Raw genomic sequence first — 72,089 nt, forward strand, 5'->3', positions numbered from 1 at the left:
GAGGTGGGTGGATCACTTGAGGCCAGGAGTTCAAGACAAGCCTAGCCAACATGATGAAACCCCATCTCTACAAAAAATACAGTCAGGTGTGGTGGTGTGTGCCTGTAGTTCCAGCTACCCAGGGGGCTGAGGCAGGAGGATCACTTGAGCCAGGGAGGTTGAGGCTACAATGAGCCAAGATTGTACTACTGCACTCTAGCCTGGGTAACAGAGAGACCTTGTCTCAAAAAAAAAAAAAGCGATTCTTTGCTTGTGGGTCATACAGAAGCAGGCAGCAGGCTAACTTTGGCTCATAGGCTGGCACCTGCTGACCCCTGTCCTAGTGCTCTCCCTCCTAAGGCTTCAATTGAGTTTGTTTGCTGTCTAGATTTGCTTCATAGCCGTCACCCTGAGAGTTCTCTGCAGTCTCTCCTGTGCTAGATCTACTGCTTCCTGGAGCCCATGTCTTCCTCACTTTTACATTAATCCCTCATTTTATTAGAAAATAGTCTCAAGAAATTTATGAAGAAAAGCCACATTTCTTTATTCTTAATATTCTAGAAAATATCTCTATTCTATCATCTTTCTTTATTAAAAAAGTTTTTTTTTGAGATGGAATTTCACTCTTGTTACCCAGGCTGGAGTAAATGGCACAATCTCAGCTCACTGCATCCTCTGCCTCCTGGGTTCAAGTGATTCTCCTGCCTCAGCCTCCCAAGTAGTTGGGATTGCAGGCACCCACCACCACACCCAGCTAATTTTGCATTTTTAGTAGAGAAGGGGTTTCACCATGTTGGTCATGCTGGTCTTGAACTCCTGACCTCAGGTGATCCACCTACCTTGGACTCCTGAAGTGCTGGGATGACAGATGTAAGCCACCGCACCCAGCCCCCTCATACTTTATTATCAGTTTGGCTACATCTTGAATTCAAGGGTCAAAGTATTTACCCTAAAAACTCCTAGTCCTTCATTGTTGCTGATGAGAAGTGAGATGCCAGTGTGAATCTTGTTCATTTTGTGGGTTACTTATTCTCCCCAACCCTAAACACTTTTAGAATATTCTTTTTATCTTTGGTGTTAAGAAATTTCATAACCAAGAGTCTTAATTTTTATAGTTTTTTCACTTATTATATAAATTTTCTTTTTTTCCCCCGATTTTGATTTCCACTCCTCATTTTAAAAAAATATTGTCTCTTTCTGGAACTCCTGTTAGACGTTGAAACTTCTAGATTGATCCTCTACACATACATCTTATTTTTAATATATATTTCTTTTTGTTCCTTTTAATTCTGTGATCTGTGAGAATTCCATATCCTTATCTTCCAAACTCTCTACTGAATTATTCATTTTAACAATGTTAATTCTATTTTTTAAGACACTTCTTGTTCTTTGTTTATTTTTAATAGCATTCTTGATTTCTATATATTCCACCTTCTCAAAACCCTCTGTGGGATCTGCTCCAGTTACTATTGCTGCATAATGAGCTATCCCCAAGCAACCATATTATACAACTCACAGATTCTGTGAGTCAAGATTTGGAGGAGGGTGGACTGTCTCTGCTCTGGCACATGTGAGGCCTCTGCTGGGAAGACTCAAAGACTGAACGTGACTCCATGACAAGGGCCTAGAATCATCTGGAGGCTTCTTCACTCACATGTCTGGTATCTGAGCTGGAGCATTGCTATTGTCTGTATGTTATTGTCCCCCCAGAATTTATATACGAAAACATAATCCCTATTATGTTGGTATTAAGAGGTGGAGCCTTTGGGAGGTAATTAAGTCACAAGAATGCCCCCGTCAGGAGTAAGATTAGATTAGTACCCTTATAAAACAGGTATGAGGGAGCTTGTTTGACCCTTCCACTTGTTTGCCCCCATGTGTGAGGACACATAGAGTGCACCATTTACAAGAAACAATGCCTTACCATACACCAAATCTGCTGGTACCTTGATTTTGGACTTTCCTACTCCCAGAACCATGAGCAATAAATTTCTGTTGTTTATAAATTAGCTGGCCTAAGGTATTTTGCTATAGCAACTGAATCAACTAAGACAGGTGTTAAGAGGAGCACCAAGACATGGCCTCTCCATGTGGTCTGGGCTTCCTCAACACTTGGTGGCCTTAGAGTAGCAAATCTCTTACATAGTGGCTCAGGGTTCCACAGGCAAGTTCTAGAGTTTGTATATTTGACCCTCCAAATCTCATGTTAAAATTTGGTCCCCTGGCCAGGCATGGTGGCTCACACCTGTAATCCCAGCACTTTGGGAGGCCAAGGCTGGCAGATCACAAGGTCAAGAGATCGAGACCATCCTGGCCAACATGGCAAAACCCCATCTCTACTAAAAATACAAAAAAATTAGACGGGCATGATGGTGTGCACCTGTCATCCCAGCTACTCGGGAGGCTGAGGCAGGAGAGTTGCTTGAACCTGGTGGGTGGAGGTTGCAGTGAACCGAGATTGTGCCACTGCACCCCAGCCTGGTGACAGAGCAAGACTCCATTTCAAAGAATAAAAAACAAAATTCAGTCCCCAGTGTTGATGGTGGGGCCTTGTGGCGGGTGTTTAGGTCATAGGGCAGATCCCTCATGGAATATATTAATGCCTTCCTAGGGCTGAGGGTGTGAGTGAGTTCTCATTCTGTTAGTTCCCATAAGAGCTAGTTGTTTAAAAGAGACTGATACCTCTTTTCTCTCTTTTGTGCTTCCTTCCTGATCTCTGCATGTGGCAACTCCCCATTCCCTTTCTCAATGAGTGAAAGCAGCTTGAGGCCCTCACCAAATGCAGGTATGGGTGCCATGCTTCTTGTAAAGCCTGCAGAACCATGAGCCAAAAAAAAAAAAAACCCTTCTTTTTAAAATAAATTACCCAGCCCGAGATATTTCTTTACAGTACCACAAATGGACTAAGCAACTTGGTTCTGAGGAGTGGAGTGTTGCTATAAAGATACCCAAAAATGAGGAAGCAGCTTTGGAACTGGGTAATGAGCAGAGGTTGGAAGAATTTGGAGGGCAAGAAGACAAAAAGACAAGGTCACGTTTGAAACTTCTTAGAGACTGGTGAAGAGGCTGTGACCAAAATGCTGATAGAAATGTAGACAGTAAAGGCCATGCTGATGAGGTCACAGATGGAAATGAACTATTGGAAACTGGAGCAATGGTCACCCTTGTTACACTATAGCAAAGAAGAACTTGATTATGTGTCCAGGTCCTAGGGCTTTGTGGAAGGCCAGACTTAAGAGTCATGATTTAGGGTGTCTGGTGGAAAAAATTCCAAGCTGCAAAGCATTCAAGAAGTGGCATGGCTGCTTTTAACAGCTTGTGGTAAGATACAATAGCAAAGGAATGACCTGAAGGTGAAATTTATAATTAAAAAGGAAGCACAACATAAAAATTTGGAAAGTTCACAGCCTAGTCCTGTGTTAGAGAAGAAAAGAGTGTTTTCAGGTGAGGAATCTAAGGGTGCTATGGAACAACCACTTGCTAAGGAGATTAGTAGTTTTGTTTTGTTTTGTTTTTTCCTTTCTGTGGAGAATGAGGTCTTGCTGTATTGCCCAGGTAGGTCTCAAATACCTGGATTCAAACTGTCCTCCCACCTCTGCCTCCCTAAGAGCTGGGATTACAGACAGCAACCAGGTGCAAATAATCAAGGCAATGGGGAAAAGGCCCCCAAGGCATTTCAGAAATCTTCAATGCTGCTCCTCTCATCGTATCCCAGAGGCCTCAGAGGACAGACTGGTTTTGGGAGCCAAGCCTGGGACACGACTGTCCTGTGCTGCCACCTCAAGATTCTGCTCCTCACATCCAGCTCCTCTGGCTATAGCAGCACAGGCTCAAATGGCCCCAGATACTGTTCTCACCACTGCCCTGGAGAGCACAAACTTTAAGGCTTAGCGTCTTCTCTGTGATGTTAAGTCTGCAAACGTGTGGAATGCAAGACTAGTGGAGGTGTGGCAGCTTCCACCTAGATTTTAGAGACTGTATTGGAAAGCCTAATTGCTCAGGCAGAAGATTGCCACAGCAGGGGAGCCCCTGCAGAGAGCCTCTACTAGTGCCTGGTGGAGTTGTGGTAGCAGGTCCACTGTCCTAGAGACCTCAGAATTACAGAGCCACTGGCAGCATGCCACTTCATCCTGGCAAAAGCCACAGGCATGCAACTCCAACCTGTGAGAGCAGCCATGTGGGCTCTGCCCAGCAAAGCCATGGGGATGTGGCTGCATAAGGCTTTGGGAAGCCATCCCTCATACCAGTGTGCCCAGGATATGGGAGCTGGAGTCAAAGATTATTCTGGAACTTTAAGGTTTAATATCTGCCCTGCTGCATTGCAGATTTGTGGGGTACATACTAGCCCTTTCTTTTGGCTATCTCCCTTTTGGGATGGAAATATTTACTCAATGCTTGTCCCTCCATTGTATCTTGGCTGTAAATAACTAGTTCAACTTTACAGGCTTATAGCTGGAGGGAGCTTGCCTTGAGTCTCAGATAAGACTTTGGACTTTTGAGTTGATACCAGAACGAGTTGAGACTTTAGGGAATTGTTGGGGTACAATTATTGTATTTTGTATGTGAGGAGGACATGAAATTTTGGGGGGTCAGGGGTGGAATGCCGTGGTTTAGATATACTTCAAACCTTGTATTGAAATTTGATCTCCAGTGTTGTGCGACCTGGTAGGAAATGTTTGGGTTATGGGGGCAGATCCTCATGAATTGATTAATGCCCTCTCTGGAGGAGAAATGAGTAAGTCATCACTCTGTTAGTTCCCAAATAGCTGGTTGTTGTTTAAAAGAGCCTGGCTGGGCATGGTGGCTCATATCTGTAGTCCTAGCTACTTGGGAGGCTAAGGCAGGAGAATTACTTGAGCCCAGTAGTTGAAGGCTGCAGTGAGATACAGTCACATCACTGCACACCAGCCTGGGCAACAGAGCAAAACCCCATCACGTAAAAATTAATACATAAATTAGCCTGGTCCCTACCCCCTGCTTCCTCTCTATGTGATCTGTGCACATGCCAGCTCCCCTTTCCCATCCACCATGAGTGGAAGCAGCCTGAAGCCCTCACCAGAAGTAGATGCTGGTGCCATGCTTCTTGTAAAGCCTGTGGAACTATAAGCCAAATAAACCTCTTTCTTAAAAAAAATTACGCAGCCTCAGATATTCCTTTATAGTAACATAAACAGATTAAGACAGCAAGTGTCACACAAGAATTGAACGGATGCTACGTGCCTTTTTCTTTCCTTTTTTTTTTTTTTTTGAGATAGAGTCTTGCTCTGTCACTCAGGCTGGAATGGAGTGGCATGATCTTGGTGCCGCCTTCTGGGTTCAAGCAGTTCTCCCGCCTCAGCCTCCTAAGTAGCTGGGATTACACGCGTGCGCCACCACGCCTGGCTAATTTTTGTATTTTTAGTAGAGATGGGGTTTCGCCATGTTGGTCAGGCTGGTCTCAAACTCCTGACCTTGTGATCCACCTGCCTTGGCCTCCCAAAGTGCTGGGATTACAGGCGTGAGTCACCACACCCTGCAAACATATGCTATATGCCTTTTTCTGACCTAGCCTCAGAAGGCACACAATGTCAACTTCACTGTGTTGATTACAGATGAGTCACTAACATTGGCCCATATTTAAGAAGAGACATAGATTCCACTTCTCAATGGGAAGAATGTAAAATATCTGTAGACATGTTTTTCAAAAAGTCACAAAGACCACATGGTTTTTGTTTGTTTGTTTTTTGTATTTGTTGCTGTTGATATTTTTAAGGTCTGTTGTTCTCCAGATTCTGTTTTCCTGTTTGGGTATGTCTTTAAGGTTGCAGATTAGCCTCAATTGTATTGTGATTCTCTTGTTTATTCATATTTAAGAAAAGGGCACTAACAAAACTTTGAGTGGGGAAGGCTTATCAACGGGGTAGCTTTTGCTTGGGGCTGTAATTGAGATCTAGGTATTTCCTGGAGAAGATTGAATGCCACAAGGAGGAGGAGTTTGCTCTGAACAACCAATACACACTCAAGTTTTCTTGATACTTTATTCACTTTCTTTAAAGAGAAGCCCTCTGATAATTTTTGCCTGGAACGTAGATCCCTGCCATAAATTTCTAAACTTGTAGTGAATAAGGAAGGGAGTAGAAGAAACCTATTTGGCAAACTGATTTCAATTAATCTCTGCTTTTCACTGTATATTCTGCCTCCCAATCCCAGAACATCTTGGAAATTCCACAGGCAGACAGCACGCTCTGTAGCTGCAGTGTCCTCTGTCCACACTCGGGGCTGCAGCAGCCTCTGCCTGGTTTCAATAAGCAATACCTTTGCACCTGTTTCTCATGTGCCAGTAACTTGCTGAGCAACAAGCAGGTCATCTGCTGTTGACCGGCTTCCCCTTCTCTTTGTCATTGTTTTGTTTTAGTTAGATTGTCTCCTCCTTTTCCCCCTTTCCCTCCTCTCTGTCTGCTTTTCATTTTCCTTCTTCTTTGATGAATTCATTTTAATGGTTTGTCCTGTTGTAAGGAGAAAAAAGTCTGTGCTCAGAGCTCCATTTTGAAGCAGAAGTCAGTGGAAAATTTCTGAATGAATTTTGTATTGAACCATTAGAGCATTCATATCAAATCAGAAATATGTCGAGTAACTCTAGGTTAGCAATCTAAATCCCTTCCTCCCTCCCTCCCTCCCTTCCCTTTTTCCTTCTTTCCTTCCTTCCTCCCTTCCTCTCCTTCCTCCCCTTCTTCCTCCTTCCCTCCCTCCTTTCTTCCTTCCTTCCTTCCTTTCATTTGCCTTTAATGAGCATTTACTATATACCAGCCCTGAGCTAAACATTGAATTAGCATTATCATAATTAATTCTCACAAAAATTTTTACTAACTCTACTATGTTGTTACCATTTTCTAAGTTTTACCAGTGTTGAAACTGTAGCTCAGAGAGATTGTCACTTGTTCAAGGTCATATAACTAGTAATGGGCTAAAATGTGATTAGAACAAAGATCTAATCCAGAATCAGGACTTCTGACCATTCTGCTCTACTCATTTATAATTGTTTAATACTAATAGTCATTTTCATTGTAGGAAAATATACATAACAAAATTTATCATTTTAACCTCTTTTTTTTTTTGAGATAGGATCTCTCTCTGTCACCTCAGCTGGAGTTCAGTGGCACGATCACAGCTCACTGCAGGTTCAAACTCCTGAACTCAAGCAATCCTCCCACCTGAGTACCTGGTACTATGGGCACATGCTACCACACATGGCTAAGTTTTTGATTATTTGTAGAGCTGGAGTCTCCCTATGTTGCCCAGGCTAGTCTCAAACTCCTGGGCTCAAGCAATCCTCCCACCTCAGCTTCCCAAAGTGCCAGGAATACAGGTATGAGACAGCATGCCTGGCCTCATTTTACCAATTTTTAAGTGTGCAGTTCAGTGGCATTAAGCATATTTACATTGTTGTGCAACCATCACTGCTATCCATCTCCAGAAATTTGTCATCTTTCCAAAGTGAAGTTCTGTACCCATTAAATAACTCTGCATTGCTCTCACCACTAAACCCCTGAAAATCATTGTTCTACTTTCTGTCTCTATGAATTTGACCACTCTAGGTACCTCATATAAGTAGAATTATACAGTATTTGTCCTTTTGTGTCTGACTTACTTCACTTAGCTTATGGTCCTCAAAGTTCATCCATGTGGTAACATGTAGAATTTAATCTCATCTTAAGGCTGAATAACATTCCATTTTAAGTATATACCACATTTTGTTCATTCATTTATTCATTCATGAATCAGTGGACATTTGGGTTGTTTCTACCTTCTGGCTGTTGTGACTAATACTACCGTGGACATGGGTATACACATATCTGCTTGAGTCCTTGTTTTTGTTTTTTGGGACATATACCCAGAAGTGGAATTGCTAGGTCATATGGTAATTCCATGTTTAATTTTTTCCAAAACTACTGTACTGTTTTCCAAGGCAGCTGCACCATTTTATAGTCCCACCTGTGTGTTTACGTAGTAAACCCCAATAACTCATCACAAGCACCAAGTTTCCAGCTCTGACACACAAGGCTTAAGTTCTAACACTTAGCCCAGACACAAACAAACAGGCAAAAAAACCACAGCTGCAATAAAAAGACCCATCACCCCAAGATTGGAAATACTGTTCTTTATTTCTCTTTTCTTCTCCTGGTGCTACTGAGGAGGAAAATAGTAGGTCATCAAAGCAAGCAGGCAGAGAGGCTCTTCTTTCCTGGCAACTGTGAAGAAAAGGCCCCCTCCACTGAAAAGGGAGCTATAACTGCTGACAAAATAGTTGCTTTTGAATTGTTGTACTTGGATTTTTGTGTAGGCAATGTGTGCAACAACCTCAAAAAACCTGCAGTGGGAAGTTTTCTGTCCATCCTTATCTTCCACACACATTTTCTCTGCCCATAGCAACCATCAGCATTATTTCCTTGTGGAACTTTCCAAGGGCATTCTATACATATGCAGGAATGCATTTATGCATATGTATTTCTATACACACATACATGTATACTTATATAAACATTCATAAATGCACACATAAATTATATATAGAAATTTATAAATGCATCTATAATTTTTAAAAGTTTGAAGATTGCTACCCACCCACTGATTTTTTTGTTTAATAGTGTATCTTGGACATAGTATTAGTATTGGCATAATATTCCTCTTCATGGGCATATTAATGTATTTAGTCAGCCTTTTAAGACAGACCATTTTGTTGTAATGACATTTTGTTATAATTTAATGACAGTCTTTTGCTATAATAAACAATGTTATGACAGACCTTGTACATGTGTCTTTTCACATGTGAGTGTATTTGTGCAATCCTTTTTTTTTTTTTTTGAGACAGAGTTTCACTCTTGTTGCACAGGTTGGAGTACAGTGGCACAATCTCAGCTCACTGCAACCTCTGCCTCCCAGGTTTAAGCAATTCAGCCTCCCTAGTAGCTGGTATTACAGGCATTCGCCACCATGCCTACCTAATTTTTTGTATTTTTAGTAGAGATGGGATTTCACCATGTTGGCCAGGATGGTCTTGAACTCCTGACCTCAGGTGATCCACTCACCTCAGCTTCCCAAAGTGCTGGGATTACAGATGAGAGCCACTGTGCCCAGTTGTGGGATACTTTTCTAAAATGCAGTAATATATGACAGTGTCTATTTTCTACACATTAGCCAGCACAGTGTATCCCCAACTTCTTTGTCAGTCTGATAATGAAATATGGTATCAGATTGCAGTTTTAATTTGCATTTCTTAGTGTGAGTTCCCAAGCGTAAAAAGGCTCTGTGGGATGTTTGTGAGGGGCAGCTTAGAATTTGTGCTGCTTCTGCCCCTGGATGTACTCCTGGTCATATACCATGTCTTCCTCTGGTCTTGGCCTTGGCCTTGGCCTTGCCTTGTTAAGGGCCACAACACACACCACAAGTCTAGAAAGGGAGGGAGAGGAGAATGAGGAGAGGATTCTGCCTTCTGAAAGGGAGAAAAATGAAAAAAGGCAATGGAAACAATGGGGCAGGGCAGAAACCCTAGGATGACAAGCCTCCATGTGGCTGCTGGAGAGGGCCGAGCCAGCTCAAGTCTAGGGGCACAGAGAAAAATGCCTAATGCCATGGGGAAACAGCATAGGCCTGAAGATGCTATTTTCTAATGAAACCTCTCTGCCCAGCTGTGGATGGCCACACAAGTCCTTTGCAGAGTGACAGTTCTAATCCAGGTTTTCTTGGGCTATACTATAAAGTCAGGGGAGATGGAGCAGGGGAATGTGTGGGCCAGCTGGTGAGGGAAGAAAGGGTAGCTGAAGTCCTTCAAAGAAATAGTTTAGAGCAGTAATTCTCTAGTTTAAAAAATGTTACAGAGCAATAACAACAACAAAAAAATTGGGAGGAAAAAAATGATAGCCGATTTTTAGTTTTGCTAAGTCATTAATAAAGCAATTAGCATCTATAATTGACATCATTTATTAAGAGATTGGACAAATTTTACTTTCTGAAAGATAGAAAGGAAATAATTCTCAAATAAAATGATATAGAAATCACTGTATAGAAAAACTCATTCTGTTCCCTCCTTTTGTTTCCAATGTGTGAAAATTTTATTAGACTGGCCTGGATTTAAGGGCTGCTGCCTGGGGAACATTATTTAATAAAGTTTTATGTCAGCATCAAGAATGATTTTAATATAATATCAATAACAGCTAAAGTTTATTGAGCACTCACCATGATCCAGATGCTATTTGAAGTAAGACAACTGAGACGCAGAGTTTCAGTCACTTGCCCAAGCACCCAGCTATTAAATGGAGGGAAGAACCAGGCTTGCATCAGGCAGCCTGATTCCAAAGCTTTGACTTTGGAGTCACTACATTATACAAGTAGGCAGGGAAAGAGTCCTGTAAGCAATATTAGTTTACAACAATAAAAATCATCTCTAGTAGGCTGGGCGCAGTGGCTGGAGCCTATAATCCCAGCACTTTAAGGCGTGTGGATCACCTGAGGTCAGGAGTTCAAGACCAGCCTGGTCAATATGGTGAGACCCTGTCTCTATTAAAAATACAAAAAAAAAAAAAAAAAATCCAGGGCCAGGCGCGGTTGCTTACGCCTATAATCCTAGCACTTTGGGATACCGAGGCAGGTGGATCATGAGGTCAGGAGATCAAGACCATCCTGGCCAACATGGTGAAACCCCATCTCTACTAAAAATACAAAAAAAAAAAAAACTAGCTGGGCATGGTGGCACATGCCTGTAATCCCAGCTACTTGGGAGGCTGAGGCAGGAGAATTGCTTGAACCCAGGAGGCAGATATTACAGTGAGCTGAGATCGTGCCACTGTACTACAGCCTGGGCAACAGTGCAAGACTCCGTCTCAAAAAAAAAAAAAGAAACCACAAACAAAACAAATCCAGATGTGGTGGCAGGTGCCCATAATCTGAGCTACTCGAGACGCTGAGGCAGGAGAAGCCCTTGAACCCAGGAGACAGGGGTTGCAGTGAGCCAAGATTGTGCCATTGTAATCCAGCCTGGGCAGCAAGAGTTAACTTCTGTCTCAAAAAAACAAACAAAACAAAAAAACTCTAGTAATTTCTTAAGTTGTTTTTGGTAAAATATTACATATACTCAGAAAGGTGCAAAAAATATAAATGATAATATGAATAATAAAGTGAATGTAATTAGTCTGCCCAGGCTGCCATACAAAATACCACGGAGTAGGTAGCTTAAATAACAGATTTTTATTTCTTGAAGTTCTAGAGGCCGAGAAGCCCAAGATCAAGGTGCTGGCCAACTTGGCTTCTGGTGAGGGATCTCTTCTTGGCTTGCAGACAGCCACCCTCTTGCTGTGTCCCCACATGTTAGAGAGAGAGAGAGAGATCTTTTTCTTCTTATAAGGCCAGTTCTATTTAATTAGAGTTCCATCCTTATGACCTCATTTGACCTTAATTACCTTCGACCCTCTCCAAATACAATCACACTAGAAGTTAGCATCTCAACATGTGGATTTAGAGGAGGATATGATTCAGTCTATAGCAACAAATATTTATGTAACCCAAGTTAAATAATAGGGCACTGCCAGGCATAGAGTAACTATCCTAATGCCAGTCCCACCAGTTTGTTCTTTCTCAATCACATCCATCTCCCCACATAGAGGTTCCTACACTCCTAACTTTTATAATAAGTACTTTCTTTCTTAAAAAAACAAAAAAAAAAAACCCCACCAAACCTTTTTATACAACGTTCTTCAGCCTTAAAATGGAAGCATATTTGGACACATGCTACAACTTGGAGGAACTTTGTGGACATTATGCGAAATGAAATAAACCAGTCACAAAAGGACAAATACTGTATAATTCCACTTACATGAGGTTTCTGGAGTAGTCACATTCATTGAGACAGAAAGTAGAATAGAGATTGTATGGGTCTGAGAGGAGGGGGCATGGGGAATTGTTTAATGGGTATAGAATTCCAGTTTTGCAAGATTAAAAAAATTGTGAAGATTGGTTGCCCAACATATCGTAGGAGTTTTTCTACAACTCTCATAGGTTCTTAGCTGGAATGCACCCCTGCTAGAAAAGACAGATTAAGAAGAGAAAAACAAACAGACTTTGTTAACATGTGCATTTTATATATACATGGGGCACACAAAGGGAATGAGTAGTTCTCAAAGAGTTAGTTTTGAATTCCAGCTTATATAGCATCTTCAACAAAAAAACAGTAAGATTTTATTTTATTTTTTATTTTATAATTTTTCTGAGACAGAGTTTTGTTCTTGTTGCCCAGGCTGGAGTGCAATGACATGATCTCGGCTCACTGCAACCTCCACCTGTCAGGGTTCAAGCGATTCTCCTGCCTCAGCCTCCCAAGTAGCTGGGATTACAGGCGTGCACCACCATGCCTAGCTAAGTTTGTATTTTTAGGAAGAGACGGGGTCTCAGCATGTTAGTCAGGCTGGTCTCAAACTCCTGACCTCAAGTGATCCACTCACCTTGGCTCCCAAAGTGCTGGGATTGGAGCCACCATACTCAGACAAAGAACAGTAGGTTTTTAGATAAGTGACAAAACAAAGGAAAAGAACTTTGAGTTTCTACAGGCAGCAACTTGGAAAGAAGGCAAATAAATAGCAGATAAAGGCAAGCTAGGAAAGCTTGGTAATGTCAATTCTTCTGGTATCATCTCCAGGCTTATGAGGGTATAAAGTTGCCTTCGCTGTTAACCTTTGCTCTCCTTGGTAGAGAAGGAGCCAGAATACCCTTTGTCTTTCTAAATCTAAGTCCTGCTTTGGGGATATGTAGAGAAAGGGCAGAGAGCTTTCCTGCATGGGCTTTTTCTTGATTGTCTTTAGCTCAACAATTCTTCATATGTTGAGATAGTGTATTTTGGTCTCCCACAATGGAATTATACTTAACGCTCTTGAATTGTACACTTAAAAATTGTTAAGATGGTAAATGTTGTATTATGTGTATTTTACCACAAGTAAAAATAAAAAATTTTAAAACAACCAACATTTTATAGCTCTCATTAATTTTAATGCAAGTTAGGACTCTAGGTTTGAATAATTATTATAAAGTTGCAGCTAATTATTATTGAGCATTCACTTAGCTACAGTATCTCACTCAGTTCTTAAAACTTCCTGAGATAGGTATTATCAATCCCATTTTATAAATGAAAGCATCACGAATGTGCCAGGGCCACCAAATGATCTCCTCGTACTTTCAGATGGGTTGCTGCTCCGGGTGACAATAGGAAGCAGAAAAAAGAGGGCTGGATTAGTAATTAGGAGATTGTGAACTTGAGGATGTTTCTTAAATTCAGTCCCTCTTATCCAGCGCTTCTGGATCAGAGATTTTTCTGTGCTCTGAGGAATCTTAGGGGTTTCATAGAGACTCTCCCATTCCCACCCAAAAAGCTGCCTTGATGTGGGGTAGAGAAGTCAGAGGACAGCCTGCCAACCCTCCCCTCCAAACCAAAGCAGTCTGCATATATCTCTTTTGCATTTTTGACTTGTAACCTAGAGAACAGGTTCCACTGCTACAAAGGGTTTTGAAAATCTCCGGATTAGATTATCTCTAAGGTCTCTCTGAGCTCACACTTTCTACTTCAAATGAATCTTCTTTTACCTTGCATCTCTGGAACTTGTGGATGGGCAAAGTCAGCTATATAATTTGCAGGGCCCAGTGCAAAATGAAAATGCAGCACCCCTCATTCATAAAGCAGTAAAAAAGCGCTGTTAAAAAAACTAAAATAGGCTGGGTGTGGTGGCTCATGCCTGTGATCCCAGCACTTTGGGAGGCTGAGGAGGGTGGACTACTTGAGGTCAGGAGTTTGAGACCAGTCTGGCCAACATGGTGAAACTCCGTCTCTACTAAAAAAAAAAAAAATTACAAAAATTAGCCATGTGGTACGTGCCTGTAATGCCAACTCCTTGGGAGACTGAGGCAGGAGAATCCCTTGAACCTGGGAGGTGGAGGTTGTAGCGAGCTGAGATCATGCCACTGCACTCCAGCCTGAAGACAGAGTGAGACTCTGTTTCAAAAAAAAAAAAGACAACAACAACAAAAACCAAACTTTCTTCTGTGGCCTTTCTTTCCTCTTGTCATGGTATTTTATTTGCTGTTTAATGTCATCTAAGTAAAGAGAAAGTAGAATTTTAAATTATGAACAGAAAATTTACCATTCTTCTTTATATTGTACAATAACACTTACAAACGCAAATAAATATAAGAGCATTTAACTTATATGCAGAATCACTTAAGTTACACAATTCGTATTTCAGTTTGTACATGCATATGTATTTTATTCTTTTTTTTTTTTTGAGACGGAGTTTCGCTCTTGTTACCCAGGCTGGAGTGCAATGGCGCGATCTCGGCTCACCGCAACCTCCACCTCCTGGGTTCAGGCAGTTCTCCTGCCTCAGCCTCCTGAGTAGCCGGGATTACAGGCACGCACCACCATGCCCAGCTAATTTTTTGTATTTTAGTAGAGACGGGGTTTCACCATGTTAACCAGGTTGGTCTCGATCTCTCGACCTCGTGATCCACCCGCCTCGGCCTCCCAAAGTGCTGGGATTACAGGCTTGAGCCACCGCGCCCGGCCTGTATTTTATTCTTAACCAGAACAGTGGAGGCCTCACAAAACTAAGTCAAGTGTCTTTATTTCATATCTTGATATAAACACATTCTACTAACACTCTCTTCTTTCAAGCTACTGTTGATAAATAGGAAAGGACAGAAAGAAGGAGGAACTATTGTTTGCCTTATCTTTCCTTTCCTTTCTATGTCATCATTTTTAGCATGTGCAGTCAGCTAATACAGGAAAGCAACAAGAGTAAGAAGGGATATGATAACGTTCCTCGGTCACTGGTGTTTCTTTGACAACCATTTCCTTCTTCCTAGGTTTAGTGCAAGTGCTGGAACCCCTTGGAGCTTTCAGCACCACTGCTTACTCAGTGGTAGAGTCAGTGGTAGACAAAACTTACCTTGTACTTGCTGTGAGCTCCCACACATTATGAGTCCACTAGAATTCTGTGATCATGAGATATGAATACTATATGCAAATGGAATGCTAAGGAACAGTAGAGGAGATGCATATCATGTGTATCTCCACTGTTCAGGAGCATGCACCATTGGACTTCATTTACAGAATATAAGTTCAAAGATAAGGTGATTGCGAATTTTAAAACAGAAATAGCAAACATTAAACCCCAATTGTAGGGTCCTTCTGAGCACAGATCACACACCCCTCAGGGTCTAGTGGACCCTGAAGCTGGTCCTACGGGTGGAGAATGGAGCATGGACATTTTGATAGGCAATTGCTTTCTTCTTCAGATGTGTCAATGCCTCAAAAAGTAGAAAAGCCTACAAAAATGCAAATAGTTATAATAGGTATAACTCCTGTTCACTAATACTCAGTTGTCTTCTACTTTCAGGCTCAGCCATTCTTGAAGAATGTGCATGTGACTTTGGTTAATAAAATGTGAGTAAAGTTACATATGTCTATTCTGCACAAAAACACTTAAGAGCTGGTGCATAATTATTTATTTCCTTTTCCTTCACCACAGTGACTAACAATGTCCACATGGTGAGGTCTCCATCAGACTAGGTTCCTGAGTGAGAATAATGTGAAACACAACTCCCCACCTTCCCACCTACCCAGAGTGGATATGTAGTAAAATCAGAAAATAAATCTCCTTTGTAAAGATTAGAGAGTTATTTGCTATTGCCTAAATTACAATGTTATTACTGCTTTTGTTCTCAGGAATGTAGCATTTATAACAATACCACAGCTTTAAGTTGACTTTAGAATAACCACAAAACATATATTTTAAAAAACAAAATCTGTAAATTTTTTTAAGGTGACTCAGTTTTTTCTTGAAATAGTAGAAGCACCTTTGGTAAATTTTGTGGTGTTCTTGGAGGGTTGAATCATGATTAATTTTCATATATATGCTGTTTGAAGAATGAAACACAAGGATAGCTGGGTGCAGTGGCTTATGCTTATAATCCCAGCACTTTGGGAGGCTGAGGCAGGTAGATCACGAGGTCAGGAGTTCAAGACTAGCCTGGCCAAAACGGTGAAACTCCATCTCTAAAAACAAACAAAAACCCACAAGCATAAAGTTTTGAAGGCAGAACTGAATTTTCCTTTGTACATAGAAATCTCCACTGATATCCCAGAGTCACTGTAATAGACTAGAATCTATAATGCATGCTATTGGGCAAGGCTTTTTTATTTTAGCAAACCTGATGAATAGAAAATAGAATAATTCTGCTGATTATTTTCCCTGGACTCATTTCCAGTAGTGAAGTAATCAGAAGTATTTGTCTCAAAGAAGATAGAACAATAAAAGACCTGGACAACCTATTTATGCATACACACATGCATGCATGCATACACATACACACTATATATATATATATAACTCTATATACCTGAAATTCTCCCAGAGATATCACATGTATGGTGATTTCACAATTTATATCAAACTCCTCCACTTTCTCTGGTCTCTGGAAGGAAACAGACTTCATCAATGAAGAGGGCTATTTATAAGAAGGAAAGAACATGAAACACTTGTTTGAAAAGCAATCATGAAGTCTGGCATCAGAGATATTTGATGGATTCTTTTGTACTCAAAATTAATGCTCCAAGAAGAGGAAAAGCCAATGAATACAAAGGTCTGAACATTGAATTAACAATTCTCATGGTTGGTCTTGATATTTGATGTCAGATAACTTTCAATGCACTAAGCCTTCAATTTCTTTCTTAGAGCAAATAAAAAATCTGTTCTCTATAGACTTTAACAGATGGAAATATATATATATTGAATTATGTTAAATGCTTACTCTAAAATCCAGTTATTCAAAGGCTCATAGAATTTCAAGTAAAATCCCTAATTTTTGCAATATCTGGTCATTGGTGTTTACAGACTTAATGTTTTCTGCCTCAGCTATCTTTGGGTGATCTTGAAGTTTCATTTAAGGTAAAATCTTATCCTTTTGTGAGAGCCCAAATTTGAATAAATCATCATAATTTTGGGTATCCAAGTCACAACAGAAATCCTAAAGGTATGCCTAGCCTACTGCCTTGCAGACTCACCTCAATGTGATCTTACTATTCTCCATCAGTTGCATTTGTAATAAATCTCAAGAGATATACAAATTATCTTTTGCTTTGCAAAGGGTCCTACAATGAAAGACAACATCCAGTCCCAATGCTATTGAAGAAAAGGTGAAAAATCTAAGAAAGTAATTGTTCTTAGCCAGGCAATAACTCTGGGATAGAGTCCATTGTCAAATTCTCCCTTGTTTGAGGCTGATGATGTAGTAAGTTTCCCATATATGCTCTGAAGAAACAAAAAGAAAGTATAAAGTGATTTATGAAATCATTTCAGTAATTTTGGAGGCCAGGGCATCACTACTTTTTAAGTGAGAAATAAAACTTCAGCAACATACAAAAAGCCTTTAACTAGTAGTTGAGGAAATGAACTGGAAATAATCTCTTTTCTCAGAAATGAGACTTAGGAGAAGGTCTGTACAAAATACCTATGAAGCAATAGGCAATATACCTTCTACTGCTGCATTAAAGTACCAAAGGTAAAAGTTGGTTTAATAATCTGTAAAATATAGGGCTAAGAAGGAGGTGGCTTCAGTTAACCTTCATCTCAAGGTATACATACACACAATGAAATACTATGCAGTCATAAAAAAGAACAGAGTCCTGTCATCTGCAGCAAGAAACCCATCCAGAAAACATGCCCTAGCACACAAAAAAGTGTTAAACTCACAAGTATTCTGTCTACTTTTTAGTTTGCCAAAGTAATTCAAGGATAATTACTTTGTTTGAAAAATACATTTAGTGTTATCTTTATGCTATGAAATGGGTAAACTTGCAAAGGAGACAAAAGACAGTTGTCAGTCATGGTTTTCTGGTTTTATTTATTTATTTATTTTTAGTTAGTACTTAACAATTGCGCATATATAGGGAGTAAGTGCAATATTTTGATACATGCATACAGTGTGTAGTGATCAAATCAGGGTAATTAGAATATCCATCATTCGGACATTTATTATTTCTTTGTGTTGGGTAGATTTCACATCTTTTCTTCTAGCTATGTTGAAATACATAATAAATTTTTGTTGATTCACACTATTGTGCTGTCAAAAATGAGAACTTCTTATCTAACTTAGAACACATCTAACTATATGTTTGTACCCATTAATCAAACTTTCTTCACTTCCTCTTCTGAGACTCTGGTAATCATCATTCTACTCTACTTTTATGAAATCAACATTTTAGCTCCCACATATGAGTGAGAACATATAATATTTTTCTTTCTACGCCTGGCTTATTTCACTTAACATGACCTCCAGTTCCATCTATCTTGCTGCAGATGACAGGACTCTGTTCTTTTTTTATGACTGCATAGTATTTCATTATGTGTATATATACCACATTTTCTTATCCATTCATCTGCTGATGGACTTGTAGGTTGATTCCATAACTCAGCTATTGGATAGTGCTGCAGTAAACATGGGAGTACAAGTATCCCTTGGATATACTAATTTCCTTTCCTTTGAATAAATACCCAGTAGTGTGATTGCTGGATCATATGGTAGTTCTGTTTTTGCTTTTTTTGAGAAATCATACTGTTTTCTTAAGTGGCAGTACTAATTTACATTACCACAAACAGGATATAAGAGTTCTCTTTTTCTGCATCTTTTTCATTTCTTCTCTGTTTTGATAATAGCCTTTCTGATTGATGTGAGATGATATCACATTGTGGTTTTGATTTGCATGTCCCTGATGATTAGTGATGTTGAACATTTTTTTTTTCATATACCTGTTGGCCCTTTGTATGTCTTATTTTGAGAAATGTCTATTCAAATCCTTAGCTCACTTATTTTGTTGTTGTTTTTAGAGACAGGGTCTCACTTTGGTACCCAGGCTGGAGTACAATGGCGCAATCATAACTCACTGCGGTCTGAATTTCCTGGGCTCAAACAGTCCTCCTGCCTCACCCTCCCAAGTAGCAGGGAAAGCAGACATATAGCACCATGCCTGGCTAATTAAAAAAATTTGTTTTTGTAGAGATAGGGTCTCCCTATATTGTCCAGGCTGGTCTCAAACTCCTGGCCTCAAGCAGTCCTCCTGCCTTGGCTGCCAAAAGTGTTGGGATTACAGGCATGAGCCACTATGCCTGGCCCTTTTTCCACTTTTTAATGGGATTATTTGTTTTTTTGCCGTTGAGTTGTTTGAGCTCTTCTGTATTCTGAATGTTAGTCACTTATTGGACAAATAGTTTATATATGTTTTCTCCCATTCAATAGATTGTTTCTTCACTCTGTTGGTTGTTTCCATTGCTCTGCAGGAGTTTTTTAGTTTAACATGGTCCCATTTGTCTATTTTTGTTTTCGTTGCCTATGCTTTTGAAGTCTTAGCCATTAAAGATTTGCCTGGACCAATGTCCTAAAGTGTTTCTCCTATGTTCATTTCTAGTAGCAGTATAGTTTTGGATCTTATGTGTAAGACTTTAATCCATTTTTGAGTTGATTTTTGTATACAGTGAGAGATAGGGGTCTATTTGATTTTTCTGTATATGAATATCCAGTTTTCCTAGCACCATTTGAAGACGGTATCCTTTCCCATTGTATACTCTTGGCACCTTTGTCAAAAATTAATTGGCTGTAAACATGTGGATTTTATTTCTGGATTCTCTATTTTGTTTTCATACCAATACCATGCTATTTTGATTATTATAGCTTTGTAGTATATTTTGAAGTCAGGTACTATAATACCTCCAGCTTTACTATTTATGCTTAGTATTGTTTTGGCTATTCAGGGTGTTTCATGGCTCCATATGAGTTTTAGGATTGTTTCTCCTATTTCTGTGAAGAATTTCATTGGTATTTTGATAGGGATTGTATTGAATCTGTGAATTGTTTCAGGTAGTATGGTCATTTTAACAATATTAAGTCTTCCAATCCATGAGCAAGGGATGTTTTTCCATTTGTTTGTGTCCTCTTCAATTTCTTTCATCAATATTTTTTATTTTTCACTTTATAACTCTTTTACTACCTTAGTTAAATTTATTCCTAGGTAATTTTATAGCTGTTATAAATGGGATTGCTTTCTTGAATTCTTTTTTGCAGTTAGTTCATTATTGGCATATAGAAAGGCTACTGATTTTGTATGTTAATTTTGTATCTGCAACTTTACTGAATTCACTTATCAGTTCTAAGAGTTTTTTGCTGGAATCTTTGGATTGTTCTCTATATGAGATTATGTCATTTGCAGAGGGCCAGTTTGACTTCCTCTTTTCCAACTTGAATGTTTTTTATTTATTTTTCTTGCTTGATTGCTCTGGCTAGAATTTCCAGTACTAATTTGAATACAAGTGGTAAACGTGGGCATTCTTATCTAGTTTCAGTTCTTAGAGGAAAGGTTTTCAGATTTTCCCCATTCAGTATGATGGTAGCTGTGGGTTTGTCATATATAACCTTTATTATGTTGAAGTATGTTGCTTCTATGCCTGATTTGTTGAGAGTTTTTATACTGAAGGGATGTTGAATTTTATCCAATGCTTTTCTGCATCTATTGAGATGACCATATGGTTTTTATCCTTCATTGTGTCAGTGTGATGTATCATGTTTATTGATTTGCATATGTTGAACCATCCTTGCATCCCTGGAGTAAATCCCACTTAATCATGGTACACTATCTTTTGATGTTTTGTTAGGTTCAGTTTCCTAGCATTTTGTTGGAGATTTTTGCATCTGTGTTCATTAAACATATTGGCCTGTAGTTTTCTTTCTTTTGCTGTGTCCTTCTCTGGTTTTCATATTGGAATAATGCTAGCATCATAGAATGGGTTGGGAACAATTTTCTCCTGTTAATTTTTGGAATAATTTGAGAAGGATCAGTGTTTGTTCTTCTTTATAACTTTTGTAGAATTCAGCAGTAAAGTCATCTAGTCCTGGGTTTTTCTTTGTTGGGAGATTTATTAGTGATTCACCTTTGTTACTCATTATTGGTCTATTCAAGTTTTCTGTTTCTTCTTGGCTCATTCTTGATAGGTTGTATGTGTCCAGAAGTTTATCCATTTCCTCTAGGTCTTCCAATTTGTTAGGGCAGAATTTTTCATATTACTTTTTAAAGATCATTTGTGTTTCTATGGAATGTTATTTCTTTGTACTTTCTTTTTTCTTGGTTAGTCTAGCTAACAGTTTACAATTTTTTTTATCTTTTCCAAAAACTAACTTTCCAAAACTAACTAACTTGCATTGATTCTTTGTATTTTTAGTCTCTATTTTATTTAGTTTTGCTCTTGTCTTTATTATTTATTTCCTTGTACTAATTTTGTGTTTGGTTAGTTTAGACTATTCAAGTTCCTTGAGATAGATGAATTAGGTTGTTTCTTTGAAATCTTTCCACTTTTTTGATATAGGCATTTGTTACCATAAACTTCCCTTTCAGCACTGTTTATGCTGTATCCTGTAAATTTTGGTTTGTTATGTTTCTATTTTTACATTTTCAAGGAATGTTGACATTTCTTTTTTTCTGAGATGGAGTCTCGCTCTGTCACCCAGGCTAGAGGGCAGTGGCGCAATCTCGGCTCAATGCAACCTCTGCCTCCCAGGTTCAAGTGATTCTCCTGCCTCAGCCTCCTGAGTAGCTGTGATTACAGGCACCTGCGACTGTACCTGGCTAATTTTTGTATTTTTAGTAGAGATAGGGTTTCACCATCATGCCCAGGCTGGTCTTGAACTCCTGACCTTGTGATCCACCTGCCTTGGCCTCCCAAAGTGCTGAGATTACAGGTGTGAGCCACCACACCCAGCCAGGAATGTTTAAATTTCCTTCTTAATTCCTTTATTGGTGCAGTCATGTTTCAGAAGCACGTTACTTAATTTGTATGTATTTGTACAGTTTCAAAGTGCTTCTTGTTATGGATTTCTAGTTTTACAAATTGTGGTCTGAGAAGATATTTGATGTAATTTTGATTTTTAAAAATTTGTTGAGACTTCTTTTATAGTCTAACACATGGCCTACACTAAAGAATGTTTCATATGCTGGTGAGGGAAACGTTTATTCTATAGCTATTGGATAAAATGTTTCATAAATGTCTGTTGGATCTATTTGGTCTGCAGTGCAGATTAAATTCAATGTTTCTTTGTTGATTTTCTGTCTAGATGATCTAATGCTGAAAATGGGGTACAGAAGTCCCCAGCTATTATTGTATTTGGGTCCATTTTACCCTTTAGCTCTAGTAATACTGGCTTTATATATCTAGGTGCTCTGGTTTTGGGTCTATATATATGTTTAGAATTGTTGTATCCTCTTGCTGAATTAATCTATCATTATATAATGACCTTCTTTGTCTCTTTTGTGTTTTCAGATTTAAAGTCTATTTTATCTGATATAAGTATAGTTACTCCTGCATGCTTTTGATTTCTGTTTGTATGGAATATTTTTTTCCATCCCTTCACATTCAATCTATGTGCATCTTTACAGATGAAGTGAGTTACTTGTTGGATCCTGTTTTGTTATCAATTCAGTAGTTCTGTATATTTTAATTGGGAATTTTAAATCATTTACAGTCAAAGCTGTTATTAACAGGTGAGAACTTACTTCTGGTATTTTAATTGTTTTTTGATTTTTTGGTATACTTTATGTTTCTTTTTACCTCTTTTATTATTTTCCTTTACAATTTTTTGTGTTTTTTTCCTAGTAATCATGTTTGAGACAAAAAAAAAAAAATTGTAAAGGTAAATAATACAATGTCTGTTGTACCAGTGAGTTTTATACTTTTTTTCCTTTTTTGAGACAGAGTCTCACCCTGTCACCAGGCTGGAGTGCAATGGCGCAATCTCAGCTCACTGAAACCTCTGCCTCCCAGGTTCAAGCGATTCCCCTGCCTCAGCCTCTGGGACTACAGGTGCAGCTAATTTTTTTGTATTTTAGTAGAGATGGGGTTTCACCATGTTGGTCAGGATGGTCTCAATCTCCTGACCTTGTGTTCTGCCCGCCTTGGCCTCCCAAAGTGCTAGGATTACAGGTGTGAGCCATGGTGTGTTTTTAGGATGGCAGTCCTTTTGCTTCCAGATGCATGACTCTAGGCATTTATTGTAGGGCCAGTCTAGTGGTGATGAATTCCCTCCACTTGTGCTTGCCTGAGAAAGACTTTAATCGTCCTTCATATTTGAAGGATAGCTTTGCTGGATATAATATTCTTGGCTAACAGGTTTTTTTTTTATTTTATTTTAGCACTTTGAATATATCACCCTATTCTCTTCTTGCCTGAAAGGTTTCTGCTGAGAAACTCACTATGTCTGATGGGGATTTCCTTATATGTGACATGATGATTTTCTCTCACTGTTTTTAGAACTTTCTCTTTGACTTTTGACAGTTCAACTATAGTGAGCCTTGGAAAAAACCTTTTTAGGTTGAATCTATTGGGAGATCTCTGAGCTTCCTCTCTAAATATCTATATATCTTACAAAAGTTGGGAACTTTTCAGCTACTCTTATGTTCTTTGTGTTTTTTTTTTTTTTTTGACAATTTCTAAGATTAAACTTGATTAAGTCACCAGAAAATTCAGTAAATATGGTAATGTAGGAACAAACTTAGGCTCATAAGCCTTTTAAATTTTTACATAATCTTTAATGATGTTGATCAGGAAATTCTTTCATTGGTGGAATTAATTCTCCAGTCTCCACTACTGTATCACCTGGGAATATTCTGGGCTTCAACTGAATGATGCCATATGGTTTTGTAGCCACATGATATTTCACGTAATAATAAACAATCCAGGCACGTATAAGTACATAAGTAAAAATAAACATACTCTTTTGGTATACCTTATAGACTGTATTCCTCCAAGGGGTCTTATTTGCCAAAACTTATCCCAGAATCTGTCCTTAGGCCACGTCGCCTCTGGGGGCAGCACCAGCTCCCGAGGGCTCAGCTCCTGGTCCTTTATCCATTGCCTTCTCAGCTCTTGCAACTGCTGCTGCCGCAGTTTCTCATCCGGAGTGTACCCCAACAGGTCGCCGCTGGTATCAAGGCAAAAGGACACAGAGTGCCCTTGAACTAGGGTCTCCTTACTTAAGTGCACTCCTGCTCTGCAAAGCAACCTTGAGGGCACCGCTGGCGGCAGCGCACAGTTATTATCTATTCTTTTGTTAAATAGATTTTCTATGCCTTTGCACATCTCTTCTCCCTCTGAAAATTCCAAATATTTGAATAATTGGTCACTTTATATGGTTGCTTTATATGTCATATAGGCTTTTTTTTTAATTTTTAAAATTCTTTTTTTTTCTTTCTTCCTTTCTTTATTTCTTTGTTTTTGTTGTTTGTTTGACTGGGTTATTTCTAAATTCTTTCTAAATTTGAATTTTTGAATTCTGAATAAACTTGATCTAGTTTATTGTTGAAGCTCTTGATTATATTCTTAAATCATTCATTAAATTCTTCACTTCCAGGGTTTCTGTTTGGTTCTTTTTTTTTATAACATCTATCTCATCATTAAATTTCTTCATTATATCGGTCTGTTTCTGTGCCTTCTATTCTTTCCCATTTCTTTCTCCCTGTCCAAAAACCAGATTATCTTATTATTATAATTTTATAGTATGTCTTGACAACAGCTGGTAAATCAAGTCTACCTACTTTGTTAAAAAGTGTCTTGATTATTCTTGGATCTTTGCCCTTCCATACACATTTGTGGATTTCTGTGAAAACTTGTTGGGATCTTGAATTGATTTACTTTACATCTATAGATCAATTCAGAAAGAATTGCCATCTTGACTCTACCAGCCCATAAGCTTGGCTATTTCAGTCATCTTTAATTTTTTCAGTAATGTTTTATAGTTTCCTGGGTGGAGGTCTTCATATCTTATCTCAGATTTATTCCTAAGTGTTATACTTTTGATGCTTTTGTAAATGATATATTTTCTTTAATTTTTGTTTTTATTTGTGCTTTCATTTATTAATTTTTAATTTATGTTTTTGATCCTCTGGATTTTATTTTGGTGTAAAGAATGAGTCATTGATTTAACTTTACATGGTATGCAATATTAAACCATTCATACCAACACTACTTATTGAAGAGTACATCTGCTTTTTCATGTGGAATACCATCTTTATCATGAACTAAATTTCCAAGAATGTTTGATTTTTTTCTCTCTCTATTCAGCTTCATGATTTGGCCCATCTACCAGTGATATTTAGTTATATATTATTTTCCAGGTACTATCTATTTCTTTGCTAATAGATAGGGTTTTTGTTCCATCTCTTACCTTGATCTTTTCCCAGGTTAAATAAATTTTTCACTCTAATTGCTGATGTATAGACATGTAATTGGTTTTTATATATTGATATATTCAGTAACCTTGCTGAATCCTCTTAATTCTAATAATTTATTAGAATTTTGTTTGGATTCTCTACTGTCTGCATATTTCAGTTTTTTAATTCCCTTTTAACTTTTATATTTTTTATTTCCTGTTCTTCTCACTCCACTGACTAAGATCTCCAGGACAATGCTCAGTAAAAGTAGTGATATAGTGATAGTGAGCATCTTCATCTTAAAGAGAATGCTTTTAGTGTCTCAAAATTAAGCAGCATGTTTGTTGGAGGGATTTATTTTGGATACTCTTTGTCACTGTGCAGATAATATTTTTCAAACATGGCTACAAGATTATTTCCAGTCCCACAGGGTCTTTCAGAACATTGCCACTCCTCCATGAAGAGATGAATTCTATATACCCTACCCTTCAACCTGCATGGGCATTTGTACCTGAATTGGCTAACAGTGTACAGTAAATATGAAGCTCTATTACTTCTGAGCCTACTTCACAAAAGTTGATACAACTTCCTAGTTCTCCTTCTTGCGACATGTGTCATTGAACCTCTACACTTCCATGGGAAGTCTAGATACCTTGAAGTCACAATGCTGGAGAGACCATGTAAAGAAACCAAATAGAGACGAGTATGCCCAAAGAACCCCAGTTGTTCCAGGTTCCAGTTGTTCAGGCCTTCCCTTATCAGGCACTGAACAAGTGAAGAAGCCTTGAGATGACCCTATTACTGTGATGGCGACCTTATGAAACCCCAAGCTAGAGCCACCAAATTGAAATGTTCCTAAATTTCTTGACCTATAGAATTTGTGAGAAACAATAAATAATTGTTGTTTTAAGCCAGTAAATTTTGGGGTGATTTGTTACACAACAATAGTTATGATGAAAACAAACAGACCATATGGAGAGATCTCATACAGATAAGGATGCCTGAAGTGCCCCAGCTGTTTCAGCACCCTGATTTCTAAGTTTTTACAGCCCAGGAACCAAACATGTGAGTGAAGAAGCGTTTGCAATGAACCCAACCTCAGCCACTGACTGAGTGCAGCATCATGATAACCCGAGCCAGAACCATTCGGCTGAACTATATCCAAATTCTTGAGCCACAGAGGGTACACAAGATAATAAATAATTACTATTGTGATAAGCCACTACATTTTGGCTTGATTTGTTATACAGCAATAAACAGAAGAGTCAAATTAAGAAAATTACTTTCTATTCTTATTTTGTTGAGAGGCTTTTTAAAAATCCATAAATGGATATTTAATTTTATCAAGTTATTTTCCTGCATCTTTTGAGATAATCACATAATTTTTCTCCTTTAATGTGTTATCATGGTGAATTACACTAATTGATTTTTCACTCTTTAAGCCAATCTTTCTTTGCTGGAATAACTTGCTCATGATGCATTACCTTTTTAAGAAATCATTTCACAGACATTTATTTATGATTAAAACTATGAAATGCATTCACAATAAAACAGCATGCTCACAAAGAATAACAAAAACAAAAAGATCTGCATTTGTTCATTTAACAACCCTTAAGAAAATCCATACAATTCCATACAAAATATTGTACTTTCATTTTCACTTATTTCTTTTAAAGAAAGAAAAATATCTATTACTTTATATTGATTTTGCACAAATAAAATGTTTCTTCCCATTTTAGTGTCTAAAATTATATGCCCAAAAACATATTAAAAGGATCAAATATAAATTGTTGATATGAATTTTATTTTGTTCAAATTCTATAATTAATGTTTAATTTAAAATATGACTAATTTAGTGTAATAACACTATTTAAAAATCACATGTATTTATTCAATTCCATTTACCCTGGAGTCAAATAAAATTCTTCCCAAAATATTCATAGGATCTTAAGTTTCTAATGGCTTTCTTTTCTATTAGTAATGGAAATTTAATCTTATTAAGAAAAATTAGCAGTCTGTTTTTCTTTCTGTGATTTTTGTTTTTCTTTGGTCTTTTTAATGTATTGCTTGATCCAGTTTCCTGAAATTTTGTTTACAATTCTGAATCTAAGCCAATTAGTGAGATTGATCTGTAATTTCTGTTCTCGTACTTGCCTTGTCAGATTTTGGCATACAGTTTATTCAAGCCTCAGAAAATTAGCTCTGAAATGTTCCCTCTTTGGGTAAGTTCTAGAATAATTTGTGTAAAACTGAACAAATATGTTCTTTAAATATTTGGTAGAACTTGCCAGTAGAATTGCCTGGGCCTAGAATTTTCTTTATGAGAATATTTTTAACTACTGCTAGAATAACTCATGATTGTAGAACTATTCATATATTCTAATTATTCTTGAAATAATTTTAACAAATTGTATATGTTTCTATTTTAGAAATTTATCTACTTCATTTAGATTTTCAAATTTATTTAAATAAGGTTAATTCTAAAACTCTCTTAATATCTTGTAAGTATCTGTTGTATCTGAAACGGCATCCCTTTCTTCATTTGTGATGTTGTCCTCTTTTCTTCTTGGACAGTCATGCCAAAGCATTGTCAATTTGGGTATTTTTTTCCTGAGAACGAATTTGTGGCTTTATCAGTTCCATAGGATATTACTGTTACTTTAAGTTCTATTCTATCTTATTTTCTTCCTTTTCTTTTCTTTTCTGGGGGAAGGGAAGAACGAAGTCTTGCTCTTGTTGCCTAGGCCAGAGTGCATTAGCACAATCATGGCTCACTGCAACCTCTGCTTCCTGGGTTCAAGTGATTCTCGTGTCTCAGCCTGCCTAGTAGCTGGGATTACAGGTGCCCGCCACCACGCTTGGCTATTTTTTTTTTTTTAATTTTTAGTGGAGACGGGGTTTCGCCATGTTGACCAGGTTGGTCTTGAACTCCTGAGCTCAAGTGATCCACCCACCTCCGCCTCCCAAAGGGCTGGAATGACTGACAGGCATGAGCCACTCCCTGTCATTTAAGGAGATTTCTTAAATTAGAAGATTCAGTCATTTACTTTTGACCTTTTTGCTTCTTTAATATTCTTTAATATATGCATTCTAAGGCTTTAAGTTTCTTTCTAAAATCTGTCTTTAGCTTCCCTTCACAGATTTTGATCTGGAGCATTTTCTTTTTTTATTTTCCTTTTTATTTTTTATTTATTTATTTTTAAGATGGGGTCTCACCCTGATGGGCATGCTGGTCTTGAATTCCTGACCTCAGGTGATCCACCTACCTCAGCCTCCCAAAGTGCTAGGATCACAGGCATTAAGCCACCGCACCCGGCGATCTGGAGCATTTTCATTATTGTTTAGTTCAAAATGCTGTGTAATCTCAGTTATTTCTACTTCTGTCTAGGATGTAGAAAGCTGTAAGAGTGTTACTTTCACTCTACCCAGAAGTAAAAAACAGATATGGCCACTGCAGTGGCTCACGCCTGTAATCCCAGCACTTTAGGAGGCCAAGATGGGCAGATGGCTTGAGGCCAGGAGTCTGAGACCAGGTTGGGCAGCATAGTGAAACCCCATGTCTACAAAACATACAAAAAATTAGCTTGGCATGGCGGCTGGCACCTGTGCTCCCAACTACTCAGGAGGCCGAGGCAAGCAGATGGCTTAAGCCTGGGAGGTAGAGGCTGCAGTGAGCCATGACTGCACCATTGCACTCCAGCCATGGGACAGAGCAAGACCCTGTCTCAAAAAAAAAAAAAAAGGAAAAAGAAAAAGAAAAGAGAGAGAGAGAAAGCAAGAAAGGAAAATTTTTTTTTTAAATGCTAAATATAAAATTATAACTTTTTTGAACCCATCAGAAAACTGGTCACAGTCTGAATTCCAAGAAGGAATGGGCCGTTCCAAGGAGAGAAAGGACAAGTGCACCAGTTCACCAGTGGCAGAGCATGGGAGGGAGAGGGGGAATAAGTAAGAAGAAATCAGCTAAGGGCCAAGTGGATCTGGGATGTTAGTCTGGAATAGCTGGAGGCCCCAGGCATAGTGGGAGCTTGCACTCACTCACAGGCTCTTTTTCTGAGCCTTCATTGGGTGCTAAAGAGAAAGATTGGGCCCCTTTGTGTTATGGCCTCTCACTGAGTGTGGGTGGAACTTGTGGCTTGCTGCTCTAGAACACTGCAAAGGTGACAAATGTCCTTTCTGTGATTATATTACACAAGACTGTTGCCTCCATTTTGCTAATGGACTTGACAGACTGTCTTGCTGGCTTTGATGAAGGAAGCAGCCATGTTGTGATCTGCCCTGCAGAAAGGCCCATGTGGCAAGGAACTGAGGGCAGCTTCCAGCTGACAGTGAGCAAAATGAGACCCATAGTCCTGAGGCTGCCAAAAATGGAACCCTGCCATTATGCATACAAGTGAGTTTGGAAGCTAATTCCAGACTCCCAAGTCACTTCTAACTAGAACTTGTGGTTTGAAGTTTTTGGCATTACTAAAAGGGCTGGTTTTTGTTTATCAGTTATCAGTGATGATATTTCCTCTCCAATTCTGTTCAGTGCCGTACAATATTTCCTGAAGTCCTCTCTGTGTGTGTATCTCTGTATGCATATGTGTTGGGGTGGTGTGTTTATCTTTTTCCCCCTACAGTGAGGTCATAGCCCTACAGTGAGGAATCCCCAATGTAGTGGGCTGATTCTCCTGTTAGATTTACCAGTTTTAGAGTCCTTTACACTTTGTCCTCTGTCTCCAACTTCAGCAAACTGAAAAATAACCTAAGCTTAAGTTTGCCAAGTTAGGCAAATGTTTTTGGGAGAAATGTGATTTTAATAGTCTGAGTTCCTTCTTTCACTTTCATATTTGGCCTAGTAATTCTTTACTCTTTTACCATTGTTGAATAGTTTTTAGAATAAATTTTAAAATACATTTTATTCTGTATTTTACTTCTTTTGTTTTCAAGAGGACTTGGGGTCTAGTAAATACCTAGATAACCATGCTATTGGAGATAGAAACCTAGTCTTTTCATTCTTTTTTTCATAAAATAAGATAGGTGTGTAAAGTTATGAGTTTTCCTTTGAATGCAACTTTAGCCATTTCCCAAAAGTTTTACTGTAAATTGCTCTTCTTTTGTTAATGTCTAAATAAAATGTGATCTCTGATTTTATTTTCTTATTGATTCAGGGGATATTTTGGAAAACATTCTTGAATTTTAAAGTGGTTGTGAGAGAATACTTGCCTTGGCCAACTTAGGACAACCTTATATCCCCCTAGTACTATCATGGCTGGTGTTCTCTAAAAAGTGCTACTGCCTGGGTGGAGGTCAGCCAACTCAGGTCATTACAGATGTTCATGACAGAATAACCCTGCTCTCAGGAAGGAGAAAACTACGGGTAATTCCACTGCCTACAACATACTGGCTAATCAGAGGTCCTGAGTCTGTCCACGTGACAACTTCACTGCTAGCATAACCAGCATTAGAGAAAGTCAGCACACTAAACCTATCTTCAACCAAGGGCTCTCACAGAATCTACTTCACTCCCCTCCTGCCTCCACCAGAGCAGATGCTGGCATCCATAACTGGGAGACCTGTAGACAGCTCACATCACTACAATATGGCTCTCAGAAAGCCCTATCCATAGGGGAATGGGGAGAGCACCCTATGGAGGAAAAACCCTGCGGTATAAAAGATTCTGAACAGCAGGCCTTGAGTTCCAGAACTTTCCACTGATTTAGTCTGCCCAAATGAAAAGGAACCAGAAAAGTAATTCTGGTAATATGGCAAAACAGGGTTCTATAACACCCAACCAAAAGATCACATTAGCTCCCCAGCAATAGATCCAAATCAAAAAGGAATTTCTGAATTGCCAGGTAAAGAATTCACAGGGTTGGGCCGGGCACAGTGGCTCATGCATGTAATCCCAGCACTTTGGGAGGCCAAGGCGGGTGGATCACGAGGTCAGGAGTTCGAGACCAACCTGGCCAACATGGTGAAACCCCATCTCTATTAAAGATACAAAAAATTAGCCCGGTATGGTGGTGTGCCCCTGTAATCCCAGCTACTCATTGGGCTGAGGCAGGAGAATCACTTGAACTCCGGAAGCAGAAGTTGCAGTGAGCCGAGATTGTGCCTGGATGACAGGGCGAGACTCTGTCTCAGAAAAAAAAAAAAGAATTTACAAGGTTGATTATTAAGCTACTCAAGGAGATGCCAGAGAAAGGTGAGAACCAACCTAAAGAAATTTTTTTAAAAATACAAAATTGGATGAAAAATTATCCAGGAAAATAGATATCACAAAGAAAAAACAAACAACTTCTGGAAATGACAGGCATATGTAGAGAAATAAAAGATGCACTGGAAAATTTCAGCAATAGACCAGACTAGTAGAAGAAAGAACTTCAGAGTTCAAAGACAGGACTTTTGAATTAACTCAATCAGACAAAGACAAAGAAAAAACAAAACGAGCAAGGCCTCCGAGAATTTGGAATTATGTGAGGTTTTTGCTGTTTTTCTTTTTTTGTAGGGGGACAGAGTTTTATTCTTGTTACTCAGGCTGGAGTGCAATGGCATGCTCTCTGCTCACTGCAACCTGCATCTCCCAGGTTCAAGTGATTCTCCTGCCTCAGTCTCCCTAGTAGCTGGGATTATAGGCAGATACCACAATGCCCAGATAATTTTTGTATTTTTACTAGAGATGGGGTTTCACCATGTTGTCTGGGCTGGACTCAAACTCCTGGCCTCAAGTGATCCTCCTGCCTTGCCCTCCCAAAGTGCTGGGATTACACGTGTGAGGTACTGTTCTTGGCCCTGGAATTATGTTAAATGGCAAAACCTAAGAATAATTGGTGTTTCTAAGGAAGAAGAGATATCTAAAACTTTGGAAAACTTATTTGATGGAATAATTGAGGAAAACTTCCCTGGCCTTGCTAAATATCTAGACATACAGATACAAGAAGCTCAAAGAACACCTGGGAAAGTCATCACAAAAAGATCATCACCTAGGCACATAGTCATCAGATTATTTTAGGAAAAAGGAAAGAATCTTGAGAACTGTGAGACAAAGCATCAGCTAACCTATGAAGGAAAATCTATCAGATTAACAGCAGATTTCTCAGCAGTAACATCACAAGCCAGAAGGGATTGGGATCATATTTTTAGCCTCCTGAAAAAAAAAATTGTCAGCCAAGAATTTTGTAAAATTTTGAAAAGAAGGGAGAAGATCCAAATAAACTCAATTAGAAATGAAAAAGGAGATACAACAACCAATGTCACAGAAATCCAAAAGATCATTCAAGCCTACTATGAACACCTTTACATGCACAAACTAGAAAATCTAGAGGAGATGAATAAATCTGTGACAGTATACAACCCTCCTAGATTATATCAGAAAAAAAATAGAAACTCTGACTAGACCAGTAACAAGTAGCAAGATTGAAACAGGAATTTAAAAATTACCAACCAAAGTCCAGATGGATTCACAACTGAATTCTATCAGAAATTCAAAGAATTGCTATCAATTTTACTGAAACTATTCCAAAAGATAGAGGGAATCCTCCCCAAATCATTCTGTGAAGCCAGCATCACCCTTATACTAAAACCAGGAAAGGACATAATTACAGACCAATACCCTTGATGAACATAGATGTAAAAATTCTTAACAAAATACTAGCTAACTGAATCTAACACCATATCAAAAAGATAATCTAACACGATCAAGTGAGTTTTATACCAGGAATGCAGAAATGGTCATACATAAGTCAATAAATGTGATACATCATATAAACAGAATTAAAAACAAAAAATCATATGGTCATCTCAATAGATGCAGAAAAAGCATTTGACAAAGTCTAACACAACACTCCTTTATGATTAAAACCCTCAGCAAAACTGGCATAGAAGGGACACACCTCGAGGTAATAAAAGCCATCTATTTCAAATCCACAGCCAACATTATACTGAACAGGGAAACCTTGAAAACATTCCCCATGCTAACTGGAACAAGACAAAGATGCCCACTTTTCACCACTTCTATTCAAAATAGTAGTGGAAGTCCTAGCCAGAACAATCAGACAAGAAAGAAATAAAGGATATCCAAACTGGTAAAGAGGAAGTTAAACTGTCACTGTTCACCAATGATTTGATTGTATACCTAGAAAACTCTAAACACTCATCTGAAAAGCTCCTAGATCTGATAAATAAATTCAGTAAAGTTTCAGGATACACAAATTAGTAGCACTGCTACACACCAACAACGACTAAGATCCAAGCTGAGAATCAAATCAAGAACTCAATCCCTATACAACAGCTGGAAAAAAAAAAAAATACTTAGGGATATACCTAACCAAGGAGGTGAAATACCTCTACAGGGAAAACTACAAAACACTGCCAAAAGAAATCATAGTTGACATGATCAAATGGAAACACATCCCAAGCTCATGGATGGGTTGAATCAATATTGTGAAAATGACCATACCACCGAAAGCAGTCTACAGATTCAATGCAATTCCCATCAAAATACCATCATCATTCTTCACAGAACTAGAAGAGCCCACATAGCCAAAGGAAGACTAAGCAAAAAGAACAAATCTGGAGGATCACACAATTTGGCTTCAAACTATACTCACAGGCTATAATTACCAAAACAACATGGTACTGGTAAAAACAGGCATGTAGACCAATGGAACAGAATAGTGATCCAGAAATAAAGCCAAATACTCACAACCAACTGATCTTCAATGAAGCAAACAAAAACATAAAGTGGGGAAGGGACACCCTATTCAACAAATGGTGCTGTGATAATTGACAAGCAACATGTAGAGGAATGAAACTGGATCCTCATCTCCCATATTATACAAAAATCAAACTCAAGACAGATCAAAGACTTAAATCTAAGACCAGAAGCCATAAAAATTCTAGAAAATAACATCAGAAAAACTCTTCTAGACATTGGCCTAGGCAAAGAGTTCATGACCAAGAACCCAAAAGCAAATATAATAAAAGCAAAAATAAACAGATGGGAACTAATTAAACTAAAAAGCTTCTGCATAGCAAAAGAAATAATCAGCAGAGTAAACAGACAACCCTCAGAGTGGGAGAATTGTCTCCCTCTGAGGAGAATTCAACCCTCAGAGTGGGAGAATTCAATTATGCATCTGACGAAGGACTAATATCCACAATCTATAAGGAACTCAAACAAATCAGCCAGAAAAAACAATCCCATTAAAAATGTGGCCAAATGATATGAATAGACAATTCAAAAGAAGATATGCAAATGGCCAATAAACATAGGAAAAAAATGCTCAACATCACTAATTATCAGGGAAATACAAATTAAAACCACAATGAGCTACCACCTTATGATTTTAAATTATGGCAACAATGGCCATAATTTAAAAAAAATAGATGTTGGCTTCAAAATTAAAAAAACAAATGTGATAAAAGGGAACACTTTTTTACACAGGTGGTGGGGATGTAAACTAGTACAAACACTATGGAAAACAGTATGGAGACTTCTTAAGGAATTAAAAGTAGAAATACCATTTGATCCAGCAATCCCACAACTGATGTCTACCCAGAGAAAAAGATGTCATAAGACTCTTGCATATACATGTTTACAGCAGCACAATTCACAGTTGCAAAAATATGGAACCAGTCTAAATGTCCATCAACCACAAGCAAACAAAGAACATGTGATATGTGTGTGTATACATATGCACACGCGCGCACACACACACACACAAAAACACATACACACCATGGAATATATATACTCAGCCATAACAAAGAGTAAAATAATGGCATTCACAGCAACCTGGATGAAATTGGAGACCATCACTCTAAGTGAAATAACTCAGGAATGGAAAACCAAATATCATGTGTTCTCACTTGTAAGTGGGAGCTTAGCTATGAGGACAAAAAGGCATAAGAATGATATAAGAGACTGTGGGGAAATGGAATTGGCAGGGTGGGAGGGAGGTAAGAGATAAAAAAAACAAAAACACATTGGGTACAGGGTACACTGATCAAGTGACGGGTGCACCAAAATCTCAGAAATCACCACTAAAGAACTCATCCATGTAACCAAAAACCACCTGTTTCCCAAAAACTATTTAAGTACAATTTAAACAAAAATTAAAAATAAAGTGTTTTTGTTATGTTTCTATATTCTTCAGTTGATTTCAAGCTTAGTTGAACTTGGGTCAGAGATTACATCTGACCTGTAAAGTATTTAAGTTCTTAAATTTATTAAAATTTTCTTTGAGCCATTTTTCATGGATATTCTATAAGCAATTGAAAGTAAATGTATCTTTGTTTTTAGAAACCTATGTAAACAGGAATAACACATGATTTAAATACTTTGAATAAACGTGCTTTTCTGTTTTACATTTCCATATGTGTGCTCTTCTTCCACTCCCCAGAGTAATCCATTGACTTAGGTAGGTATTTTGATAGTTAAAAAGGGATAAAAAGAAAAAAATGGCAGTTTATGCTCAACTTTTCATCACTAAAATCAGATTTTTTTGAATATAAGGTAACAAAATATTCTTTAGATATGAGGTTTTGACCAATAAGAAAAGGGTTTTCTAAACTCCTTATGCTTCAATAGCATATCCAAAACCAGGTCCAGGGGATTTTCATGCTGCCTTTGCAGTTGACCGTGGGTAGATAGAACTCAATTGTGAAGTCTTGGCTAGGAGATTTTTTTTTTTTCCTGTCTTGTGTTTTAGAAAGAGGATAAGATGTGTATTCTAACAACTTTTCATCAGGCTGAAATCTAAAACAGAGTGGTTTTGAGGGTGATACTTGTACTAGTGATAGAGTATGGGAGTACTAGCATGTCAGCAAAACTGGAATCAATGATCCAGTGTCGGTCTCTCCATCTGGAACTTTTGGAGGTATCTGCCACAAAGTTTGACCTCTTCCTCATCATGCAGGGAAGAGCTGGACTGCCACATGTATAAGTATGGTTCCATGATGAAGGTAGGCAGAGAAAGAGCACGAGTTAGACACTGTGCCTCTCTCAACTTCTGGTATGGGAGGAAATGAAAAGTTCCTGTGCACCCTCAGGATGGCTGGCTTCCAAAATGAGTGTTGAGCTGACCTCACCACAGAGGTTGCAGGTAGACAGCCTACACTAGGGGACTGGTGTTGGTTTGACTTGAAAAAGGTGCATTCAATGACTGCCTGCTATGGTCTAATATTTGTCTTTCCCCAAAGGTGACAGTAATAGGAGGAGGGGCCTTTGGGGAGGCCATGAGGGTAGAGCCTTCATGAATGGTATTAATGCCCTTGTGACACAGGCTCACTAATTCTTTCTCCTGCTTGATCAATTCTGCTATTAAAGAGCTCAGATGCATTCTTCAGTATGCCAATCGCATTTTTCAACCCTAGAATTTCTCCTTGATTCTTTTTAATTATTTCAATCTCTTTGTTGAATTTATCTGATACAATTCTGAATTCCTTCTCTGTGTTATCTTGAATTTTTTTGTTTCCTCAAAACAGCTATTTTGAATTATCTGTCTAAAAGGTCACATACCTCTGTTTCTCCGTGATTGGTCCCTGGTGACTTACTTAGTTCATTTGGTAACATAATGTTTTTCCTGGATTGTCTTTATACTTGTGGATGTTTTTCTGTGTCTAGGCATTGAAGAGTTAGGTATTTATTGTAGTCATCACAGTCTGGGCTTGTTTGTACCTGTTCTTCTTGGGAAAGCTTGCCAGATATTTGAAAGGACTTGGGTGTTGTGATCTAAGCTGTATCTACTTTAGGGGGTACCCCAAGCCTAGTTACGCTGTGGTTCTTGCAGACTCTTAGAGGTACCACCTTGGTGGTCTTGGACAAGATCAGGGAGAATTCTTTGGATTGCTAGGCAAATAATTGCTCTCTTCCACTTACTTTCTCCCAAACCAATACAGTCTCCTCTCTCTCTCTCTCTCTCTCTCTCTCTCTCTCTCTCTCTATCTCTCTCTCTCTCTCTCTCTCTCTCTCTCTCTCTCTCTCTCTCTCTGTTCTGAGCTACCTAAATCTGGAGATGGAGTGATGCAAACACCTGTGGCCACCACCACTATGACTGCTCTGGGTCAGACCTGAAACCAGCACAGCACTAGGTCTTGCCCAAGACCTGCTGTATCCACTCCCTGGTCATGGCCTACGTTTGCTCAAGGCCCTGGGACTCTACAATCAGCAGGTGGCAAAGCCATCCAGGCCTATGTCCTTCACTTCAGGGTGGCAAGTTCCTCCAGTCCCTGGTTGGGTCCAGAGGCACCATCTGCCTGGTACTTTACGAGCCTTTTCAATCTGAAAACTTTTTTGGTTCAGGAAAGTTTTTTCTTCTTCTTCTTTTATAATTGCATCTTGTCTATCATTCTTTTTTCCATCCAGAATTTTTATTATTCCCATGTAGGACTTTTGGATATGCCTTCCATGTCTCAACCCTTCCCTTTTTGGGATAAGTTTTCTGAGGGATGTGAGATAGTGTCTCCATTCTATGTTTGATCATTAATTATCCTTTCAGCATTTCCATTTTTAAAGTACAGAAAAGGCGTGAGAATAGTACCGGATACTCCTTTACCCAGTTTCAGCATTTGCTTACATTTTACCCCATTTTCTGTGACCTTTTAAATGGGGAATCATGTTTTTAATTTCTGTTTATTCCTAGGTAGCTTTTAGTATTTGTTGCTATCATGAATGAGAATTTTTTTCTTTACATTTTCTAATTTGTCATGTTTTACATATGTGAAAGTTGGTGAGGAAATAATTATCTAGTAATGTGACTTTTTATTAAACTTCCTTATTAATCCTAGGCTTTTCAATTGTTCTTTTGTATTTTTACAATAGATCATCCAATCATCTACAAATAATGACAATTTTAGATTTTTCTGTCCTATAATTGAACGCCCTATTTCTTTTTCTTATGTTATTATTTTTTCAGTGAGGGCCTTCAGAATAGTGCTGAATAACACCACTGATCTTTCTGGTTTTGTTCTTGATTTTAATGGGCTTTTCCAAGAAATTGAGAAATGCCACTAATTTTTCACCATAAAAATTATATTTACTATTAGTTTTTGAAAGGTGCTCCATCTCAAGTCAAGAAAATTTCATGCAGTCCTACCTTAGAGGTTTTAGAGGTTTTGGTCAATAATAGATGTTAAATTTTATCAAATCTCATTTTTGTATGCATCAGAATGAGCATATAGTTTTTTATTATATAATTTATTAACATAATGAGTATATTAATTTTAGCCATCTTGAAATAATGCTAATTACTTAAAGCATATTCATCTTTTAACATACTACTACATTTGACTTGCTGTAATTCCATCTATGTCATATGTGACATTGGGCCATGTCCTTTCTTCCCCTGACTCTCCTGGTTTTAGTGTCACAGTTAGGTAAATTTCTTTTACTATGGCCTTAAACATATTTTAAATAAAATACAAACTTAAGAGTATAAAGTTTTGAGGGGTTGATGAACCTCGTGAAGGATAAATCTAGAGTTAAATGAAAAGTGATGATAATGAAAGGCATACATCTCCTTTCCTGTTCTCACTTTGTTAAAACAGAATCTTTAAACATACCAGCCTATTTTAAGACATCAGTTACTCAGGGCTTCATAGATGTTGAACTTAAGGATAAAGAATTGTCATTTCAGAAGTGTCAAAGTCTTAGATTTGCAAAGTACTTAAAAATTCATATAGCTTATGAAGTCAAATAGGGCTAAAAGTGATATATAAAAACTAGCAATCCCCATCCTTACTGCCCCTGCCTCACCACGCCTCAAAGGTATCTGCTTAATGTTTCTTCTGTTACTTATCACCATATTTCCAAATAATAAACATGTACTGCCCTCTCTTGAGTCATCAATTTCTGTATCACCTATTGTTTTTCTATTATGGCAGCTGAGGATTTTAACTTTCTAATACTTTCTACTCTACTCCCTATTCTCTCAAAATAGTTAATTTTTTGTGTTAAATTAACACAATTTTTGTTTTACATTCAGTATATCTTGCACATTGCTGAGCTGAATGGTTACTATAATTATATATTCTTTCCTGTAAGATACTTTGATTTTCTTGTACTTATTCATTACCTCATTTTTTCATTTGTTTCGTTTTTACTGAACCTATTGCTAAGTCTTCCGATATTTCCCAAGAGCTTTGTTCAGTGCCTCGGATAATTTCCGACATAGTCAAACCTATTGAATAACCTCCCCTTTCTTCATTTCTCCTGCATATCCACTCTGTTGCTTTTCTAGCCTGCAGCATAGCTCTCATCCTAAAAATCCCCTTGCTACTTTTCTGTGTGGGAAGTGCTATTTCCCGGTTTCATGTTTTCCTCCTTGGTTTAGTCCCTCTTTTTGATGGAGCACATATACCAGTAGCTTCTTGAGAAAGGGCACTTGGTAAGAAAAAAATTTGAGACTTTACATAAATATCTTTATTATGTCCTCATGCTTGATTTGCCAGGGTGTGTCATTGTAAGTAGAAGTTAATTTTGTGGGCATTGTTCCTTTTCATCCTGGCTTCCAGTGTTACTGTTGCTATGTCACTGTCATTATTTTCTTATTCCCAATGCTTTATGTAACTATTGTTTCTGTCTGGAAGCTTTTAGGATCTTCTTCTCTTTGGTAAGAATAAGTAATATTGTGAATGATAATTATGTGAATTATGTGTCCAATAGCTGGCCTTCTCATTTTGTAGATTATTCAATCATCTGTTCCTCAAACAGCCCATGAGGTTGTTGATGCTATAATTATCCCCACCTTACAGAAGTAGAAACCACAGCACAGAGAGATTAGGTTATTTTCCTAGGGAAACACAGATAGTGGGTGATGTATCTAGAATTTGCATCCAGTCAATCTAACTCCGTGCTTTTAACTATAACTCTTAGCTTCTCCAAGAGGGAAAAGTAACCAAAGGAACTTCCTGATAATGCAGTTTCAGACACCTAGTAGGGATTAATACCATACAGGGAGTTTAGGTTTTTGATTTATGTACAACTAATGATGAAGCAGTTTCTCTCTATACTACAGGGCCTTGGACATTTCCTAACAGAAACAGGCTATCAGCGCTTTTTACAGCCAGCAAGCAGGCAGCTTCCAAAAGCAGAACAGGTATAACTTTCAGCATGGTCTTGAGCCTTTTGCAGCCAAAGAGACAACTTGCAGAGGGTGACTGGTCATCTGTAAGGCTGACCGAGCTTGATTCTTATCAGCAAAAAGCACTCCTCTTTGTGAAATCTTGAGGGTATCTGGGACCAGATGCTGCCAGATGTTCAGGCCTTTGTCTTCTATATTTACTGCAGTCATAGTGACTTTCCTCTCCTTACCTCCCAGAATACCGCTATGGATATCAATTATTGGGATCTGATCAATATCTACTGAGTGATGGTCAGTACATATTGTAATTCTTTTTGTTAACTTTCCACACATTTACATCTTCCTAGTTAGACTGTGAGCAGAACTGTCTTATATATCTTCTCACCCTTCATGGTGACAAATAAATGACATACAAATATATATGTATGCATATATACAGTGTGTATATACACTGTTCAAAAGCTCTTGATCATAAAGGTAGATATATCTTCATGTTTAACAAAGTTAAAACAGTGTAAAAAGAAAATGAAAGTTAAATTTTCTCAATTAATTTGAGTCTCCCAACCCATTCCTTCCATTCCCTGCTTTCTCACGGTCTCTTCCCACTCCATGGAAGGAAAAATCATTATTTATGTGGGTCTTTCAAGAAATTTTCTGTGCATATAATGCCATATATATTATAAAATATAGTTTAACACAAATGGCATTATGTTCTGCATACAGTTGGGAAACTTCTGTTGTTTTTATTGAGACAGAGTCTCACTCTGTCACCCTGGCTGGAGTACAATGGTGTGATCTCAGCTCACTGCAACCTCTGCCTCCCAGGTTCAAGAGATTCTCATGCCTCAGCCTCCTGAGTAGCTGGGATTACAGTTGTGTGCTACCACGCCCTGCTAATTTTTTGTATTTTTAGTAAAAATGGGGTTTCACCATGTTTGCCAGGCTGGTTTCAAAATCCTGACCTCAAGTGGGCCACCCGTCTCAGCCTCCTAAAGTGCTAGGCTTACAGGCATGAGCCACCGCACCAGGCCTACTTGTTATATTCTTAACATCTTTCTGGAGTTGCAAATTCCTTTTATAACAGCTGGGTAGTAGTTCTTGGTATAAATCAGTTTTATTAGCCAGTCATCTATTGATGGGCATTTACATTCTGTCTAGGGTTTTTTTCTATTACAATTAATGTTACAATGAACGTCATTGTGAAAACATCTTTAATCACTTATGTGAGTATATTCATAAATAAACTCATTGAAGTGGAACTGCTGGTTTAACAAGTATATGCATTTAACATTTTGATAAGTAAAGCCACATTTACTTCTGTGAAAGTTAGGCCAAACTATGCTATGGCAAACAGTGTATAGAGGGCCTGTTTTTTCCCTATCGTATTCAGCTCCAAATCATATAGCTATTTATTTATTTATTTTAGGGAGGGAAGGAGGAAGGGAGGAAGGCAGGAAGGGAGGGAAGGAGGAAGGGAGGAAGGAAGGAAGGGATGAAGGAAGGAAGGGAGGAAGGGGGGGAGGGAGGGAGGGAGGGAGGGAGGGAGGGAAGGGAAGGAAGGAATTCAAGCAATGAGAGAGACATTGCCAACCTGGATCTAGAGGTTTACAACTTGATTTCTTTTTTTTTGAGAGAAGGAAAAAAAAAAATGAGTAAAGGAGAGAAAGAAAGAGGAAGAGAGAGAGGGAGGGTGAACGGAAATATTGCTTTATTCTGAAAAAAAAAAAAGGGTATTAATAATGGCCAATCAGTTTCATTTAAACCTATGAGTAGGTGTGATGTGGTATTGACAAGAATGTATATTTTATGTATTTGAAGTGGAGAGCTCTATAAATATTTATTAAGTTTACTTGTTCCGGATCTGAGTTTGAGTCCTTGATATCCTTATTAATTTTCTGTCTCATTGAATCTAAGTCTCTATGTATCTGGGTGTTAGGATCGTTAGCTCTTGTTGTTGTATTGATCCTTTTACCACTATATCTTTGTTGCTTTAAAATCTATTTTATCCGCTACGAGAATTGCAAGTCCCGCTTTTTATTTATTTATTTATTTATTTTTGCTCTCCATTTGGTTGGTAAATCTTTCTCCATTCCCTTGTTTTGAGTCTTTGTGTATCCTTGCATGTGAAACAGGTCTGGATGTAACATGCCGTTGGGTTTTGGCTGTGTCTTTTGATTGGGGAATTTAGTCGATTTAAATTTAGGGTTACTGCCATTTGATGTTAACTGGTTGTTTGATCCATTCGTTGATGAAAATTCTTCTTTATGTTGGTGCTCTTTACTTTTTGGTATATTTTTAGTAAGGCTAATACTGGTTGTTTCTTTCTGTGTGTAATGCTTCTTTCAGAAGCTTTTGTAAAGCAGGCCTGGTGGTAATAAAATCTCTGAGTACTTGCTTGTTTATAAAAGATTTTATTTTTCCTTCAGTTGTGAAGCTTAGTTTGGCTGGATATGAAATTCTGGGCTGAAGGTTCTGTTCTTTGAGGATGTTGAATATTGGCCCCCACTCTCTTCTGGCTTGTAGAGTTTCTGCCGAGAGATCTGCTGTAAGTCTGATAGGCTTGCCTTTGTGGGTAACATGACCTTTCTCTCTGGCTGCCCTTAGTATTTTCTCCTTCATTTCAACCCTGGTGAATCTAACGATTATGTGCCTTGGGGTTGCTCTTCTTGAGGAATATCTTTGTGGTGTTCTCTGTATTACCTGGGGTTGAATATTGACCTGCTTTGCTAGTTCAGGAAAATTTTCCTGAATAATATCCTGAAGGGTATTTTCCAGCTTGGATTCATTCTCTCCATCACATTCAGGTACACCTATCAAACGTAAATTTGGTCTTTTCACATAGTCCCACATTTCTTGGAGACTTTGCTCGTTCCTTTTTATCTTTTTATCTCTAATCTTGTCTTCTTGTTTTATTTCATTAAGTTGGACTTTGACCTCTGTTATCCTTTCTTCTGCTTGAACAATTCAAGTGTTTAAACCTGTGCATACTTCTTGGAGCTCCTGTATTGTATTCTTCAGTTCCATTAATTCACTTATATTCCTCTCTAAGTTGTCTATTCTCAATAGGATTTCGTCAAACCTTTTTTCAAAGTTCCTAGTTTCTTTACGTTGGGCTACAACATGTTCTTTTAACTCACAGAAGTTTCTTATTATCCACTCCTTGAAGAGTGATTCTGTCATTGGGATGCGCTCATTCTCCGTCAAGCTTTGTTCCATTGTTGATGTGGAACTGTGATCATCTTTAGAGGGAGAGGCGTTCTGATTTTGAGTATTCTCAGCCTTTTTATGCTGGTTTCTTCCCATTGTTGTAAATTTATCCTCCTGTCGTCTTTGAAATTACCAACTTTCAGATTAGGTCTCTTGATGGGCGTCCAAGTTGTTAGTTCCCAGGGCCAGAACGGCGGCGTTAAGACTGATGGTGCTTTTCTGCCCAGGATTCTCCTGTCTGGCTTCCTTCTTGTGTCCGTAATGGGTGACTCTGCCTTCCCCGGGCTCCAAACCTCGGTCAGAAGGGGAACCAGTCTCGTTTACTCTGCGCCGAGAGCTGCCGTGCTGAGGTGCCGTCACAGCCACTGCGCCGGTCTCAGGAGTCGTGCTGGGGACCCGTGTGGGTCCTCCAAACCTCGGTCAGAAGAGGAGCCGGCCCTGTTTACTCTGCTCCGAGAGCTGCCGCGTGCCGGCGAAACCACTGTGCCGGCCATAAGAGTTGCGCTGGCGACCCGTGTGGTTCCTCCACTGGGGATCTTCTGCTCCGTGAGCGACCAGAATTTGTCTGAAAGTGTGGCTTCCTCTAGTTCTCTGCGCTTTGACTGAGAGCTGCAATCCCGAGCTGTTATCGATCGGCCATCTTGGATCATTCCCCTCATATAGCTATTTAATGCTTCTTTGTCTAGCATGAGGAAAATTTGCATCTCTTTGCTAATTTAATTTCCCTAATAGCTGTTGAAATTGAGCATATTTTCAGATATTTGTTGACCATTGGTCTCACTTTTGCAATGAGCTGACATTACACATCCTCTGTCCATTTTATAGTGGGTTGTCCATTGGTTAGTTTGTATGGTTTAGTTTTGTGTTAGATTTGTAAGAAGTTTGTGTGCTTTCTGGTTTTTGGTTTTTAGTTTATTAACAAAATTGGTCCATTAATTGCTGTATCTGTTGCCAGTATTTTTCTTGGTTTGTTGTGTGTGTGTGTGTTCTTGGTTTGGTGTGTGTGTGTGTGTGTGTGTGTGTGTATATATATTTTTTTTTTTTTTTGAGACAAGGTCTCACTCTGTCTCCCAGGCTGGAGTGCAGTGGCAGTCTTGGCTCACTGCAACCTCCACCTCCCTGGGTCAGGTGATCCTCCAGCCTCAACCTCCTAAGTATAGCTGAGACTACAGGTACACACCATCATGCCTGGCTAATTTTTGTATTTTTAGTAGAGACAGTGTTTCACCATGTTGTCCAGTGTGGTCTCTAAGTCTTCAGCTCAAGCATCCACCCGCATCAGCCTCCCAAAGTGCTAGGATTACAGGTATGAGTCACCACACACAGCCTGTTATCTTTTTTTCTCCCAAGATGGAGTCTCATTCTGTCACCCAGGCTGGAGTGTAGCGGCACAATCTTAGCTCACTGCAACCTCTGCCTCAGCTCACTGCAACCTCCACCACCTGAGTTCAAGCAATTCTCTTGCCTTAGCCTCCCAAGTAGCTGGGATTACAGTTGTGCACCACCATGCCTTGCTAATTTTTTTTTTTTATATTTTTAGTAGAGACTGGGTTTCACCATGTTGGCCAGGCTGGTCTCAAACTTCTGACCTCAGGATCTGCCCACCTCGGCCTCCCAAAGTGCTGGGATTACAGGTGTGAGCCACTGCTCCCAGCTGCCTGTTGTCTTTTAACCCAGTTTCTTGTTTGGCTTTTAAGTGTGTGTGAATCTGTGTGTGAGTAGGTGGTGATGTATATGAATTAAAGCAACTGAAAAGAGTAGGGGGATTGTTTAAAGCCCCTAAAAAGAATAAAGGATCAGGAAAAGAAACAAAGGAACTTTCCAAGCGCTATTGCTCCTGTGCCTTTTATCTTTCTGCAAGAGTCCTAAGACTAAGGGAGCAGCCAGGAAACAACCGATGTCCTGTTGCTGAAACTCCTGTCTATATAGTTTTTAGTGATAAACAGGCAATAAAAATATCTTTAAAAAATGCAGTGTTTGAGAATAGGTAGCTTCCCCCTTGAAAAAAAGATGAGGGGATACCCAGAATTGGATGACAAATTAATATACAACTTGTCCATGCCAACTCTTCCAGCCAGCTTAATTCTCATCAGCCACTATAATTTATTAACAGTGAGGTGAGAAAAGACATGAATCAGCTTAATGTAATATAAGTAGGGCATTGCCATAGTAACAAGATGCAGTCTGTTTTCTACTATTTATGTATGGTTTATTTTCTCCAGAGCCTCTGAGTTATTGCTTGAAACAAATGGAATGAAAAACATCTTGTTCTGCACATCCCCACCTGGCCCCTCAGCATGTAATGTGTATATAGAACCACATTTTTTTTTTTGATAAGAGAAAAAACAAAAGCACTTGAATTTTTAGAAAATTGTATTTATAGCAAAAAGGCTAACTACATAGTTTCCATCCACTGTGGTTTTGCAGAACTCAAATGTTTTTTATTTTTGTTTTTTATTTTCACCTCTGAGACACATGATTCCTCATTGAAACCTCTGAGAAAAGACCCAAAACACATCCTGGAAGCAAACATGAGGCTAATACTGCTTCTCAAAGGAAACATTCATGTTCTCTACCCAGACTTCTTGACTGGCTAGAACCAACTCCCCACAAAGAAGGAGTGAGGAGACTAAGCCTGGTGACAATTTTTTATCTTACTCAATCTCAAATATTCAGAAGAAAAGCCCAGTCCAGGCAAGAAACCAGGGCCTGAGGTTGTGACACTGTCTCTTCGTGGAGGGCACTACCAATACTTACAAAATCGTACCCAGCTGTAAGCAGCCTCACTCTTTGCCTGAAGCCCCCTGCATGGAAGAGTCACATGCCATAATTTTTCCAATTCTGCACTTTCCTCTGAAGATGTAGAATTTAGAGTTTTTAGTTCAAAGATGGGCATGATCATCTCCAGGTCACAGAAAACATCAAGGTTTCAGTTGTGCAGGAAAGGAAATAGCAGAGTCCCTTAGCCACTCTCTTTCCTCTTTCCAGCTCCCAGTTCCTATAATCATTGCTCCCATGCTTTAAAAGGAAATGGAGGAAACATACAATGAAAGGGAAATTTAACTCTCAGTAGTACCTTCACTCTGTACAAATTTGGTGTTTGTTTTTTTGGATCTTGACATCACACTGATCAGATCCACATGGTCCCATAGCCATCTAGCCGATGGCTTCAGGCTGGAGCTGAAGATGCCTGGAAATGATCAGCAGCCTTCACCTCCCATGAAAGAGGCCCCCAGACCTCAGATTCTAACATGCTCACCTTCAGCATCCCAAGAGCCCACACTTCTTCAGATGCTCCTCCACTGCACAAGTCTGAGAAGAAAGGAAATGGAGGGAGAGTATTATGACCACTTCTGGGCAACCTTTGTATTCAGGAAAGGCCCTTCCCCTACCCCATCTTCTACTGGAAAGAGGGGACAGGATACAGGCTGTCATAGGAAGTGGGTTGGAGCAGTTTTAGGCCACCCAGCCTCAGGAGTCTATAGGACCTAGACATTACCCTGTGATGCTTCCATCATTAATAACCACTAAGATCTATCTATAAAAAGGTCATCTCATTCAACCTACATCAGAATCTTTAAATCATTTCCTTCAAGGGTTATAGCACCTCTAATGAATTGAAGCGGTGGAGTAATTTCTTTATTTTTATTTTTTAGGTATAACTTACATATAGTAGAGTGCACAAATCTTATGTGTTCAGCTTGAAGAAGTTTTACTTAGGTATATAGCCATAACCACCTACCAAACCAAGATATTGAACATTTCCAAAACTTCAGAAGATTCCTTTGTGCTTCTTTCCAGTACACCCTTCCAAAGGTACATTCAGTTCTTTTATTTTTTTTATTTTTTGAGACAGAGGTCTCACTCTCATTGCCTAGGCTGGAGTACAGTGGTGCAATCATGGCTGACTGCCTCAGCTTCCTGAGCTCAGATAATCTTCTCATCTCAGCCTCCTAAGTAGCTAGGACTATAGGCATGCACCACCGTGCCTGGCCAATTTTTTGTATTTATAGAAGAGACAAGTTTTCACCATGTTGCCCAGGCTGATATCGAACCTCTTGACTCAACTGATCTGCCTGCTTCAGCGTCCCAAAGTGCTGGGATCACCAGCATGAACTACTGCACCTGACCAAGGGTACATACTATTCTAGTTTATATTATCTATTAGTTTTGTTGTTCTTAAACCTCATATAAATGAAGTCACACAGTATAATTTTTTTTTGCATCTGGCTTCTTTTGCTCTGCATAGTATCGGTGAGTAACATCCATGAATGATATTATGTGAGTAATTTATTCATTTTTAGGTTCATAGTACTGTACACATATTCCATGTTATATTCATCCATTCCCTATTGATGAACATTTGAGAGTTTCCAGTTTGGGGCTATTGTGAATAAAGTTCTATGAATATTCTTATACACCTCTTTTGATAAGCATGTGCAATTATATAGAGTTAAATTGTTGAATCATAAGGTAGGTTTAGTAGTTACTGTCCAACTTTCTAAGGTGATTGAACCAATTTACACTCCCAACACATGCTTGCCAACACTTGGTATGGTTACTCTTTCTAATTTTAGCCATTCTGGTGGGTGAGTAGTAATATCTCATTGTAGCTTTAATCCACATTTTCCTGATAATCATGTTGAGAAATTTTTCCAGGTGTGGGGCCCTGGACACCCTATGAGGCTTGCACTTCCCCAGCAAGTATCCCCATTCCTGAGAGAGCGACACATTTAATAACAAATAAAAACCACAATGACACATGGAGAAAGAAACCACAGAATAAAGACAAAGGCATTTTTTCCTATAAAGGAAAATAAAACAGGAGGCCTGCATTTTCGTTTTGCACAGGATCCCACTAATTGTGTGCCTGGACTCCACCCTCTAACAGCTGAACCCAAATCTGGGTAGGGTCTGGGGTTCTGTATGTTTATCAAGATGCCAAAATGATTAGTATGCCCATTCTTCATACTCTCCAATCAGCATATAAATATGTTTAATTCTTAGGAGCTCAGAAAAAAAAAAAAAAATGAAACCTTCAATACCAGCTCTCTCCTATGCCCTTCATGGCACACTTGATAGAGTCATCTCTATGTACTGCCTTCCTTTCTCCTCTGTCCAATCCTCAGCCGACTACAAATTGATTTTAGTTGATAACCATTCCATAGAAACTTCTCTTGCCGACTGGGTGCTGTGGTTCACATCTGTAATTCCAGTACTTCGGGAGGCCAAAGCAGGTGGATCGCTTGAGGCCAGGGGTTCGAGACCAGCCTGGACAGCATGGTGAAACCTTGTCTCTACTAAAAATACAAAAATTAGCTGGATGTGGTGGCACGTGCCTGTAGTCCCAGCTACTCGAGAGGCTGAGGCATGACAGTTGCTTAAATCCAGGAGGCAGAGGTTGCAGTGAGCCAAAATTACACCACAGCACTCCAGACTGGGCCAGAGAGTGAGACTCAGTCTCAAAAAAAAAAAAAGAAAGAAAGAAAGAAACTGCCCTTGCCAAGGTTGGCATGTACGTTTGTAGCCTCAAAGTCTCAGGGATATTTTTTAGTTCTTGTAATAGAAACCTTAATTTAAAGTATTTGCTTGTTTATTAATATCTCCTTTCACAGCCCTTTTTCTCAATCAGGATCAACTCCTAGTGGCCCAGCTTATACTTGAGATCTCCTCTGGCCATAGATGATTGGATCAGGGATGATTACCTGAATTTATTCTGGGGAAATCACTTTCTCTCTCTTTCTCTAGCTCTCTTGTCTTCCCTTTTCTCTCTCTCTCTCTCTCTCTCTCTCTCTCTCTCTCTCTCTCTCCCTTCCTCCTTCCCCATTTCATCCTCACTTTTCTTCCCTCCCTCTCTTTTTCCCTTCCTCTTTTCTGCCGTTCCTCTTTCCTACCCTTGCTCTGGAATTGGAATTCTACTTTAATCTGAGCAAGTCTTTTAGCCAAAGAAGCCATACCCCAGAACCATTGGTCCCATTTTCCAGTTCCTATGTAGCCTCATGAGCCAAGGAAGGATGTCTGCAGAAAGAAGAGAATACAGCAGATAGGTAGAGAAAAGCTTCGAGGGTGCTAAGAGCCTTAAGTTCTTGTTTGCAGTTCTTGCTTTTGGGTCCATGAGATATTCCCTTACCTTTATAATCTATTCTTTCTTTTTCCTTAAGCTTACCCAAGTCAATTTCTGTTACCTGCAACCAAGCAGTCCTAATTGATACCATCTTTATTTTTCTCAGCTTCTTGGAAGGGTTGGCTCCTAGTGGGTACCCCTTCCTTCTTGCCTACTTTCTTCTCTTTAGTTGGATGACTCAACCCTCCTGAGTTTTCTACAGCTGCAATCACACCTTCATAGACTTCTATACTGTATCCTGCTTCTCCCCTAAGTGTGCTGTTTCTGCTCCCTTTTCTTTCTCATTATAACACCCCCACTGTCAGCCATTGTGTTTATCACCTCTTTGTTGATGAGCCCAGCCATCATCAGTCTCCTAAGTCCCAGATCTCCCTGCCTACTACTTGCATGTTCCACACGTGCCTCAGACTCACTAAGTCCAAAACCAGAGTCATTATCATCTCCCTCCTCTCAAGCTTCCTCCTCCTCCTCCTGTGTTCTCTATCACAGGTAACACTCAACAATGTAACAAAACGTCTGGCCACCATCCCCAACCCTTCCCTCTCTCTCCTTCATATCCACCATCCACTAGCCAACAAAGTTCCCAGTCCTGTGCATTCAGTCTCCTAAATATCTCTCTTGAAAACATCAGCTTCCCTCATTGTCACTGCCTCTAGGCTACTTAAGGTTCCATTATTTTGCCCCAGCTCATAATTGTCATCTGCTTCTAGTGTTGCCCTCATTTTCCCCACCAAGCCCAACCCACTGTCTACATCCAGAGTGATATCAAGAACAAAAATTGGACCCACTCTTTCTCTGTTTCCAATGTCCCCATTTACCTTGCATTAAAGCCTAGCGTCCTTCATATGGTTTGCAAGGCCCTGCATGAGTTGCCCCTGCCTGCTTTCTAGCCTCAGCTCTCTCCATTCTCAGCATCTGATCACAGTATACAGTTCCTCCAGGCCTGTGCACATGCTGTTCTCCCCATCCCTATCACTGTTGTTCTTCTGACCTCCCTCCTCCCTGTTTAACGTGGTTAACTCTTACTCGTCATGCAGGGCTCAGCTTAAAGTCTCTTTCTGTGGAAATCTCCCTTGGTCTTCACACCTTAACCCTGTCACCCAACCATGCTGCATTATAATTGCCTGTTGACTTATGTCATCCGCATTAAATCTTAAGATCAGCGAAGGCAGGGCCATACTCTTCCCTTCTGGCACAGTGCCTGACACATAGTAGGGATTAATGTTTGCTGACTTAATAGATGATGCTGGGGCTCTTCAAGTTCTTTAACATGCATGAGAGGCAAGTTTAGAGATGGGAGAGGGTAAATGAGAATAAGGAATAAGCAAGGTGCAGATACGGAGAAGATCGTATTTTAGGCAAAAGTTTGATTTTGATTCAGTGAGAGGAAGTGGTTGATGAATTTTATTCCCCAAATATACTTTCACTTGAGATGGTCAGTTGCTTTATCTCTTTGCTCTACATCGTCTCTGTACTTTGTTTTATGCTAATCATCTCTCTCAAATTCCATTCCTGGCTGGGTGGGGTAGCTCATGCCTGTAATCCCAACACTTTTGGAGGCCAATCAGGGAGGATCACTGGAGCCCAGGAGTTCAAGACCAGCCTGGGAAACATAGGGAGATCCTTTCTCTTCAAAAAAGTAAAAAAAATTTTACTTTAGTAGCTGAGTATTCCCAGCTACTCAGGAAGCTAAGGTGGGAGGATGGCTTGAGCTGGGGAGTCCAAGGCTGCAGTGAGTCTTGATTGCACCACTGCTCTCCAGGCTGGGAAACAGAGCAAGACTCTGTCTCAAAAAATAAAATTCCTTGTTTCAATCACATTTTACCTGCTTTCTGAAGCAGTGACTCGTCCAGACTCCCCATTTCTGCCGAACATTCTATAATATTCTGAGCTGATACTACATAGTCTGTTACTTGATTACATTCTATTTCACTGCACGCTGTCATTTACTGTGGGTCATATCATACTTCTGTAAACCAGCATATAGGGGAGAGTGACTATTAACAAATAAATTAGGCCGGGCATGGTGGTTCACGCCTGTAATCCCAGAACTTTGGGAGGCCAAGGCTGGTGGACACCTGAGGTGAGGAGTTTGAGACTAGCCTGGCCAACATGGTGAAACCCTGTCTCTATTAAAAATACAAAAATTAGCCAGGCATGGTGGCAGGTGCCTGTAATCCCAACTGTTCTGGAGGTTGAGGCAGGAGAATCGCTTTAACCCAGGAGAAGGTTGTAGTGAGCCAAGATCGAGCTACTGCACTGCAGCCTGGGTGACAGAGCAAGACTCTGTCTCAAAAACTAAATAAAAATAAATAGAGAACCTGTAAGTAAACATTGTAAAGTATGTCCAAATAAATATTTTCATTCCAAATAGTCCTCATTCAAAATACTTTTGTAACTCTTCTTTGGAAATGGACTTCAGATCTCATTCATGAACTATATGAGAAGTAGATTTGTTGTTTATTGTGACCCTGAGTTTTTCAGCCCCAAGCAGTATTTACTCAGATACCTTATTTTTCAGACTTGATTCCAGATGCTTTTATTGAGACGGAGTTTTGCTCTTGTTGCCTAGGCTGGAGTGCAATGGCACAATCTCGGCTCACTACAACCTCTGCCCCCGGGGTTCAAGCGATTCTTCTGCCTCAGCCTCCCAAGTAGCTGGGATTATAGGCATGCACCACCAAGACCGGCTTTTTGTATTTTTAGTGGAGACAAGGTTTTGCCATGTTGGCCAGGCTGGTCTCGAACTCCCACAGCAATGTTCAGTCAGAAAATCAGAGCCATCATAAGTGACCCAGAACGAAGGCTTTATATATAGATTAGATTTTACACAGTTATGGAATCTGATAAAAATGCTTATTGCCTCTGCATCTAGTATGGCTCTGAGGTCTCTTTATACCAGTAAGGCCAACAGTCGGCAAGAAAATCTGACATGAAGTTGGGGATTGTAAGGACAAACTGGACCCCATGTGGGTTTCTCACAGCCTCCATCCTTGACAATGTGCATGACATACAGAAACAGCTTTGCCACAGAGCTGCCCCTGTGTCTGGACTCTGGTCATGGAGTCAGGGAAGCTGAAACAGGTAATGCAGTAGTATCTTCTTTTAGCCCCACTGCTGCCCCAGGCCCACAGGGAGAACCCCTGGACCAACAATAATGCATGCAGTCGGCAGTGACAGCTAACACCCTTCACTAACCTTCAGAACATTATGCTGCTGGTTCAATTCCACATTCCAAGTCCTGCCTACAAATTTCTCTCATAATCAACCCTAACCTGGCACCATATAGGGAAGGGCCTTCTGGGACAAGTAGCTCAACTTGGTAAGCTGATGCAGTACAGTTACTAAAATGCAAGCTGATCCCCAAGGGATGAAGGCTTGCCAACATTGAAAGTAGTCAAAAGCAAATGCCACAGCATTTGAAGAAACTTTCAGTATAAGAGTTCCTTAAAATGTTGGACACAAGGTTAGACTCTTTGGAGTAAGTAGCAAATGCTTCTAGGAAGATCAGGTTGACTTCTTTAAAAAAGAAAAATGTTCACTTGGACACACAATATTCTGGTTTCTTCACGAAGGGAATGACCTGAGTCATATACTTGTTAAGATTCCTTATATTTTCATCATTTTTCTCCTCTGATTCTCAAGTTTACTGACCTTTCTATTGTGGTTATTGTTATAGGTTATGTTTTAGCTCAACTAAGTTTTACAGCTCATTCATGAGTTGTTCAAAAATCATACAGAGCAGGGGTCCCCATCTCCCAGGTCATGGACCAGTGCCATTAGGAACCGGGCTGCATAACAGGAGGTGAGTGGCCAGCGAGCATTACTGCCTGAGCTTTCCCTCCTATCAGATCAGCAGCGGCATTAGATTCTCATAGGAGCACAAACCCTAGTGTAAAGTGTGTATGTGAGGGATCTAGGTTGTGCATTCCTTATGAGAATCTAATGCTTGATGATCTGAAGTGGAACAGTTTTATCCTGAAACAATCCCACCTCTGCCAGTCTGTGGAAAAACTGTCTTCCATGATACCAGTTTCTGGTACCAAAAAGGTTGAGGACTGCTGATACAGAGGAAGAGATAGGTCCTGGGAAAGTATCCTAGAGCTAGGTAATTCCTTCTCCCTTCCCAAGGTGGATAATCTAGACATTTTTTCTTATCCTGGGATATATTTCCTAGCTGTGTATTTTAGAGTCCATTTTTTTCTCTGAGGTCAGTGATCTTCTGGACTTTCACCACAACTAAGCAAGTTTTTTCTTCCTTTTTCTTTTTCTTTTTTTTTTTTTTTTTTACACAGGGTATCACTCTGTTGCCCAGGCTGGAGTGTAATGGCATGATCAAAGCTCACTCAACCTCTACCTCCTGGGCTCAAGTGATCCTCTCACCTCAGCCTCCCAAGTAGCTGGGACTACAGGTGTGCACCACCATGCCCAGCTAATTTTTGTATTTTCAATAGAAACAGGGTTTCTTCATGTTGGCTAGACTAGTCTTAAACTCCTGACCTCAAGTGATCTGTCCACCTTGGTCTCCCAAAGTGCTGGGATTACGGGTGTGAGCCAGCAAGAGCCACCACACCCAGCCAGGTCTTTTCTTATTATATGGCATGTCAGATTGCTTGTTTTAGCTGTTTCTAAAGGCTTTCTCCTTTAGCCTTGATGTCTTGTAGCAGTCTGTTCAGGCTACCATAACATAATACCATAACTTGTGTGGCTTATGAAAAACACAAATTTATTTCTGTCTCTCCTAGAGGCTTGAAAGTCTGAGATCAAGATGCCCAGCAGATTCAGTGTCTAGTTAAGGCCCATTTCCTGGTTCATAGACAGCACCTTCTCACGGTGTTTTCACATGCTGCAAGGGGCAAGGGAGCTCTCTGGGTTTCTTTCATAAGGCCACTAATCCCATTCATAAGGGTTACACTCTTGTGATCTAATCACCCCTCAAAGGCCCCACCTCCAAATACCATCACATTGAGGGTTAGGATTTCAACATGTAAATTTCGGGGGGAAATAAACTTTCAGTATATAGCACTTGACAATTTAATATTAATGATTCTATTCTTGTTATTCTAGGCAAATCTAGAGGCTGGCAAAAATGTTCTGTGAGTGTAAAATACCTAAATTACAAATGGTATGGTTAATGAATTACATTTCAGTCAGTTTGCTCTCAGTTTCTTTTCTTCATTTCTTGAACAATGCTCAGAGGCCTTCAATCCCTAATATGATTCTTATACCTGCCACCTTGACCATTGTTGCCTAATTTTTTTGTGTGAAAATATACATAACATAAAATTTACTATCCTAATTAAGAAATTTAAGTGTGTGGTTTGGTAGGGTTAAGTGCATTCACTTTGGCATATAGCCAATCTCCAGAACTCTTCATCTTGCAAAACTGAAACTCTGTACTAAACAACAATCCCCTATTTCTCCCTCCCTCAGCCCCAGGTAACCACTATTCTACTTTCTGTCTCTATGAATTTGACTACTGTAGGTACCTCATATAAGCGGAGTACTACAGTATTTATTATTTCATGTCTGGCTTATTTCACTTAGCATAATGTCCTCAAGATTCATTCATGTTGTAGCACATGTCAGAATTTTCTTCCTTTTTAAGATTAGATAATATTCCATTGTATGCACCTATCACATTTTGTTTATCCATTTATCCACTGATGGACACTTGGTTTGCTTCCATCTTTTGGTTATTATGAGTAATGCTGCTATGGATGTAGGTATGCAACTATCTCTTTGAGACCTTGCTTTTAATTTTAATTCTTCTGGCTGTATACCCAGAAGTGCAATTACAAGATCATATGACAATTTATTTTTAATTTTTTGAGGATCCACATACTGTTTTTCACAACAGCTGCACCATTTTACATTCCCACTAACAATGCGAGTCTTCTGACCTTACACCAGTATTGTCTCCATTGTACCACCTGCCAGTGAGCTTAACATTTGGATATAGTCTATTTTGGACTATTGCCTGTCTGTTTCCTGTGTGTTCACCTTAACTTCCCAGCTAGGTATAACTCTCCTTGGGCATAAATTCTGTCTTCTCCTGTTCCTATATTCCCAAATCTCTTAAAACATATTGAACACAACCATGAATTTAATGCATACTTGTTGGATGAATGATTAAATGAATGAACAAGCACAATTATACAATCTAGACCTTTCTTTCCTGTCTCTCTCTCTCTTAATCCAATTATCTCACCTTTTTCTTCCCACCAACTCCCATTGCTAGCCAAGTCAAGTCATAGACTCTACTTTCTAGTTCAGAATCTTAGTCCTAACAGGAAATTAACTATTATTTAGTTCTTTATGGTACATGATGAAGAGAAAAACACTGGGTTTGAATCTCAGCAAGTCATTGAACTCCCAAGGTAATAAAAAATAATGTAAAACACATGCCATTATTGAAAATCACATACCATGAAACACTGTGCATGCAGCTAATATAGTGTCTGGTACTTCATACGTATTCAATAAATGTTAACCTACTTCTTACACTTTTCATTCAGGTTTTGAATAGGCACACTAGAATGTAAACTCCTTTAAATGCAGGAACTTAGCTTTACATATCTTTCTATCTTCTTTAATGCTTCCTCTTAGTACATGCCCAAAGACATTTATTATGTAAACAGACAAATCAGACATCCGATCTATCCTCCAGTTCTACCAGAGTTGTTTTTCAGTGGTTCCTTCACACAGTTTATCAGTTTGGATCAGCTAGATATGATGCAATGCCAAAAAGAAAACCACAATGTCTTTGCAACAGGGTTTATTTGTTGTTCACGCCACATGTCCATCACGAGTCAGCAAATGGTCTTATAGTCACTCAGGGGCCAGGCTGATGGAGGTGCCATTTCTCCATATGTCTCCACAATTGCAGATACAGGGAAAAGAGTATGGCAACCACTGGGTGGCTAGACAGTTTCTGTCTAGGAGTGGTACACATTAATTCCACTCACATTTTATGAGCCAAACAAGTCACATAGCCACATCTGAGTTCAACAGGGCAGGGATACACAAACTCCCACAGAGAGGGGCATTAAAAATTTGTGAAGGGCTGGGCACGTGGCTCATACTTATAATCCTAGTACTTTGGGAGGCCAAGGCAGATGGATCACCTGAAGTCAGGAGTTTGAGACTAGCCAGGCCAACATAGTGAAACCCTGTCTCCACTAAAAATACAAAAATTAGCCAGGCGTAGTGGTGTACACCTGTAATCCCAGTTACTTGGGAGGCTGAGGCAGGAGAATTGCTTGAAACTGGGAGGCAGAGGTCGCAGTGAGCCAGGATCACAGCACTGCACTCCAGCCTGGGTAACAGAGCAAGACTCCATCTCAAAAAACAAAAAACAAAAAAAAAGGAAAGAAAAAAATTTTGTGAAGAATAACATAATGTACTATCACAGCTTAGAAGGCTCTTTATGATTTGAATCTTGCCTTATCTACATAACCCTGAACTCTGGCCATGGTAGACTGATGACAGCTGCCTAAACACAGCATGCTCTTTACGCTTGGGTGCTTTAGATACACTGTTTCCTTTGTTTGGAGCAGCATCCCGTCATTCATTCATCCACTCATTTCTTCATCTGTTTATCAATTCATTCAACAAATATGTGTTCAGTGCATTTTGTATGATAGATCCGTCCCAGTAGAAACCTCCTTTTCATCCTCAGGGCTAAGAGCTCCATTAAAATTGCTCTAAAACCTTCCCTCTACCATAGTTCTAACATACAGTTAGATGCTTATGCTCCTGGCACTTTCTACACACCCACATCATAGAACTTTACACACCAGCATTGCACCGGTGGCATCAGAATTTCTCTATTGAAGGAGATGAGGAGTGACAATCTGGTTGGGGTTTGTAACAGAACTTCTTTTAAAGCTATACTTGCCTATCTTTTTCACATAAAATTGAGAAGGGTAGGTTGTTTTTGCAGAGAATGCAGGTAGAAGTAGATGAGATTATGCCTGCTTCTTCCCTTAAGCTACCCTCTGGAGCTCCCATTGCAGTATTGAAATATGTGTTTCAATGTCTCTCTTGAAGACAATGACTGCTTCTTATTCATCATTATATTGTAAGATGAATAAGGAGTAGCAGAGTATATGCTCACTATTTGTGGAACAAATTAATAAGTAAAGCAGCCACTCATACTGTTACAGGAAAGGGGTCCTAATCCAGTTCCCAACAGAGGGTTTTGGGATCTCCCACAAGAAAGAACTGAGGGTGAGTCCATAGAGTGAGGTGAAAGCAAGTTTATTAAGGAAAGTAAAAGATAGAAAGAATGGCTACTCCATAGACAAAGCAGCCCTGAGGGCTCCTGGTTGCCCATTTTTATGGCTATTTCTTGATGATACACTAAACAAGGGATGGATTATTCATGCCTCCACTTTTTAGACCATATAGGGTAACTTCCTGACATCCTGACATTGCCATGGTATTTGTAAACTGTCATGGCACTGGTGGGAGTGTAGCAGTGAGGATGACCAGAGGTCACTCTCGTGGCCATTTTGGTTTTGGTGGGTTTTAGCCAGCTGCTTTACTGCAACCTGTTTTATCAGCAAGGTCTTTATGACCTGTATCTTGTGCCAATCTGTTGTTCTGTGACTTAGAATGCCTTAACCGCCTAGGAATGCCCCCAGATAGGTTTCAGTCTTATTTTACCCAGCTCCTATGCAAGATGGAGATCCTCTGGTTCAAACGCCTGACAACACTACCACTTCTTGGAGCCATCCCCCAGAGTCATCAGCAATCTCCATGGCAGTGGTTCTTGGCCTTGGCTGCACATTGGAACCACCTAGGGGACTGTAAAAATGCAGACACCTTGGCCTCAGGCTTAGAATTTCTGATGTAGACCATCTAGCATAGGGCCTAGACATGAGGAATTTTAAAATATAACCAAGTGATGATAATGTGCAGCCCAGACTAAACCATATGAGGGACCATCAGAATGACCAGGAGGGCTTGTTAAAACAGAATTCGCAATCCCACCACTTTGGGAGGCCAACGTGAGTGGATCACCTGAGCCCAGGAGTTTGAGGCCAGCCTGGCAACTTGGCAAGACCCTGTCTCTACAAAAATTAGCTGGGTGTGGTGATACACCCATGTTAATTCCAGCTCCCTGGGTTACTGAGGTAAGAGGATGGCTTGAGCCTGGGAAGCAGAAGTTGCATGAGCCCAGATCGTGGCACTGCACTCCAGCCTGGGTGACAGAGCAAGAGTTTGTCTCAAAAACAAACCAAAACAGAATGATTAGCTCCATCCCAAATTTTTTAGTTACTAGGCTTAGGAGTGGAGCTTGACAATTTGCATTTTTAACAAGCCCCCAGGTGATGTTTACAGTTGATGTTGCTAGCCCAGAACTACAGCTCTATGGAAACAGAAATCTCAGTCACTGAACTATGTACTCTACTCCCACCCCAGCCTATCCCTATGCCCTTATTAACTTCATAATTCGCCCCGGGGATGAATTTTTTTACTAGATTTTTTTTTGAGACAGGGTCTTGCTCTGTCACCCAGGCTGGAATGCAGTGACACAATCATAGCTCACTGCAGCCTCAAACTCCCAGGCTCAAGCAATCCTCCTACCTCAGAATTGGGATTAGCTGGAACTATAGGCATGTGCCGCCATGCCCGGCTAATTTTTAAATTTTTTTGTAGAGACAGGATCTCACTAATGTTGCCCAGGCTGCTCTTGACCTCCTGGGCTCAAGCAGTCCTCCTGCCTTGGCCTCCCAAAATGCTGGGATTATAGGTGTGAGTCACCACACCCCACCTACTACTAGATTTTTGTCAAAATTTTTAATATATATACCTTTCTACTTCCCCAATAATAATTTGAGGTAGACGTGATTTGAGGGAAAATTGAAATAGTTCTCTGGTAATTACTGATTGGCTATTAAAAAAGTTTATCAAGGCTTTTATTACAAATGGTACATATATTATAAAAAGCACAAACTTCCTCCTTAGAGGAAATAGACTGTGAGCTCAATAGGGGGTAAAAGGTAGTGAAGGGGTTCAGAATAAGCACTGTGGCATAAAAATATTTTAAGCTGAAAGCAGCTGAGTTCCTGAAATCCCTTAACTGCCTAAAAGCAGGACTTTCGAAAAGAGCTCATTTGTCATAAATCAACCAGGGAAGAATGACTTTTATCATCAGAGACAATGAGAAGTGGGCACCACACCAACAGTCATCGTCATAAACCTATTATGTCTCCCATTTATTCTGCTAAGCATCCATTTAGCGTTCCTAAAAGGCATTTGCTTTCCCATAAGCACTCTTTTACCTGCTCTCCTTTACTTATTAAGGTATATTTAAACCTCAGATTCTAACTGCCCCTTTGAGTCGCATTTCTTTGTGAACTCCTGTTCATATATAATTAAAATCTGTCTTTTCTTGCCAATCTGTCTTTTGTCTGTTTAATTTGCAGGCCCCGAAAAACTGAACATAAGAGAGCAGAGGAACAGTTTTTCCTCTTTGAGTTGGGAATGCAGACTGGGGTGTCTGGCACTGCAAAGTCACCTACTTATACACTGAGAGCTGCTTGGGTTTGACCTTCAGGTTGACCATTGAACACTGATAGCCCAGGAATCCAGTCTTCAGTCATTGGCTAATTCTGTTCTTTATCTTCTCTCTTCTTCAACCCCTGCACTCACAATCCTCTAACCCACCAAATGGAGCATGTACTCTCTTGTTCACCTGTTCACGTTCCTCTATGACCAATACTTTGCCTTTCTGGGTGGGGAACAACTCAAAAAGACCAACTTGAATATTTGCTCACTGTGATTTCTATGCTATTTCCATCACTTTTCAGCATAGCAGAACATGTTGGCAAATTTCAGCTCTCATATGGAACCCAGCCTTGGGAAGAGATTGAAGGAAAGTCAATTGGCTCTTCTGCACTGGCATTGTAGGGCAATCTGGCATAAAGAAAAGAGACCTGGGCTGAGGATTAGGAGACCTGAGTGTGGTCCCAGTTCTACTTTGTGTCATTTCAACTGCCATGGGCTTTCATTTCTTCATTTATTAAATAGGATTTCCCACCACACGGGACTGTTTGGAAGATAATGCAGGAGAATGGAAGACAAAGCATATGGTGCTTGGCAAAGTACTTGTATTTTGTTAGGGCTCAGCAGTCCATCCTACTTCCAGTACTTTGTAACTGAGAAGGGACACCACCATGCTTGTATCCCCCCATTCTATAAATATCATCAGATGCTGTAGAACATACCCAAACAAACGAGAGTGCATGTGTACTCATAAAGGAAGGTACAGCAGAAGCCCAGTTGGAAATTCCATCTAGATTGGCCCCAGGAACAATTTTTCTATTGCACTTTCCATCTGTGACTTCTACTCCTCATGTCCATTCCACCTTCTAACCTGGTTCCCAGGCCTCATTCTTCTTTTCTAGTTTATAGTCTCCAAACTCAAGAGAAAATATTCTTTCTGACTCTCAAAAGGAAAAGAAGAAATTCCCAGTGGCTTAGAAAGGACAACACCTAGCTAGGTCCTGAAAAGATCCTGCCACCTTATAAAGGAAGAATCTTTTTTTAAACTAGGATGTTTAAGGAGCAGTCACCCTTGGCCAAACCAGGAGAACAGAGGAGCTCTCCTCCCTTCGTTGGACATCTATAAATATATTGTAGATTGTTTTGTTCACTTGCTTTATCATAAGCATGCGTAACTTCAGTAAGCAGAGGAACCAAGGATTTTTTTTACCTATAAATTTTCTTGACCAGAACTATTACTGTATTCTGTCTTTGTTGATTGTTACATTCAACTATATATATAGTTGAGAGCAACCATATAGTCAATATATGTAATTGAATATAACAAATATATATATAGTTGAAGAAGGCAACTGTTTATATGCATAGTTGAAGCCAAAGAAGGCAACTATATATATGTATATATATAGTTGAATATAACAATCATATTACTGACTATAATATTCAATATATATTGAATATATGTGTATATATAGATATACTTGTATATCTATATACCTGTGTATGTATAAAGGGGGGCAATATTTTGAGAGTACTAACCCAATGTATTTTTATCCTCAGTGACTCATACTGACTAGTTTTACTGAGGCTCCCATATCATCAACTCAGACCAAAGTTTCTTCCACAGCATAAAGAGGATTCTTCTTAGCCATTTAGCCACGAAGCTTGGTGCCCCCAGGAGAAAGGAGGCTATGGTGAGGGTTGTTCATTCAGAAGAAGTAGAAGCATGAGAAAGGAGAAACATGGGTAGATCCAGAGGAAGAGTTGGTTACATGACACTGCCAGGGTTCTAGCTCCGCCTTCCTTTGCTGAACCTCAAGGAGAGGAGTCTAGAGAGATACCCAGCTGGGCTTTGGGAAGCCCAAGTTAACTGGATATGTTGGCTCCATTCCCAGGCATGGCCTGGGGAGTCCACAGGCCTTTAGAAGTAGCCTAGCCTTTAGCTTCCCTACACCCAACAGTGAGGGGCAGTGACAAGTAGTCCCAAAAAATGCAGAAGCAGTAGATCAGCATCCCTGGGTCCTACATCCTATATATAGTGTACAGAGTACCTGAAAGTTTCCAAGTGTCCTATTTGGATGATATGAAGGGGTCGAGGCCTGACCAAATAGCCAGAATCTGGGGTCAGGATTAAGAAGCCTCGGTATGTAGTGTTGTTTTGTTCTGTTTTGCTTTTAAATCAGAGGGACATGTCTGAGACTTTGTTATGTGCGCCATCAAGAGATAAAAGACTAGATGATCAGGCAAGAGAGGAAGGAGAAGGCAGAGAACATGTGGATCTGAGGCCTCCTCCCTGTGCCATAAGATCATCTACACTCCCACATACCCTAGAACATGATCTTGGAAAGGAGCAGAGAGAGGAAATGGGAAGACTGAGCATTGATGCAAACTCTAAGTCATTCAAAAGAGGTTACTTAAATGGCAGAAATGGAGATCCTATTTTGCCAGTTTAAAGATTGTTTCCTTCTCAAGGTGCTCAGAGGGTTGAGATCTTGAGGTAAAAGTTTAGCCAGTTATGGAAAAATACAGTTTTATGTCCTCTGTACAGCTGAGTAGTAGAACGTGTAAAAGTTCAACTCTGCCCCACATCTGTGGTATTAGTTGAATTACACAAATTGTTTGCCCTTTGGGTTTATGTGCTTTCTTGGTTTGCACAATATTCAGTCCCAGAATCTTTGAAGAACAAAGTATCTATACACACGCCTTGTGACATCATAACCCAGTCACTGATATGACTGCCTCTCTGATTCTGAGTCACCAGGCTCCACCCATGCTCTGAGGTCACCCTGGGTTCTGAAAGCATCTGGAACACCTCTGTGAGCCATCATTAAAATGCTTTGCCTACTTTCATCATCCTGACTTCACATTCTTCAGTGGAAATGTCTAGAAACCGTGTTATAGTCTCAAATTTTTAAAAGTAATTTTCAGAGTGTTTTATTTATATTGTTTCCTATTATCCCAACAACTCTATTAGAAGAAATGGTAGCAATTCCATTTCAGAGCCAAACAATAGATGCTCAGAAGCTTAGGTGTTATTAGTCAGGGCCCAGTCCTGAAAACAGAAATGAAACTAGGTACTTCAACAGAGACATTTTAATATAGGGGATATTGAGTAACAACATTTGTATCCTGGATCTCCTCACACCAGCTTGTAAAATTTAGAGATGCCAGCCGGGCATGGTGGCTCATGCCTGTAATCCAAACACTTTGGGAGGCTGAGGTGGGTGGATCACCTGAGGTCAGGAGTTCAAGACCAGCCTGACCAACATGGTGAAACCCCATTTCTAAAAAAAAAAGGGATGCCATGTTGATAATTTAAAATTATCTATGGTGAATGATTTATATTATGGAAACTGGCACACATTACAAATTGGTTTCTTTGTGGTTTTTGTTTTTCTAGAGTACTGGTTGTTAAATATTTATAAGCATACCACTGGTTATAGGTATTGAAGGGCTGGAAAAAAGTGAACATTGGGGTAACACAGAGATAGTCCCTGTAGAAAGCAGCTACCACACCAGGGCTGGGAAACAAGTGGAAGAGGTTAGGCTATGAAAACCTGGGAGATCAGAGGAGGGGACCCCAGAGCCTGGGCTCAGACTGGAGAGGAGGGGTGGCTGCTCCCTGGTGCTAAAACATTTGAGGGAGTGTGATGACACTGGACTGGAAGTGCTAAGAAAACTGGAGGCCAGAACCTACTGCTGATGCTAGGGTGAAGCAGACAGGGATAGCAAGGCAACAGAAAGAAGAGTATCCTCTTCCTCTCCTGTTTTGAGTCTCCCTCTATCTAGCACCTGTCAGAGCTTCACAGGGACTAGCGGCAAATGAAAAATGTGGTTTGCAGAGTCCCAGATGCACCATTTCAAAGCCACCTACAGAAGGCAAGTTGGTGTGAAAGTCAATAGCACATTTGGTGATTTGCTCAGGTCACATAGCTTAGTAAGTGTGGTCTGTCTTGCTTCCTAGGATTTCTCAATGTCTAGATAAGCCCTTGCTATACAGCACATACTCATAAACATTTGTTGAAGGAAGGAAAGAAGGCAGACTAGTCTAGCCCAGTTCTCCCACCCACATTTAAAAGCAAGAAGAGTCCAAAATACTCTTGGTTGCCCATGCTGGTGTTGAAGCACCCCACAGCACCCAATATTTCTTTATATGACCCAGTTGTTTTACAATGGGGTTGTAGGAACTACATAAGGAGGTACCAAGTACAGCTTAGTGCTTTGGAGAAAAGCAGATCTGGATTCAGCCCCACTATTTTAAGAGTTGTATGGCATTGGGCTAATTACTCAACATTCGAAGAGTAATTGCTTCATCTATAAAAGGGCGATAACAATGACACAAGGCTTAAATAAGGTAATCATATCTGGCATGTTTAATCCATGGTCTTTGCTACTTTTTATTTATTTGAGATGGAGTCTCACTCTGTTGCCCAGGCTGGAGTACAATGGCACTGCCTTGGCTCACTGCAACCTCCAACTCCCTGGTTCAAGGAATTCTCCTGCCTCAGCCTACCAAGTAGCTAGGATTACAAGCGCACGCCACCATGCCCGTCTAATTTTTGTATTTTTAGTAGAGATCGGGTTTCTCCATGTTGGTCAGGCTGGTCTTGAACTGCTGACCTCAGGTGATCCACCCGCCTCAGCCTCCCAAGTGCTGGGATTACAGACGTGAGCCACCATGCCTGGCTGGTCTTTGCTGCTATTACTCTTACCCTACAGCTCGGAAAGGAGGGCAGATAAGCTGCCCTCTAAGGCCAGGCTGGGCCAGTGACCCCGCTGTTCTGGGCTTTCCTCTCGTATCCCCAGAGCTGGCCAAGACCCAGGCTAGAGAAACAGGGATTCCCCCCAGGGCTGCCACAGTCCGTCCAAGAGCTGGACAATGGAGGCCAGACTGGCCGGGACCCAGCGCTGCAGCCCAATAGCATCTCATAAACTGCATTTGGAACCTCCAGATGGGAATCTGTGTTTCCTAACACTTTGTTCCAAAGCAGGTTTGCACCAGCCTTAAACAAACGCGGGTGTGGTGGTTCCTTACATTCAAAACGAAACAAAAAGCCAGAGAACTCCAGCCTCCAAGCCACAAACAACCTCTAGACCTTTCCCCAGGCAAACTGTGTGGCAAGAGAGAAGGGAGCGCCTTTGTGGCCACCGCGGGGACTCAGGGCCTGGAAGCGCGGCGGTCTCGGGTGCTCAGGTCCATGGTCCTGAACCCCAAAGGCCACAGGGGTGGGGCTGGCTAGGTTCCGCCCTGCCCAGCGGGGGCGCCAGCCAGGGAGGGCGGGAGGGGAAGCCCACTGCTGGGCTCAGTCAGGCCGCACCCGGCCCTGGGAAGCTCCCACTCCCCCTGCCGGAATCCTGGGAATGTCGCCGCCCCGGGAAGCATCTGGCCGGCCTCTGGGCAGAGGGTCAAACCTGGAATTTCTCGGGTTCTTTTCGCACAAAATCCCACAAAGATTTCGGCCCCGTGAAGCTGAACCCCAGGTTATTGAGAAGTAAGCTGCCCACTTCTTCTCCTGGCAGCCTTTGTCACCGCCTCTTCCGATTCCCGCCGGGAGGACGACCGCATGCTCCTTGTTTGGAAGATTTCTTCTTTGTGTCAGCGGGGGCAGTCCTTCCCGAGCTGGAAACCGAGGGACCCCGGCAGGCTTTTCCAGCTGGACTGTCGCCATCTTGTGGCAGGACTGGGTGGCCACACTGGCCCAATGGCCAGATCCACATGCCCACAGCTTTCTTGGGTCCCAAACTTACCTTTCCTTCTTTCTGCATCCTGCTGGGAAGTGGATTTTAAAATCACACTCCCTGAAGATAGAGTTGCGCTGTGATGTCTCTGTTCTGTCCTCTCCCAATTGCACGGCCGCGTCTTCCAAAAAGCTACCCTACTCGTTGGAGTCCACTGCAAGCCTCACTGAGGGGCTCTGCATTAAATCCATTAAAACCAACCTGTGGCGGGGCGCGGTGGCTCACGCCTATAATCCCAGCACTTTGGGAAGCTGAGGCAGGCGGATCACTTGAGGTCGGGAGTTCGAGACCAGCCTGGCCAACATGGAGAACCCCTGTTTCTACTAAAAATACAAAAATTTAGCCGGGCGTGGTGGTGGGTGCCAGTAATTCCAGCTACTTGGGAGGCTAAGGCAGTAGGATCACTTGAGCTCAGGAGGCGGAGGTTGCAGTGAGCTGAGATCACACCACTGCACTCCAGGCTGGGCAACACAGTGACTCAGTTTAAACAAACAAACAAAAAACCCAACCTGCAGGAGGCACCTATCCCCCACCAATTTCCCATGAGACAAACCAATGATTAAGAGGACAGAGACGAACTCTGTCTTGTTCCTACTGGTTAGTGATGTTATTATACTTGAGTATTATTAAAGGACCCCTGTTATTAAAGACTCCCCATTGTTATTATTATTTAGCATTTATAATGTACTCTGTATTTTCAAAGCACTCAAAGTCTATTATCTCCCTGGACTTTCCAAACGCTACAGAGAGGCAAGCAAGTGACAGCTTCATTTTTATAAAATAGGGAAACTGAGGCACTGTAATTAGTGAAGAGTACATGGATTAATGAGTCAACAGTAGTCATTTCCTCCTGGTTGATTATTATCTTACTCCAAACTGTCATAGATTCCAGTAGGTAGTAAATAGACATCCTAACTTGGCAAAAGATTCTCCTATTCACTTTTACAATCCATTGGAATCACATTAAAAACCCAAACATAGAAGTTTTCAAACTTAAACTTATGTGCCCATTACATTGAGCATATGAGTGATGTTATTTGTATTTTATTTTTACAAGTCAAACACAACCCATTTTTTTTTTTAAAGTAGGAATGCTATAATCAGTAAACCAGGCATATCTTGATTTGAAGAATGAATTTGTTTTCAAGAGAAATACCTCCTTCATTTATCACAGCATGCAGAAAAAAACGATTAAAAAATCCATATTATTTTAGAGTCTGTTATCATCTTGGAGACAAGAAAAAACTATTTTCTGTTTTCTGACTTTGTTTCTTGTTTTCAAAAGAATTTTCAGTCTTACCAGTGGGTGCACTCATATTACCACAGTATCTTAAGTTCCTTTGATAACTTAGTTTTATCTCTGAAAGCAACAACAAAATAAGTAATTTTGTTCTGTCTATAGAAAGCAGTGACATGACACACTCCTCTCACCTAGCCGCCTTGAAAAGAAAAGCATCCAGTCATTTTGGATGTCTCTAGTGGAAAGGTTTGGGTTTAAATTTGGAGCGGGGTCAGAGTTGAGACAAAGGAAGTTTTTGAGAGACCTGTCCTAGCTGCTAAGATCAGCCTAGGCTCTGAACTTAGCAAAGCTAGAAAAATTGAGTAAGTTTGTCCTTGAACTCCTATACAACTTTAAGTGAGCTTCTCTTTTTACTCAGTTCTCACCAAAAATAATAATAATAATAAATTCTGAATGTCCATTTTTTAAAAAGTTGTTTGTTGATTTGGGGAGTCAGGTTCACTGTCTCAACTTCTCATATTTATTCATATCATTCATTCACTCAGAAGGAATGTATTTATAAATTATGTTAATCAATGGCTACTTTTTATGGGCTATGACAAGCAAGGCATTTTAATTATTCCTACGCTGCAATCCTTCAAAGTAGATTCTCAGTATTCCCACATTACTGGTGAGGAATGCAAAGTTCAAATAACCCGCTCACAGTTGCACAGCTAGAGGGAGAACTGGGATGGGTCTATAAAGCTGCAACTCTTGTACACACAGAAATATGAAGCTACATTCATCCTTTGGTAGAGAAACAAGACTAAGAAGTGTGAATGGTAAATAGGAAATAGGGAATTAAAAAATAATGAAAAGTGATAAAATATTGCCCTGTAGGGAAAGGGCCCTGTGTGTTCAGCCAACATTTTTTGTGTCTATAAAGTGGACTCTTACAGGGCCAGCCCAGCTCAGTTTGTCAGCCAGCCCTTGAGCTTCATCTTTTTGTCCTCCGACTTTAGGCCAGCTAGCCAAGATGGGAGAGGGCGACTAGCTGATGGAGAAGCTCATGACTTCCTAAACTCTTTCAGACTCCTTCAACTTCCAGGTAATGGAGAAACAGGTTCTTCAGGAAGACCCCAGCCTTTGCTGCATACAAAGAGAACCCAAAGCCCTAGGCAGTCCTGGTGGGAAAACAGAAATGTAGATGCTTACTAGTTTGGTAAGCAGGAATTTTTCAGGGCAATAGAGTATACACTGAATAAGAAAAGGGTGACACAACAGGGGAAGAGGCAATTTCCACTCAACTACAAGATTAAGAAATTAGAAGGAAAGTGATAGGCAATATGAAATAATGTTTGAGGCTCTCTCTCTGGAGCCAGGCGGTCAGGATTGCAATCCCAGTTCCATCACTTCATATTAATAGCTGTGTGACCTGGGTCAGTTATTTGCCCCTTCTATGACTCAGTTTCTTCATCTGTAAATGAGGGTGATCCCACCTCATAAGATTGATGTGAGGATTACATGAATTAATGCATATGCTTAGAGCAATGTCTGATCTATGGTAAACATAATGCAAATGCTAGTATTTATAATCATTGTAGTTCTTGAGTTGAATTTGTTGACTAAAAATAACTTTTCAATCAAATATATATGGGCTCCTATCCCTGCTGTGTGTAATTTACCCAATCTCCCTGAGCTTCAGTTTTCCCCATCTGTAAAGAGGGTAATGACACCATCTTGCAGGAGCATTGTGAAGATTAAATAACATGCATGGAGATACTCATCATAGTATTGATCATACAGTAATGGCTCAATAAATTCCCATTTCCTTCTTTACTTAATTTAGCATTAGTGAACATTTTTGGTGTGTTTATTGGTAGGAAAAGAATAGTACAAATGAAAATATGAGCCTGGGCATGGTGGCTCATGCCTGTCATCCCAGCACTTTGGGGGGGTTAAGGTGGGTGGATTACCTGAGGTCAGGAGTTTGAGACCAGCCTGGCTAACATGGTGAAACTCCGTCTCTACTAAAAATACAAAAATTAGCCAGGTGTGGTGGTACATGCCTGTAGTTCCAGCTACTCGGGAGGCTGAGGCAGGAGAATTGCTTAAACCTGGGAGGCAGAGTTTACAGTAAGCCAAGATTGTGCCACTATACTCCAGCCTGGGCTACAGAGTGAGACTTTGAATCAAAAAAAAAAAGAAAGGAAGGAAGGAAGGAAGGAAGGAAGGAAGGAAGGAAGGAAGGAAGGAAGGAAGGAAGGAAGGAAAGAGGGAAGGAAGGGAGGGAAGGAAGAAAAGAAAATATGAATAAACATATAATTAAACTGTATAAAATAGATTTTACAATTAAAAAGAGCACCCCATGGTTTATAGGGATGTCATGAGTAGCTAGTTATAAAATGGCAGCCAAGCAGGGCTGTTCCTCAGGAACACTGTGAGGCACATTAACAGCAAATCTACCCCTCCTTTTCTGTGCAATTTTTGGTCAGTTTCAGCCTTGCCTTCGCTTCAGACTGCCTGAGGGCAGGAGCTTCCCGACAGTGGAGATGGTGAGGAAAGAGACTTGGAATGACGCACCAAAGGGTCACAGTGCTCATAGTTGTTGCTTAAGTGCCTTTCTTTTCCTCTGAAGCCAGGTCAGAGGGGCTGCTGCAGGGGATGAGGTGGGCACTCTCAGAAGCAGTGGGCTGGGGTGGAGGTAGTGCATCCTTGCTCCTCAGAGTGCGGTTCTCCCAGCCTTAACAGCCTCAAGCAACTTGTTAGAAATGCAGAATCTCAGGTCTCACCCCAGACCTATGGAACCAGAATATGTATTTGAACAAGATTCTTGGGAGATTTAGATGCGTGTGAAAATTTAAGAAGCCCTGAGCTGGAGCTTACGAAGCCCACTGTAGCCATTAAACGGATGCTGGGATTGACACACTTTAAATATTATGTCTTGTCTTCATTTCGTCTTTCCTGAATCTACAGTGTGCTTTATAAATGAAAAAGACAATGGCCTACTATGGAGAGAGTGCCCACTTTAATTGATTGGAACTCTCAAGAGGCTGAGAAGTAAGAGATCACCCAGATGACAAGTGAAACTCACTTCAGTGGCAAGCATAGAAGACTGTGATTTATCAGTCAGGCATGTTTATAGGGGACCTTCTGTGTGCCAGGCACCTACTGTGTGCAAGCACTGTGGATGATGCAGAGAAATAGCATGGTGCCATGGGAAGCCCTGCCCTGGTAGTGCTCAGGAGATAGGAGTTCTTGTCCAAACCTCACTTTTCAGCAGCTGGGCAATTCCACTCACCCTTCGGCCTCTGCATTTCCCATCTGAAAAACAAGTAGGTCAGATGAGAGGACCCAAAATGCCCATCACCTCTAAAGAGATGTGATTCTAATAGCTCTAGTCTCATATCCTTGGTATAATTGGGTAGATAAAAATGATTTTAAATGATTACACATGAAACCGAGGGCAACCCAGGACAGGATGTGATTAAGAGCTGAGCTGTGCGGAGTTGGCAGCGCAGGAAGCACTGACTTCTGGAAGCTGTATTTGAAGCGCAGAAGTGTCTGGAATTTCTATAAACTCCTCCTCCCCTGGCTTCCAGAGCCTCTACGGAGGCGGGCAGGGGGCGGGGGATGGGGGGCGGGGGAAGGGGGGGCCGGCGGGCCGGCGGGGGGGGGGCCGATGGACTTTCACACTTGGCCACTAGGTGTCGCTGTGATGATGTGAAATCTACGGCTGGCAGGGAGGCTTACAGGGAAAACCTTCGTAGCCCCTCCGGGTAAAGAAACTAGGCTGGCTTCCAGACTAGAAACACAAGTTTCTGAGTGCTGAGGGGCTTCCTAGCACGGGGTTATCTTAGGTCCAAGCAAGAACCAGTGCATACATTCCACGCTGCTTAGGCTGGCTCAGATTACATGAAAGTAAGAATGTCAGCAGAAGGCACATAACAGATCCCACCTACACACACACACACACACACACAAACACACACACACTTTTCAGGCATCAGAGTGTTAGGGACTTCCCTAATCACTCTAGGTCTCTCCACCATGTTCTGAGCTCTGCTCCTCTGCTCCTGTAAGGAATTTGAACCCAAATCAGAAGCGCTTCCTCCACAAATCTCATCCCAGAAGAGTTTTGCTTTAGCAGTCAAGATAGGAGGCTTCAGTACAAGCCTGAGACCCTAGCCTGGTCACTCTGTCTGGAGGTGAGCAGTGTTTGTTCCAGACCTACAAGTGCTGTTCAACATTCTGACCCATGCTATTTCCCTGGAAAAGGGCTTGTGTGGAGGGAGAAAAGTAGTGCTGATTAAGGCTCCTCTGTGCCACACTCCGGGATATGCACTTTACACGTATTGCTCATGAGCTCGCTTCCCCCGCACTGCTTTCACTACCCACTCCCGCTCTGCTCCTAAAGAACAACGTAGCCAAAAGCCTTCCTTCTTCTAAGGAAATAACCAGCAGTTATTAGCATAGAACTTAGAGCCCCCATGCCTTGGTCATTCTCGCTTCTGTTTCTTGATACCGTGTGATAATGTGTGTGTCATTTCATCTTTCTGAGCCTCAATTCCCACATCTCTAAAATACAGATATTAACTTCATACCTTACAAGCTTGTTTAAGCATGCTTTGCAGCTTGTAAGATGCTGTACAAGAAGTTATATAAAAACCAATTTTTAATTTTTTGATTTCTTACAGTTTTAACTTTTTATTGAAGTATAAGATACACACCGAAATATGTGCATGTCATCAGTGTGTAGCCCATTAAATTTTGAGATTGAACGTACCAGCACCAGCAGCCCAGGGACCCTGCCTGCCCCTTCCAGGCACTTACCTACTCATCTCTCATCCTGGGCTTAAATTATCCTGATTTGTAAGAGCACAAATTAGTTTTTAATTTTTATACTTAGTATAAATAGAATCATAACCTGTGCTGTTTTGTCTTTGGCTTATTTCACTAAACTTTTATGTTTTTACA

The 72,089-nt window shown here is 40.2% G+C and overlaps 1 long non-coding RNA gene and 1 pseudogene across 1 annotated transcript; both read right to left on the minus strand.

The window, feature by feature from the left end:
• Positions 1-13,917: 13,917 nt before the first annotated feature.
• On the minus strand, positions 13,918-46,830 carry LOC144579306 (uncharacterized). The gene is made up of 3 exons (XR_013526626.1): positions 46,775-46,830; positions 16,393-16,467; positions 13,918-14,088 (listed from the first exon to the last, which is right to left on the minus strand). It is a non-coding gene; the product is annotated as an uncharacterized LOC144579306 (long non-coding RNA).
• On the minus strand, positions 23,573-24,170 carry LOC100385393 (NADH dehydrogenase [ubiquinone] 1 beta subcomplex subunit 6 pseudogene; annotated as a pseudogene).
• Positions 46,831-72,089: the final 25,259 nt, after the last annotated feature.

Source organism: Callithrix jacchus, chromosome 14 (genome assembly GCF_049354715.1).
Source record: "Callithrix jacchus isolate 240 chromosome 14, calJac240_pri, whole genome shotgun sequence".
NCBI lineage: Eukaryota > Metazoa > Chordata > Mammalia > Primates > Cebidae > Callithrix > Callithrix jacchus.